General features: G+C 45.8%; 2 protein-coding genes across 3 annotated transcripts; both read right to left on the bottom strand.

Moving 5' to 3' along the window:
• Window positions 1-25,972: 25,972 nt before the first annotated feature.
• LOC146189411 (sulfotransferase ssu-1-like) lies at window positions 25,973-31,031 on the bottom strand. 2 transcript variants are annotated; one of them, XM_084604240.1, is made up of 4 exons: window positions 30,766-31,031; window positions 28,607-29,236; window positions 26,817-27,203; window positions 25,973-26,481 (listed from the first exon to the last, which is right to left on the bottom strand). In XM_084604240.1, the coding sequence occupies exons 2-3, from the start codon at window positions 29,224-29,226 to the stop codon at window positions 26,879-26,881; spliced, it is 945 nt and encodes a 314-aa protein (XP_084460366.1). In that variant the 5' UTR covers window positions 29,227-29,236; window positions 30,766-31,031; the 3' UTR covers window positions 25,973-26,481; window positions 26,817-26,878. The 2 variants fall into 2 exon arrangements, with proteins under 2 accessions (XP_084460366.1, XP_084460367.1); XM_084604241.1 differs by lacking the exon at window positions 30,766-31,031 and having other exon boundaries at window positions 28,607-30,288.
• A 7,096-nt stretch (window positions 31,032-38,127) lies between these two features.
• Window positions 38,128-45,724, bottom strand: LOC146189410 (NPC intracellular cholesterol transporter 2-like). Its single transcript, XM_084604239.1, has 4 exons — window positions 45,475-45,724; window positions 42,545-42,643; window positions 41,272-41,450; window positions 38,128-38,620 (listed from the first exon to the last, which is right to left on the bottom strand). The coding sequence occupies exons 1-4, from the start codon at window positions 45,587-45,589 to the stop codon at window positions 38,537-38,539; spliced, it is 477 nt and encodes a 158-aa protein (XP_084460365.1). The 5' UTR covers window positions 45,590-45,724; the 3' UTR covers window positions 38,128-38,536.
• Between the last annotated feature and the right edge of the window lie 26,365 nt (window positions 45,725-72,089).

The following is a 72,089-nucleotide window of genomic DNA, read 5'->3' as shown; positions in this document are numbered from 1 at the left end:
GCTCTAAAAAACCAGAGCCGCCGAAGCGAGTTCGCTGCTCCATGTCTGACTTGAAGACCGACATCCGAGAGTACTTCGTGAGGTGCGGTGCTTATTGTTATTTCTGTTTGCGTTGCACTAAAGCTTTGTCTTCGTTATTGTTCGACTACTAAACATATTACTTTACGTATGACTTATCCAAGTGGCTTGCCCCCATCGTCTCACGCAAGCAGAATTCTGTTGCACCTGCCCCCTTCATATTAGGTGGCATTGTTCCCCGTCTAGTCAACCTAAATTGTTGGTTGGCTCAACTCACGTGTGATGCTGCTATTGGGGCACAAAGTTTGATATGACCCCGTATCCTGTGGTCGCAGGCGAAGATCGTCGGAGTCGAGCGGTGCGCATCTTCGCAAGCAGTTTGAGGCAGTCAACTTCAACCCTGGAGTAGGACCGCCAGACTCCCTTCACTCCGGGCGGTGGGCGATGTGGGTAATCGAAAAGCCACAGCGCCGGATCCAGTTCGAGGAGTTGGGCACGTCCACGCCGGACTCACCCTTCTCCCTGTCCTAGTGAGTTGTTCCCGCTTGTGCTGCATGAGGCTCGTCTCCATTGTTCTACATGTCGCTGGGAACGTAATCCAATCTATCTACGTTGTTAAGGGTCGGGCGTGCTGATGGTAGCATTTTCCTTCATGGGTTGCTGAACCGATGTTGCAATGCGGCGGAGGTGATGCGGAGCTGTTACCGAGGGACGTCATGGATATCACGTGACTAGGCAGACTAGAGCGGCGCGGCCCCGCTGGAGCTGTTGCAGAACGAAGTCATTGCTATCACGTGACTAAGCCCTCCAGTTCATGTTGTAAGGAGAGGAGAGTGCGCGGCTCCGGCGGCGTGGCCCCGGCTGCGGCTGAGTGACGTGATGGTTGTCACGTATACTTTATCCTCGGTTTAAGGTCAACATTACTCAGTCCGCGTAGACGCGACTTAAGGATGTGGTAAAGCTTTAGCTTTGAAGCATCCTCGTGATTGAGTGCTAGTGAAAAGATCTTGATAGTGAAGTGTAAAAGCAAAACGGGCGAAGTTGCAAGGCAGTAATCGTACACTGAAGCAGTGTTAGCGTCGTGTTCTACTTGCAAAGCTTCCAGCGTCCGAAGCAGTAACATTGTATAGCGATACTCTTTGCCTCTGCCTAGTCTTGTCTTTACCCTTAGACAGGAGCACATTAGCGGACAACTTTTACACTACAATATTGGTGGTGCCATAGTAGCATAAGCAGGCAAAGCAAAAAGCAAGTTTGAAAGGAAAATCATTTTTAACCCAACACATATAAGGAAGATAGCCAGACGACTGCGCGCACTGGGGTGACTGGCTTCGAAAACCACGAAGTTCTCGTGGCGCGGGATACTGGCGCATCTGCTACGGTCACAGTGCTTTCAGATGCCTACGTTCTTCAAGACAAAAGGTCCAAAAAGGGTCAGTTTGGTACATTAGTTGATTTTATGCATTTTAGCAATATACGAGAAGTATGTTCTCGTCCTAACCGGGTATTTATCCCTTTTCCTCTTTTCCTGTTTCAGCGTCCGGGCAACAATGCTCAATTATGGTGCGTATTGCCGTTTTTCGTTCTTCATTTTATTCAATGATCCATGATAAGACGTTTTAGAAATGGGCTGTTTTCCGTACGTTTCCAATATACGGCAATAACAATGTGGGAAGGATACTTGAGATGCATTTGTTTCGTGTCGCATATGAAACACAAGGGAAGATAAGATCATAACTTATACCTTGCGAGGCAAGATGTTCCTGCTATCATTAGAATGCCCGATGCTTTCTGCCATTTTATCCCCGGTATAAGTGTGCGCCCTGCGTGTTTGTGGGTGCCCGCAGAGCACGTGGACGACTGTTTCAAGGAGGTGCAGCAAGAATACCTCAATTTGATCCGCTGGGAGCGCCCTGTCCGAACAGCCTTGCTGCTCACGGTGAGTGGAGCGCCGCCCTGTGTGCTGTGCCTCCCTCGAGGCATGGCCTCGCAGTTAGACATCAGTGGTACTCCTCGCTTTCCGATTCGTCTTTAGAGACGGTGCCGTGCTCACAGGGCTACGCTGTGTGATTGATATTTTCCGTGGAGCAAAATGCACGAAGGTTCAACGTTCTGTCGCCTTCCTACTCTGTCATGCGTTTATAAGTTTTCTGTCAAAGCATAGTGCCTTACAGCACAGTATATTGTTCACTTAGTAGGCTCACTACAAAAAGCGTTGATTTGATGGTGATAAATGTGCTTGCGAGACCCCCTCCATCAGCCATAGGTTCATTCAATGCCATGAAAAGGTGCCGCCGTGTATGTTAGAATGACATTAGAATGATTACACATAATTGTCGATAGGTCAGTTTGCACGTTCCCTGCGGTCTGTTTGAAGTCACAAGTCGGCGCTTAATTAGTTTACTTGTTTAGTTTACTTCCTACGTCTTTGATCACGGCCTGTTCACGTGACGCACGTTGCTCAGAAAGACACGTGAGTATGTATTCCTCCATCTTATGGCTTTTCGCAGGTGTCGTTGTGGGCGATATGGATGGGCTATTGTCTGCAGCTGCTGCTCGCCCCATTTATTGTCCACCTCCTACGCCAGTCATTCAACGAAAAGTAAGTGTCGCCAGAAGTCGTTGCTAAAATATAGGCCGGATTTATTAAGGTTTCGTAGCCATATGTGGGCTGAGGAAGAAAAAGAGAAGAACGCTCGGTCACCTGAATCGAATGCTTTCGCTCAGTATTTGGTTCAGCAGCGTTAAACCCTTGTAATTGTTTTTAAGGGTATCTGACTGCAGATCTTGTTTATGCGTTTTTTTTATGTAAGCCATTTCAGAAAAACCCATGATGCGCTTAGCTCCAGAGTCTAAGCTGCGTCTGAATGTACGAGGCGATAAACCTTGTTTATAATTCGACGTCATAAGGACTTCCCTGTAAAACTGTACGAATTGTAGAACTGTATATGATAGGTAGCTAGAAATGTTGCAATATATCGGGAGCGTCTTTATGGTTATAAATTCATAGTTTAAAGATTATTTTCGACACCGAGGTGTGGTATGTGATGGTTGCTAATACATCAAGGCGGACATCACATGCGCTAAGCAACCTACCGATTACACGTTTACGAAAATAACATTGTTTAATCGACATTTCTATTTATCATTTTAAAGGTAAATATTAGACAACAAAATTTAGGACCGTCAGCATCAAAGGTGACTGCCCTTTCTACAGGTACTCAATCAGCAATGGGGGTGAAAATTTCGAACATCAAAAATATGGATATGAAAGCTTGTTTTGTTGGTTTTCGCTAATTGCGCATATACGAAATGACATCGCTCGCACAAATTAAAGTTAACATAATTTTTGTCAAAATATCCCGCGAACCGACGTCACTTTATAAATGTGCTGTGGCATGCCATCGTCGTCTCGGCGCAGAAGACGACGACAGCCTCGCACGCCTGCCAAGCACGCGCAGTTCGTTCTACGTGGCTACAGGACTGAATGGTTCGCTATCTCGTTGCCGCCTGGCACAGCGGGTCCTGCCAAAATTTGTGCCACAGTGCAATGCGTGAAAGCCTACTTAACAAACTTTCTTAGGCGTACTTTCGGCGTTCTATATCTTCTACCACGTTGCAGATTCAGAGGATATAAAAAGGGGATTCACATGTCTCCTCCTCTGGCATCAATTTTACCTCAACAGATTGTCTGTTCAATTAAATATTAAATAGGATTCGTAAACTTTATCGAATCAGTCGTCTACATTACCTCTATAGCGTACTCAAGCACGCGTGATTGTTATGGCATATTTCCTTAGTTCTATAGCGTACTCAAGCACACGTGATTTTTATGGCATATTTCTTTAGTTGCATTTCATGGTTTCTTTTCTCGTCCTGCGCTGTATTTCCGCATGTAAATATTTGATGATATGAACTTTATTTTTTTTTGTTCTTGAGCTATTAATTCGTTTTCTGTCTGTGCGTTTTGCTGGTGTCTTATTGTTTTGTTTTATTCTAGTCCGTGTAATTATACGGAGTCTACCATTCCTAATTTATGTTCCGAACTGTGGTGTGTTTTAAGAATAAATAATAACTTCCACCTCATAGGTACCTCACAGTTTTTAACAAATACATGTAATCAGTGAAAAAAGAATCACTGACTATATTTAGAGGTGTCCTTAAGTAAACCATGCTGAAAACCTAACTGCATCTGGCCTGGACAAGGGAACTATAATAGATAGTACGTTTCTTGACGCTGTTTACTACACATTAAAATCCAAATTTCAAATATTTAGAGATAAATTGAAGGGTCCTCAACATCGAAGAATATCAGTAAAAACGCACAGGAAACATTCTTTTCACTTCTGCGAGTTTCTATAAGTGCTTTCTAGAACTTTTATCATGAATTTGTCTCTACTTCCAGCAACTCCACGCGTTCCGACCGGACCGAGGTGAGTTCCCTTGTTCGGCTACTTTTCTCATCTTCGCGCTCAAGCACATCACGATGTATTTTGCGATTTTTCCCCGGCGAAAAAAAATGTATGTGAACGACCGCTTGCAAAGACAGTGGCTGATATCTCATCGGTCTATGTTCGAAATTCACGGGAAGCTTTTTTCTTTTTTTTTTTCAATGCTTGCTTGCAGGAAGTTTCACAGTCACTTCAGTAAAATACAAGTATACAACTTTTAACTCCGCTGCATTAAAAAAATGAATATGAACCGAAGTTGACAATATGAGAATTTTGAGCGGTTCTTACCGTTTTTCTTCAAGAGCTCCATTTTCTGTTACAGTAAATCTTTCCCTTGGATTTTTCTGACCAATGCTACATCTTACACTTCAATAGCATTACCTTCACCAGAACTGTCAGGTGCTGGTTAACAAATTATTGCATTGACCTGACCTTACCGATAGAATGGGAGAACTAATTTACGCCTCCTTTCATTCCTAGCCGTAATTGACTCGGTTCAGTGACAAACTGTGTCCGCACGCGCAATGATTTTGAACGTTTCATTAAAACATCGTAGGGATTCCCTCATCCCACTCCCTGCTGTCACAGAACATTTCGTATTCCGACGCATATCATCTCAGTATGAGGCAATTAACAAACGCGAAGTTGCCGCAGAATTAGATAATCAAACCCCACATGCTCATGAACCATAACTTTGCTCTCTTTCCACCACCAGCCCCGCAAGCGTTGCTGCCCGGGCAGCTGCATAATGACGGACGTACCTAAAGTTATGAAGCTCAACAAGAGAGCCTCGGTGAGAAGTTTGAATTGTTTTTATTTTATTTCTAGGTTTGTTCACGGTGTAAGAAGGGCGGAAGTGTTATAGACCGCTAAAATATAAAGAACGAAAGCCATAGTTCCCACCAAAAGAGGTTGTCCAGATACCGCTGCCTTCGTGAATTTGGTATAACCGTGAAGTCATAGCAATAGCCCGGCTCTACTGTCTCCAGGGCGTACATTGGGAAGTGTTTTCCTCCATAGTTCTTGACTTGCACCTGACTTTGATGATACGCAGCTTATTACTTGGCGTGAATGATGTACATATGTGTTTTTATGATTTTTTTTATACAATATGTGCTGTTGTACAGCCCTGGAGGTGGCAAAAGGAATTTGAAGCGCAAAAAAGGAGTCGAGATGACCGCCAGTGCGAAAGAGTGATTTCACCAAAGAATTTGTTTTGAGCTTCGTCAGTGTTAGCCCAGTTTATCTGTCTGGTTGGACCAGTGCTGAATCCTCTCTTCCCTCTCCCTTCCTATCACTATTTTCCTCAGATCATGAGAAGAACTGAGGGTGCAAATTTGCCTTTGGGAGAATGCGACATAATCCCAGTCTTCAGCTCCAATTTTGTTTTTTGTTTGTTTGCTGCAGTTGCGTAGCTGCATTCGTCAGCAAACCACCAAACACACATCTGAGATAGAAATAGGACCCCGACTTTTCGTGAAGAGTTGAAACAGTTTTTGAATTTGCTCCCGTGAGTGATGTTGTGTGATTGATCCTTCGTGGTCACTTGATCCCTATGACGTCATCAAATCGGGGAATTTCGTCTCTGGTGGCTCCGTTGATTGGGTTTGACGGGCACCTTGATACTGCCACATTTATGGAAGTAGAGGCTGGTTGGATTAATGTTTATATCGTAAGTGCTCTTAGAATGTAAATTGTTTCGAGTGCCCCTGCACAACACAACTAATTTGCGGTTACACCTTGCGAGTGAGGTTTAAGTGCACTGAACATTACCTAAAAAAAATCTAAATTAAATTCAGAAATTCGGGTCACAACAGGTAATCATGTTAGGGGAAATGATAGAGTTTGCTTTAGAGAACTGAGAGGGGACAGTGCAGTCGTGATACCTCAGCGGAAATTGATTTGAGTGGGACATCTAAGGGATTCCAATTGAAGGCAAAATATCTTACGGGCATCCAGATAAAATAGAAATATCTGCTGGTACCAGTCCGTTGCAGCTGGCGCAATAAAGGGCCTATTGAAGATCAGTGGGAGATGGAATTTGTCTCCAGTGAACGTAAACAACACTGATATCACGCAAGCACAATTTTTTGTGCAGCTGGTTTGCACAGAGTCGCTAACATACCCGATACTTCTTTATCAGCCTGACTAAACTTCGATTGCACGACAAAAACCCTCTCCAATTAATCTGGTCATTTCATTATTTCGCGATTGTCGTCTCCCACAAGTCTCAGCTGTAAGCTTCACAGTGAAGCCTTAAGACGCAGTTGTACCGTCTTTGCCAAAAGTAACCAGGCTGCACGTTCCGCTTCTCAGTCGGGTAACAGAGAATTCGTAACACTTCTGAAGCTGTAAATCTGTGTAAAGTAAAGGCGAACTCCTTTCCTCACTTCTCAACAAGTTGTGATCCTCTGGGAATCCCTGTTGGCTTTAGAATACAAGTGAGAAGCAAAACATGCAGCCTGGTTACTTTTGGCAAAGGCGGTACATGCACTCCGTATACTCTAAAAATGGCAACTCATTGTTCAGTTTATATAATTTCGTTAATTTCGGGCAAGACACTCGCATTGCGTTTTGCCTCACATGTAGGCTACAGCAAATCGTTTGTCCCCTCAGTGCTATCTCCTTCTAGTTGCCTTTTACCGCGTTGGGAGTATGCGCTGCATTCATTGTGAAAAGCGAAATGTCTACCATACCATCTCGCTATCAGATATCGTAACCTTTATTTTTGTATTGTCCATTCTAGAAAACTTTCGAGGAAATCTCGACCGTTCTTGACAAGACTGAGAGGTGAGCTATACGACAAGGTCATGTTATTTTTTGGCTTAGAAAAATCGTTGCCTAAAGTTAACGGATCAATCTGTTACTACCAACAAGCAAGCTAAAAGCATTATTTTACAGTTCCCGCACAGTGCTCACCATCGGCGGCGGTGCAGTGGTGAATTTTGAGAATGCATGTACCGTATTAGATTCTGCCACATTGCCTGCTCAGGCACAATTCATTAACAATTCGTACGTGCAGTTTGATGCTTACTCATTAATTCCTTGATTCGCTTCCGTGTTATATCATATACTTATTAGCATGACAACTGTAAGCTTCTCCGAGGGAAAATCCCGCCGTGAAGGGCATAAATTCTTGTCTTAACTAAACCATACGAACGTGCCCATGGCACGGAGGTAACTTACCAGACTCGACCTCCAAGGATCGCGAGTTTGATTCCCGTACCTCACTAGAACTGCCTGAGTTGTCAGTTCCAGCTGACTTGATGCCAGTGGTATCGTGACGTCATACAACCAGCCAGTCCGCGGTCATGTTACCCGCAACTACAACCGGCCACAGGCAAGCTCGGGATTTTTCGCCCGAAACGCCGACGCCTAGCTTCATGTAGAACAAGGTCTATGTATCACTATTTTCTTTCTACAAACTTATTCCTCTGCTGTCTGCTGTGCGCAGCCTCTTCTCGTGGAAGAACGCCAGTTCCTCGGTGTTCCTGCTGCTGATGCTTCTGGCGCTCACCATGCTCGCCTTCTGGAAAGGACAGGCAGTCGCCGTGCAGGTCATATGTAAGCTCCTCGCCACACATTGCTTTATACCGACAACCGGAAGATGCATGTTATCTGGCTATGCGACGTTGATTGGCTCGCAGATTTAAGTACGTCGTATTGAACGGGCTGCAACGCGTTACGCCGAGCGTAACGAATACAGTTGACTTCGCAAGTGACAGCATAGTGATGCCAAGCGTACTCGTTACCAGATAACGACTGCATATTCCATTCCCCATTACACACAGGCTCCTGCAAATCTCGCGATGCAGAGGAGTGACTGTCCTATGATTTTTATTACCCTTTATTGTGGCACGCCTCATTGCCTGCGTTCAGGAACACGCATTACTCACAACAGGCGTGTTCTCGCGACGTCTTTATAGCATTGTTCTTTGTCCTGCAGAAAGTCTTTGTGCAGAAAGATTCATGGGTCAGTTTTTCAACCACGTCCGAGCACTTCAAATTTTTCACACCGATTGTTCCCCAGCGGCTTCATATAGTCGCGCACACTGTTCCGCCCGCTGCAATTAAATATGTATAGGCAGCTAATTTTTGCTTGCTTGTTTAATTTGCAATAACGCGTATGGTGTTTTGAAGTCGGGCCACCCGACGAGTGCAGAAACTTGCAATATAACCGCTCCTTCATTTTAATTCAGGGCAGTGCTAAAGCATGAAACACGACAAGTGAGGAAGTAGCGATCTTATCTAAGTTTGCTTCATACCTTAGCAGGAGTGTAAGAGCTGCGTCAGTGGAGCCATTTTGATACCGCTGCATGTTATTGAGCCAAGTTGCGCAATAAGCGTGCAATTTGTTAAACTTGCGTCACGCTGCGCCAAATGCCCCGACTAGCCGCAAAAGTTTGCCCTACTCAGGGACAACTTTCTGCGGCCGTGATATGACCAGTCACGATGTTTCAGACACTGCAGCGCGCGTCAGTGGTCTTTTAGTTTTATTTTGAGATGGCGTCACGCTGTTCTAACACTTATTAATATTATTCACTCTTGCATCGATGCGTTTCTACGCTAAACCATTGTGGTTTTAGGATGCTTCATTGCAAGGCATGTAACCTGTGCGGAAAAGCATCTCAAAACCGCAAAGGGGCCGTTTTGTAATGAGGCAGCACTGCTACTGAAAAGGGCCATAGTGGTACTTTGTATTTTAAAGCAATATTTCCACAATGCATTATAAGCGTCATATGCTTTTAATGGATGTATATTTAGTTTTTACTCGGCTATTGGAAGTTTCAGAATATTTCTTGGACCATTCACGTACTCAAGCAAGGTTGTTTTTCTCTGCTGTCTCGTCGATAGACTCACTTTCCCGTCGTCGGATAGTGTAGGAGGTGCATCGGTAATTCCTTCTGTGTTTGTGCTAAATATAACTTGAGGTGGCACACGTGAAATTTATTTCTAGTATCAGTAGGTCGGGAAATACGCAGAAGCCTCAGATCTTCAATTCAATTGCGCCGCACTGCAGCCGAAGACTGCCTTAATTTAAAATCTACGGATGCGGGAACGTCGAAATACTAAAAGTCTGCTCTGTGCATGAAATAAGTAACCGAACATCCGAAGTCATTGCCCACAAACCACGGACCGAAGACACGCGTTCGCTCGTCAGTTTTCTTTGCTTATGATGTGTTTTATTACCTGCTTTCGGCACTTGCCCTTCGCCTTTTTGTCGCTGTTAAATTTTTTTTCTATTTTTCTGTGTTTACTTTTGAATCAACATTTTGTTTTAGTTGTGTACTGTGCTTTTGAGCAAAGGCTGATCGCAGTCGCGGCTTCCGAGCTGCCCTCGCTAGACACAAGCGAGATGGTAAAACGTGAAACATTGTTTTATGACTGCTGAGAGCAAGATAGGCATTGTTTTATGAGTATTGAGCGTAAGATCGCGTGATTAGGACACCACGGTAGATACAAAGAAACGCCAATGCGTATTGTCTAGGTTTTACTATTTTTATTCAGTCACCGAAGCTTGAAAAATTAAACTCCTAGGTTTTATGGCTCACACTGTCTTTTTTATTCAGTGTGATACATGCCTTGCAATACAAAACGCTTATGTACAAAAATAGGTACACGCCGGATTCCTAAAAGAAATCTACTGAGCTCCGGTGATTGATGGCCGTTGCTAGATTTCCTTTGGGTAACATTCATATGGTCCAATATGAACATATCCATTTTTCTTTTGTGCCGAAAGTAAATTTTCCACCCTGTTTATTGACTCCAAAATTTGAATTCGTGCCGTAAAGTGCAGTTTTTCTCTGTGAGCTGCTCCAAATATGAATGTTACTGCTCCAAAGCTAAGATTTTTGGTGTCCAGAAATTGCTACAAATCCTATTTCAGCTTTTGCACCCCTGCCTTAGGTGACCTGGACTGCAATTTGACGTCGGCTGTTGAAATTGAAAACGAGACTGATGATAAAATAAAATTAATTTAAAATTCAGTGAGCGTAGGAAAGGATCATGTGATTTTATATGTGCTATCGCGCGCTAAAGTGGGGAGACCGCGTCGCTGCTATCTCGCGCGGCTCGCTCGCTGCAAGACTACCCGTCGTGACGTAGGGAGACCGCGTCGCTGCTATCTCGCGCGGCTCGCTCGCTGCAAGACTACCCGTCGTGACGTAAGCGTTCACCTCGCTCTCGGTCTGGCGCTTATCATGACTGACAAACTTCTAGTGCGGCACGATAAGCGCCAGCCTGAGAGAGAGAGGGAAAGTCTTGCGTCACGCAGGGCACTCTTGCAGCGAGCCAGCAGTGACGCAGTGCGTCCCCGCCGCCGCTCCCATTTTAGCGCACGATGGTACAGTAATGACCCACACACTACCCGAAGGAACACGAAACCGAATTTTGGAGTCTGTGTTAACTCAAGATTTGCTTTCCGTTGACACCCCCCCCCCCCCCCCTTTTTTTTTTTTTGCATGCGCTGTGCTTACAGTGACCACCATCCTGCTCAAGGTTTTCGTCGTGGACGAAATCTTCAGGCGTTCCCCCTGCCTGGCCGCCAAATACGACGTGACCGGCCGCGCCTGGGACCAGCTGCCCGTTCGCTCCCCAGAACTCCCCGAGCGACACAAGAACAGCGGATAGGCCCCGTCAAGCGGGCTTCGCACTGCACTGAGCTGCACAGTCATTTGGGTGGCCGATGCAGACTGCGGCTGCCAGCCGTGGGAGGTCAGGCATGACTGGTTGCTGCTGGCCGCCCACACGCTGTCCCCTTGAGAATGGGAGATCCAGCATATGCGAGATCCCCAGTGATGGAAACCTGCTGGCGTAGACGCATACATAGCTGCTGGCGGAGCGAGATGTGCCCCAGGCATCGTTGGGGCATTAAGCTGCCTGCGTGTGTTGGCATCCTAGATGCCGTTATCCGACGCCATGCCAATCGCAACCGCACGGTCCGCGCCTCTGAAGGGGTCGTGACAAAAGAGACAAGAGAGGTCCGGCACGAGCGATTGATTGCGGCTGTTTCCTCTTGTATAGTTAGGCTGTAGGCAGAGTGCAATAAAGCTTTGTCTTACCACAATCTCGTTGTATCACACTTCAATAAACCCCTGTCTTGCAACATCAACGTCTACTTTGCTAATATGCTTTGAAATTTTTTAATTTTTAAATAGATATCTCGGTGTTCTCCTACTGCGTGCGTTATGAATTCTGCTTTTTATTTATTATTTACTTATGTATTAGTTATACATCTTAAAAATCTCCATATATCTAAAAAAAAACCGTAATCTTGGCACATTCCCCCAGCAGGTCAGTAGGAACGTAAAACTTAGATGGTCTTTTACCTTCAAGTCTTGACCGAATTTGATTTGCCGAATCGTCATAAATTCAGCTTCGTTTCGTTATGGATTTCTGTTTGACAGAAGAGAATACGAGCTCTACATCCGCATTAGAATCTGAACGGGACAGAATTTTCAGTGCTCTTTGCGCCAGGTGAGGGAAAGGGCATTCGCCACAAGTGTTCTTGTAAGATGCCGCTGCGTGCCAGGAAATCCAACATGATGCGCGTTCAAATGCACTGCTGTTTGCAGTTGTCATATTTCAGACTCCAGCTTGATGGTTGAAACATCTTAAATAATGTAGAGGTAGCTTCATTATCCTTTCCAGTCTCTTTGAGACTTCTATTCCATCGGAATTGATGTTATACTGCCTTCGAAGTGGAGATGAGACATTAGGAATCCGCTGCTGGGGTTGAACCGCCATTTGCCTCCGGAATTAGAAGAATCGCTTTCTCACGACCCCTTGCTCATCAACTGGGAGTAGTGAAATCTTCCGCAGCATCCCGCACACAGCCAGTGCATAGAGCCACCATAACAGCGAATATTGCAAATAAGCCGTAATTAGCGTTTGGTTTAGGCAGCAAGAAGTTTGTTGTTGGCGGAACGTGTGTATTTGATAATTGGTGGATAGAGAAAATGGAAGTGGCTAACAGATTTATATATTAGGATACATGAACTGTAGTCAATTACTTTCTTCACAGACAGAATACTGTGTGATTGGAGCAAACTAAGGGCATTTTCTGAGCGGTGACTAGACGTAATAATGCGTATAGCTTGATTTTTGGATAATTTCAGGGAAAATAAATGCGAAGGGTACGTGTTTCCCTAAGATGGAATGCAGTACTGAATGTGAGTGTGGATGAACGAGTAATATAGAGATATGAGCGTGGGAATATCAAAATACGGGCGAACTTTAATTAGTACTCTAATGCCATAAGCCATTTTGAGAGAATTAGATGTGATGCGAGTCCGAAATTTTAGATGTCTTTCAAGTTCCCCACCTAAAAATGACACGTGATCTGAAGCAATGATAAGGTCTGAGCCGATGTTAAAAGACGGCGTTAATTTTATGAGGTGAGCTGAAAACTATAGAACTAGATTTGGATGCATTAATGGACAGCATATCCCGGTACCAGCAGAATACAATGTCTGCATCAGCATTCAGTTTTTCTACCACCTTGTTTATGTGTGAACCCGAGGTTAAGATGGTCGTGTCATCTGCATAAAGAAAACAGAATTAAGCCAGATAGGGAAGTCATTTATGTATAATAAAAATAAGAGAGGACCAAGAAGTGAACCTTGCGTGGAACTCCAATGTTAGTAGTCCTGTATTTTGAATATGTCTGATATGAATACCGCTTGTTTTCTTTAGAATAAACAGCTTTTGATTAGAGTAAGGGCAGGCCCACTTAGTCCGATAGCTTCAAGCTTATGGAATAGAATTGTATGGTTAGGGGAATCAAATGCTTTGTAGAGGTCGATAAATAATGCACCAGCGATGTTACCTGCATCAATGAAGGATTTAATTTGATCCGTTAGAGCGATCACAGCTAATTCAGCAGAGACTCCCATTCTAAAACCAAATTGGTTAGGCGAGAGAATGTCAAATTTTGATAAATGGGTGTTTAGTCGGACAAAAATGGCTTTTTCTAGGATTTTGCTGAAAAAGGATGGAATAGCGATTGGGGCGGTAGTTGGAAAAGTTATGCTTATCTCCCTTTTTGAAGATACGAATAAGCTTAGCCTTTTTCAACGCAGTAGAAAAAATTCCGGATTTGAACACCAGGGGCCGAATTACGGACTCCGCTCACAAGTTTGTGAGCGTGACGTCAAAATTACGGAGCTGTGACGCAGCTTTGAGACGTCAATCGTGACGAGTATGCGAAATCGTCCAATTACCAGTGACTTTTAGCGTGGCTCCGTCCCAGTAGTTCTGAATCCTCGGCAAACGCCGTAGCCACAGTGTGGCACAAAACTGAGCAGGGACCGTCTCCTAACTTTTTCTAACACGACGCCACTAATACGCAATAAACAAAACAAAGAAAGATTTATTTTGGCAAGATACTATTTTTAGTATTGATTAACATTGAGCTCAAGTAGAAGCGTTCTTATTTATGCAACAATACTTGTTATTAGATAACTTTGGTTGCCGCGAGGGTGCGCCGGCGGCGTCAAGGCGTGCACATGGCGGCCTGCAGAAAACAGCTGATTCCCAAGTAAGGTGCTGTATTTTTTTAGCGTCGTCTGAAATCGAAGTACTGCGCGAGTGCCATAAGCATGCTAAATATCTAATAGAAAGTAGCCGCAGTTTAGGGTCTACAGTGATAAAATTTCATGGAGCGCTTGACACAGAAATGGACAAAGACAACTTGTGGAGGTGAGTGTTTTCCATTGCCGCTTACTATTGAAAGAGAAGAACTCATATTAGGGCGTGACTGTGGCTTTGCTAGCTTACCTTAAGGAAATAAAAGAGGACCGTAAAGCATGTAGCGTGTGTAAGAAGTGTGACCGCGTACTCACTTCTTGTTTGTATGTACGAGTTCCTATGCAGCTTGGTAGTTAGGAACAAACACGATCGCGTGAAGAAACAAGGACGAGCAGAAAAGAAATACACATTGGCAACAGTCTTTATCGTTCTTATTCGGTCCTAACTGTAATCTCCTTCAGTGCAACGAATGCCTATGCACCTCCTTATGGTGTACCAACCAGCCAGAACCCAACCTAGTGAAATCAACTCCTATAAATCCCCGTTATTAGACTAATTCCCTGTAGTTCCCTGATGCAGTTTCAAATCTGCTATAAATGTGGGGAAAATAACGGACAAATCAGTTATTAGGTCAAAAACATGTCTGGCAAGGCACCCCGCATGTCCCGCGCCCAAGAGGAGATGCTGGTCCAGTTCATGGAACAGCATTCCATCTTGGCGCGCGCCTCTACGGAGCTGACGCCGCAGCAGACGGCGGCCAAGAAGCGAGAGCTGTGGCAGCAGCTTGCCGCAGCTCTCAACAGAGAGGGCCCAGCTGTAAAAACTGAGGAGAAGTGGCGCCACACTTGGCACATGATGTGTAGTTGAAAAAGAGCTGAGGCGGCGCGCCTCGGAGCCGAGGCGAGGTTAGTCTTTCAGTATGTGACCGTATAATGCAAATTATTCATGCTAATTTTTATTCTGTCGCAGGGGATCCGGCGGTGGCGAGCTGTCCGGGCTGTCTGGCAGGGTCGTGGCTCTGCTTGGGGCAGCCAGCGCGACTGGCGTGGGGCCCACGGGATTCTTCCCGAGGACCTGCCAGGAGGTGGGTACACATTGCCATTTATAAACTGTGGTGACGTTGTAGGCAGTTGAAAATATTCCTTGATGCAAATAATGAACAGATCTATAATGAGCGCCCTGCGCTGTGTCACTGTGTCCCAGCCTGGCCCGCTAGAGCAAGCTGGCCCGTCACAGCAGCCCGGACCAGCAGCAGTTCCTGGGCCAAGCGGAATTCAGACGGAGGCGAGCTCGGCAGCGGGTAGGTAGACCATTTAACCAGGCGATTTGTGTGTCTTAAAACTTGTACACTTTGTTATGTTCGTTTATGGTTTTATTTGGAAGGTGAAGGAATGCTCCCTGACAATGCAGCCTGTACTTGTGTACATCCCCTTTTCTTGCCAAGTAATAGCCGTGATGGTTCTCTTTACATTGTCTCTCACGTATAATCCTGCTGTGATGCATACTTATTGCAGTTAACTAAGTAGTCATGTCCTGTGAAATAATTTATCCCAGAGGACACCCTGACGAGCCCCTCTGTCGGAAGCCCCTTCAGTGAGGAGCAAGAGGAGCTACAGGAGAGTGCCAGCGGCGCGACCCGTGAGTGTGCATTTGATTACCTATGCTCCGCTTCACTCTTTTGCAAGGTGCAAAAAGAATATAAAAAGATTTCGAAGAGTGACAAGCAGTTTACAGTGGCCATGAAACTATTCACCCCTGGCATTTGCACCATGTTCCAGTTTTTTCTCTTGTAGTAGGGTTAGTGTTGTGTCCAAATGGTTCTATGAATTGCCACAATGAACATTCTAGAAGAATTGTACTATTGTTTCGTCACTAATTGTGTCTGTGTGTTGCTACTGTCCCTACGCACCTCACTAATTATCAAAGATATTACAACAAACAGTTTGCTGATTGCCTTGTATGATAAGTGCACTTTCCTCTATGTTAGCTGAGGAGCAGCCTACCGTTGCGGCCCCTCCGCACCCGAGCTCTGTCGACGATGCTGAGATACTAGACCAGCTGCTGAGGGAAGCCGAGCGATCGGCTTCCCTCACCGAGGCCAGGACCCAGCAGGAGGCTCATTTTCAACAGCAGGTGCTGGCCGCACTTCAGACGGTGATCACGAAGAACAGGCAGGCACGTACAGACAGTGCACACCAATAATTCATATAGTAGGGCATTACATATGAAATGTGCATGAACTTCTATTGGTTGTCTTGCATACTACACCTCTGTACAACAGTCTCTTGTGAGAAGTGATCCCAGTACACCTCACTGTCCCAAAGCGAGCATCGTCCTCCTTAAAGGCATTTGTAAACATCCGTATAAGAAAGTATGTTTGCAAGCAGGCATGACTTATGAAGTACCATTTACTGCTTGTCCTATTCTGAGGCTTTCAACTGTTAGGATTATGAGTAAATAGAGAAGAGCTCTGTAGTCTGTTACTCTGAGATGACAATGCCTTGCTAAGCATATCGGGGGATTCATTGCAATGGGTGAATATTGACCTAGGCAGGGAAAGCAAAATGTTCGTAATTTGTATTATGCACAAGAGTAAGGAATGGCTAATAGCATCATCAAGGAACTGAAATTAAGGATGAGTTGCGAGGTTGTGGAAATGATAAAAAAAATAAATGTTTTTGAAAAAGGTAGTGACCACAAATCTATCACGGAAGGGAATTGCATATAATTATATATTGCAACGGACCTCATTTGGCTTGCACTATGCTGTCATGAATGGTTGGTTGCTAGTATAGCTCAAGGATGATATCGGTGTAAACCAAAGGGAGAGAAGCATGGACACTTAACAAACAACGATGTACTTAAATTAAGGACAGCATGGCAAGCTATGAGAAAGGACAACATAGCTATGAAGTTACAATACCGTAACCAGGGTCAGTGTTATTTGGAGGGAAATGTAAGGAGCCTTTGTAATGTGATGGGTACATTCAGGCTAAAGATGATGACACAGCACCTATCCTTAAGAATATAAGCAAAGAAATTCTTGTGCAAGACTTGGCAGGTCTGGTTTTAACTTCAGCATCTTTTTCTATGCAGGAAAATCAAGCTGCGGCTGCATCTAGGAATGAAACATGCGAAGCCCTGCGTGGAATCGAGGCTGCCATGCGGGAGGTAGCGGCAGCTATTCGCGAAGCCAGGGGCGACTCTTCCAGCTTCCATGAACTGCTTGTACAGCTTTTGGGGGCAGTCACCCTGCTTCTTCGAAATCAGCTGCAGCCACCTTCCACATCTTCGTAATTTTTTTAAGCCTTTTAAATTTACTTTTTTATGTACATTACCTGCCAGTTGCAGAATTATTTTTGTTCAGTATCTTTTACATTAGTTACCCTCTGCCAGGTGCAGAAACATTTATGTCAACTTTTGCCAGGTGCTCAAACTTGATTACACTTTTATAATTTGGTTTGTGCTGTTTAACGTCTCAAAGCAACTCAGGCTGTGCAGGTCACTGCAGTGTAGGGCTCCGTAAATTTGCACCGGCTGGATTCTTGATGTGTGCACAGACATCGCACACTGAATGAACGTCTTGCTTTCACCTACACCGAAAAGCAGCCACCACAGCCTGGAATTGTTGCGTCTGTCCCTATTTCTGAATTATTGCGGTGGGCCTTTATGTGTAGTGTTCTTTGCGTGCATTGCAATGCGCGTGTCGTGTTTGCAACCAATCTTCTTGGGTGTTTGCTTTTCTTTTGATTGGCAAAGCCTGTGCACATGTAACCTCGCTGCATCGGTGATATTTACGACGATTTGTACAACGGTGACAATTTTAAACTCAAGCTAGTCGCTGCGAGCTGTAAACCTCACACTGCATACTGTTACATTTGGGGTCGCGCGCCCCTCGGTAGCGTTGGCCTTGCGGCTCCGTGGACGGCGGACGGCATCAAAGGTGCCAGCAAAGACGAGGCGTCTTTTAACGAAACAACCTTTACTGTAACATCAGGAAGAAACGGGCAGTGAAGCTGACCCGGAGAGATTACAGACACTCTCACACAGCTGGTGTCTAGCGTCGTGCCAACGGCGCGTCAAAGTAGTCTCTCTCTCAGCGGAGTCGGCCGCTGCTTTTTATAGTTTTTCCAGTTCACAGGGAAAGGGTAAACCCTCACAGGAAAGGGAGAGCCAAACATGTTGGTTCACGACGAATGACTCAATCGCAGGTGTTCCGACCTCATCTCCTCCACCTCCTGCAGACAGGAGAGGGCGACGCACTTTCCCTCGAGCTCCAGGCTTGGCCAGCTTTTGCACACACACGCACGCACACACATTTGGCGCGTGGCAGGAACACGCTGAGACTTGTCGGCGGGAGGAAGCGTTGCGCGGCCGATGAACGGCGTCGAAATGGCCGATCCGCTCGCGGTTCTGCCTGTTGCTATGCGGTGGCCGCGTCAGCTGTCCCACTTCTCGGTGGAGAAACGTAACAATACTATGTATACGCTTGTGGAGCCTTATCCTCGATTTGTTACAGTGTTTGGCATCAAGCAAGGCTTGCATTCTGTGCATGATACAGGTTTTGCAGGTGTGCTGAAATGTGGCCACTGATTAGCGTAGCAATTGTACACAGTGCCAGGTCATCTTATTGCATTATTCACCTAAGCTTACCTGGTCCTGGAGTGTGCTCAAGCTGTGATAACTGTCCTTGTAACCGCTAGTCACTTTTTTTTTCTCTTGAATATGTGCCGCTCCTTCTCAAGTATGTATAACCGGTGATTTATATCATGCGAGCTTACAATTCACATATTCTCGTGACCACTGAAGTGTTGCGAAGTGCAGTAGTGTGAAAGCATTTTTTTTATGTGATCTTGTTTTTTCATTTTTATTTTTTCGTTTTCCATATGTTTTCCGGTAGGAGTGTGGAGCAAAACTTTTGTTGTATCAAAAGCATATAAGTGATATGAGCAGAGCAGATAGGCATGTGATAGAGCCAAGAGAACTCAGTGTCTTCGTGTACCTTCTTACATGGCGACGTTGAGCTACACGAATGTAGAGCGAAATGTGATGCTCAAGCTACACATAAATACAGGAGGTGACCATAGTGTGATACACAGTTGGAACGCAGTACCACAACACACTAGTACCTGCCGCGCTCGGCTTGGGCAAGAAATTATGTGGTTTTGGTTGGTGGGAAATGTTTTCTTGCACAATTTTGTTTTGCAAAGTGTCACTTATGTGGCCGTGCTGTGATAACTTTGTCCACACAGTGTAGTGATGCCACGCGCGGGGAATGCTTTTGTAATAGTAACCATCTAATTTGCGAACTCTATGCTCTGCGTTGCATATTTCGATGTGTAATGCTTCTTGCCCTGCTTTAGAAGTGTAACGAACACGTTAGTGTGGCCTTGTAGTCGTTTTCCGGTATCCTTGCATCATTTGCTCCTCTCAATCTAAAATATGCGCAAACTATTGAGTGCTGTTACGGGTTGTAATAATGAGAGCTATTTTTAATAAGTATGCCTGTGCAATACATTTTGTGTACAATTTATTAAGGTTTATAGGATTTACTGCCAATGTTACAGTAAACAGTTTGTTTTACTGCGGCATATTCAGATTTACGAAGTGCAGCTAAATAAAGCTGCATACTGATTGCTTATCAACCATGCATTACAAGCGGTTGCTGCCTCCTTGCGATTTGTTCATTTATTCATCCTGTCACTCATTATTCATTCCATCACACACACTTCACACCGATACAGTTTGCGCCAACACCGCACCAACACCGAAGCAGGATGTACGAAGACCCCTTTGACTTGCCGGACAAGTCAGCTACAGGAGGTGGTCATGGCCGGCTGCTATGCTGCACTTGGCACCGCAGTTGTTGACGTACCGCGAGCAGGTGTGCAAGCCTTTGGAGAGGTGTTCTCGCGAACAGGCTCACAACACGACTGTGCACGACTTAACCTTGCAGGTATGCATTGCGCGACCGTGAGCCCACCAAGTAGCCGGCACGTAGAGGGAGGCGGCCCATTGTCGTCGGAGCCAGCTGCCTCCTCCTGATCCAAGGGCACGGGGCAATCCAAGCAGAGGTTATGCAGCGCGGCACACGCTGCAATGATGTATGTTGTACGGTCTGGCTGGTAGTGGAGCGCCCGGTACCTTTGCAGGCACCGGAAGCGGCTTTTAAGCACGCATATGCAACGCTCCACCACCGACCGCATGGAGCCGTGTGCCGCGTTGTATAGCCCCTCGGGAGAGCTCGGACTGGGATACTCTGGAACTGGAGTGAGCAACCATGGCTCCAATGGGTAGCCGCTGTCTTCTGCATATTGAAATATGGCATGCAGTTAATTACACCCTACGCCCACAACAGTCTCGCACCATGCTGCAGTATACAACGCAAGGTTCACAAGAAGTACCCCACTCTAAGGAATTGCCAAACATGACATCCGTGGATATGCAGACAATGCACGAATGTCAGATTTAAGCAAACACCGCATCAAGGCCAACCTTGCAACTTTTAATTTGCTCTAAACGATGCGGCACTTTCGTACTAAAACAAGTACCACACAAACGCTTTCAACTGTTTTCTCTTAAACTAGACATACCATGCATTTCTGCAATGTAGTATGTCCTGTGTTTCAACTGTAATAGAAGCAATCCATAGACGTCGATGCACGTGAGATATGCTGCTCGTAATTTAACATGTATTCACTTATTATAGCTTCACAGGAAGTGAGTTACTTTGCGCATTAGCCAATGCATCGTCCGAAGACCGACAGGTTCTTTTACTGCTTACCCAAAAGAAACTCGCCGTCACTCAGCAGGCCTGCCTCGACCTCTTTATGAAGAGATGAGTAGCGCCACGAGAAGGCGTCGTGGCACGATCCGGGGCAGCGGGGGTCTACTGCGGTGATCCTCATGTTGGCGTCACAGATCTGAAAACAAGTACAACAGAAGCGTACTACTCGTTAGCTTCTACTATCGGGGTGCCCTCTACCCGAGCAGTGCATCAAGAAAAGTGTACTCACTATCAGTGTGTTAAGGGCGTAGTACCCCTTGCGACTCCAGAAAGCGGCTTTGTGTGCAGCATTGCCCCGGGGCGCTTTGATGGCAATGAGCGTGCCGTCGACACAGCCGACGACGCCGGGGATGCTGCCGTGGCGAAGGAAGGCTTCCTTCGCCGCCGCCTTCTCCTCGTTGTATAGAGGGAACCGCACCCAATTCCTCTGCGCGCCAACCTTACAAATAGCCTCCGCCACCCGTCGCACACACTTGCTCACCGTCGGCTGCGCGAGGCCGATATACGTCTCATTGCCAACGGCGGCTTGGTAGCCTCCCGTGGCGAAAAAACGTAGCGCACCCGGTACCTGCCGCCGCACTGACAGCGCACCCGGCCGCACACTTGTCAGGTTATCACAGAGTTCGTCGCACAGCCACTGCACTCTCTCCTTCTCGAGGCGGAACATTCGTCGAAACACTTCGTCGACCAAGTCAAAGGGGTCTTCGTACACCCTCCTCCGTCGTCGTTCGCGTCGACGCCGTCGCGACCGCCTCACAACCACACCGGCCGCTGTATAAAGGATGGCGTCCCTTTTCACTTTGTGAGCGCGCTCACAAACGAATTGTGAGCGGCTCGCGTCGCTCACAACCCCCGCTCACAATTGGCCCGTAGTCGACGTCACCACTTCAAGTGTGTTCATGACGTAAACAGCAGACGTCGATCATATAAAGGACGGCCACTCCCGCCGTTTTGCCGCTGGCCAATAGGAAGATTGTGAGTGTGATTGTGTGTGTGAACAGTCTGTAATTCGGCCCCAGGTTATTAATGTGATCGAAGACATCGCAAATGAGATGAGTAATCATCTTTATATGAGAAGAATGTATATTATGCAGACCTGGAATGGTGTCATTTAGATTGCGTATTATTTTACAGATCTCGTCAGGTGACACAGCAAAAAGAAAAATGCTATGCGGAGATCGTTGTAATGTTTGACTTGTAGCAATGCTTGAATTAGATTAGCTGTTTTGTACCTTTCCATTAGAAGAAGCTGAAAGGGAATATGCTATGGGGAGATCGTTGTAATCTTTGACTTGTAGTAGCAATATTTGAATTAGATTAGAAGCTGTTTTGTACCTTGCCATTTTAGTATGTATTCTTAACCCCACTCCTGCAATAGCACCAGCAGGGGCTGCAGTATGTATGTATAAATAAATACACCAGTCACAATATGTCACAGCGTTGTGCAGGTTCACTGGGGCCACATTCGAGTGAACGCTCTGTCTGGATGTCTGCTGCTTTTTCATGTCCTGAAACGGCTCTTGACAGCGCTGCTGTTATATTTTGTTTCTGATTTCGGGGTAGTGTCCTTCAGTACATTCCCTTCACCCTCCCCTCGCCCTTAAGACACTCATAACAATCCACTAGGGCGAAGGGTGGGCGGCCGGGTTTACAACGCTCTTAAGCTTTCTGTTAGTTTTCGCCCACCTGCGCTGCCACCAAGAAAGAAGGCACGGGTCTTCATAGAGAAAGATATTCTGGCAGCGGCCGAGTGCTACTTTTCTCCTGGCTCCTTTCGGCTGATCTGCCGTTTCGGTAGCATAACAAACTTGCCAGGCGGTATGGCGTTGGCGTAGCGGTGATGCGGAGAAAAAATAAGCAGGTGAGAAATTTAACCGAGAGAAGCCGGGGTACTAAAATGGCTTCGGTACGACCACATACGTTACTCTGACCATTGCATCAGACCCAGAACAACGCCATTGCAAAATGTTTTTCTTTCCATTGGTGGATTGGAAAAAGCCAGAAATTAAAATCTCAACCATACCCATAAATCACTGGACTGCACAATCCAAGCCCGCTACACCGGCACACGATACGTCATAAATATAGAAATGCTAGAAGGCATACAAACCCATCGAGAGGGCACAGCCAATCAAATGATTCTCCCAGCAAAGTGCGCTGGTGTCATAACGCTCATTTTGATGTACATGACTAACTTTAGTTTGGTTTCGGTTGATCTTACGGCTCTCCCACAGTCTGCATTTTGGAACCGATACATGGCGCCCAAAGTGATTCCTATGGTGTAAGTAAAGCTGAAACCACCCTATTGCAAAATCCAGTGCCACTGGGTGCCAGCGCCCCCGCACCATACCTGATTATGGTCCCAGTATGACGCTGGAAACTGGGCGCACTAGGATGCGGCATACTGGGACGCTCCGCACTGGCGGCATTGTTCGCCCGGAGAAAAAAAGGTGTGGGATAAAAATTAAAGTAAAAAGTAACGAAACAAGTTAGGTACATGAAAAACCTAAAAACAAGTAAAAAAAAAAAATTAGCGCACCAAACCCGCCTCGAACTCAGTCCCCGGGCACACATATCAATCACTACCTCAGCACGCTAATCACTCGGCCACGCCGAGAACAGGATTTTGTGGAAATATTTCTGCATTATATGTCATGACCCGCATTTATAAGGTTGGGACTTCATGTTTCGCAGTCAATAGGCCATTGCTACCGCTCTAACAATTGCAACTTCTTGATCATTTTAGCTTGCGGTCTGCTCTCACGACTTGCAACTAATGTTCTGGGTGCCTATGCGCGCTATTTTGTGCACTGGAATCATTTTAACATGTGGAGTTTGACATCGCCGCGCAAATTTACCAATGCCGGCTCTTGGGTGGTGCTGTGCTACCTTGGGCGTAATTTTCGCTGAACACGGAGCTTTAGTAGAAGCCTTCAAGGAAAAAAGTGCGACCGAGCTTCAATACCGGCAAGCGCCGCAGCGATGACCCTAATTGCGTGTAACTAAACCTTATTTGTATGTAAACATTGCGGGAAGCGTTGCGATGACCGAGGGCTCGGCTGCTTGATACGCAGAGTAAGAAGGAGCGCAAAAGCTTGAGAAACACGCCAAATATTATGTATTAAAAGCGCTGTATGTTGTTGCTTTTTCTCTCATGGGCCCGTCACTCGGTAACCTACTCTCTTCCTGGTTTTAGCTTTTCTTTCTGCTGTTTATACTGGGCCGTGGTGCAGGCTACGCTCGCATGCGATTGAGCCCGCATTGAACATTTCAGCAGTAATCATTGTGTTAGAGTGCCCTTAAGATCAGCTGTGAAGTTGGTTATGCATGGTAGCCCACATTATTCAATTCCAGCTTTAGTTGTGCGTTAATCGCCAGTGTGTCATGAGATCGAGGCGTGGCGGTCGTCTCTCTCGAAACGCTCGAAACGACCTATAGAAACATGGAAACTCTAGAAAAAAGGTACTACCTTTGTTTTCTTACAAATGCGCAACGACTTCGCTGCAAAAAGCGCTTGCTTGAATCATATTTTTCATATGCCCACCGATGGTCGATTGAAAGTACGCTGTTGCCCTGTTGGCCCCTGAGGGATGCTACTCCGGCGGACGCCGCAGGCCGCACCGGCTATACTGGGACACTGGGACCAGTGCGGGCCCAGCGCACATACAGCGCTTCTCCCAGGGCATCACGGATGCCAGCGACACACCCAGCGTCAAAAGGCTAATCCCAGCGTTTTTCTTCCATCGCACCAGTGCAGCCAGTGTCTTCCCGTTAGTGCTCCAGTGAATATCGCAGACCTCCAGCGTGCCCAGCAGATCCAGTGCAAAACCAGCGCGAAAATCTTACTGGTTTCGCACTGGAGACGCTGGTTTTTGCAATAGGGCATATAGTAAACTATGTACAAATCCGTGTATTTACTTTCAACCAGAACCGAAGCGTAGCCATGCAGATAGCTAGCTGTCTCGTAACTTCATGTTTAACCACAAGCTAAACCACAGCTAGTTTTTATTAGTGCACGCTCCGCCGGGGTGGCGCTGTGGTTTGGACGCTCGACTACTGTAGCCAAGGATATGGTGGCCGCGATCGAATCCCAGCCTCGGCAACCGGTTTTCTCTGGCGCCTGTGAGCTGTGCGATGACACTGTATGTTAAAGTACAACAGGTGGTCTAACTTCCAGGAGCCCTCCACTACAGCTTATCTCAGCCTGGGTCGCTTTGGGACGTTAAATCCCACAAAACAATACCCAAACCAAATCTTACCAGGGTATATTACGACTTCCCGGGCACGTGCTCGGCCGTGTATGTCTGCTACCGCCTGTTAATTTATGTCATGTGCCTAGAATGCCCTTGTCCCAAAACGTGTCCACGTGTGGAGCCTCGGATCAGAGTAGGCATCGAGTCCCTACCGCTAACTAGACTATAGCAGTGGTGCATACGAATTATGTCAGCGAAATGGTACGGCACCACCAGGAACCTTGCAAGAACTGCTGCGTCACAATATTGTATTGACTTACGGCATATTATGCTCACATCCACATTATATCCTAATACCACACTAAACGAAGTTTTGCTTGGTTTGACTTTCATAGGGCTTGAAGTTAAAGCGTGCAAAGAGAGGTGGAAATGTGGTTTTTGCCTGGGAAGCTATAGTTTTAGGTATAAAATATGCGAAGCACGATTAGACAGATATTAGAGGCTGTCTTAGTACATTCATAAAAGAGAAACTGTATAGGTTTCTCAGTAGCTCAATTGGTCTGGATTTGCCACCGCGATAATGGCGAATTCTGGACAAATGCTTAGAGTGCTAATGTTTTGCTCTTATTCAGGTTGCGAGTGACACTGCATTCATTGCCTCCTCGTGTATAGGTTTGAATGTTAGGAACCTGACTGCGCAAACGGGAACAAAATGGAAAGCGGTGACTGGTGTGTTGTTAGGTTTTATTCCTCCAATATGTTTTATTACCTCCCTAAGGAAAGTAAAGAATCACATAGATTACTGCAAGCTGCATCACTGAAACAAATGTCTCTTCAGGCCGGGGCCACTTAGCCGAAGATATGTTAGGAGAAAAGTGTTCCTTGGTCATACACTCCCGTAAAATGCGTTGCGGGGCTAGTTGGTTCATTCTCGTAAACTTACGTAAAGCGCAACAGACACACCCCTATCAGACAAGAGGGACAGGACAAGCCGCTACTTGCAACTGATTTATTCGGAACGGGGACGCCTTAAATACTAAAAGATTGAGACACAATGAAATCAGAAGCACGTGCATGGGCAAGAACTGACATCAAACAGGCACTGGATTCTCATCTCGCTTTCTTACACATCAGCTCCCAAGCAAGCGTGTCAGAGGTTCTTCAGAAGACGCTAGTTCCTTGGAGACTGGTATCCCACTTACGCAATTTTTCTTTTCCACGTTCGGTAATGTGAGTCGGTAGGTGAGAGCCAGTACCGGTACGTAATGACAAATTATGCTCTCGTGGTCGGTCGTTGATACAACGGCCCGACTGTCCAATGTAAACCTTCCCGCATTTCAAAGGAATACTGTACACTGCCCCTTTTTCGCACTTCACAAACCGATTACGATGCTTAATTCATAGGCTTTCATTCACGCTCGTTCTCCAGTTATATTCCTGTACTGATGGAATTTACTCATACCACGACGAAAGTGGTCCGGCTGTGCACGTTACTGAAATGAGCCTGCGGAAGGAGCCCCGCCGGGGTGGTGCAGTGGTAAGACGCCCGACTACTGTGCCGGAGTTCCCGGGATCGAATCCCGGCCTCGGCGGCTGCGTTTCGATGGAGGCGAAACGAAGTGGCGTCCGTGTGCTGTGCGATGTCAGCGCACGTTAAAGATCCCCAGGTGGTCGAAATTACTCCGTAGCCCTCCACTACGGCCCCCCTTTCTCTCTATCCACTTTCACTCCCACCTTCATCCCTTCCCTTACGGCGCGGTTCAGGTGTCCACAGAGCAAGTGTGACAGTTACTGCGCCTTTCCCTTCCTATGAACCAACCAACCAACCAACCAACCAACCTGCGGAAGGAAAAAGAAAACGCCTTGGATGAAAATACCCCGGCCCGGCCCCGTTCCAGTGTTTACAAGGCAGCTTTCCGAACTTCTTCCCACTCCTTCCTCCACAGATTTTCCACAAAATATTTTGCATCGCTCCCTTCAATCTTGGCAACAGTTTTCTTCAGCTGCTCCTTCGTGAAGCCTTCCTTCCAGGCCCCGACTTCGGGCCGGCACACCAGGCTGAAAGTTCCTTTTTTAACGTCCGCCGCTTTTCCAGCTTCCGATACCCCGGGGCCGCGAGACATCATGGCCGCGGTTTGGCGTGGCTCGACTTGCAGCAGATTCCTCAAGAAGGCAGCCGTGCACTTTTCCGTGACGGAGCTCAGTAACTCCTTATCGTTGCGAAACCTGTAGAGAAGAGAAATAATGTGATGGGTGTGAGCAAAGAAGTGGAAAGGGCGTCTGTAGGTTATCGCCATGCAAATTTCTGCATTACACTACGTGTTTTCCGGACTTTTCTTCAAATACCCTCTGCTAATTGGTATGACGTGTTTTCTAACACTGCAGGAGAGTGTTCGAGGAACGGAATTTCTGTAACCACAAGCGAGATAAATATACTAGTATAATATATCAGGTTTCCTCAACAATGCCAAGCAGCAAAACCTCTTTTTCTCCACTAGTGAGCGCAGCTCAAAATAACCGAGATATTCCGACGTTTGAATTCTACTAAATCGAACATAAATTTTACTCCAACATTGCTATTACTACAGGCAACTCTTCCCTTCCGGCTAAAGGTACGATCAATAAAATGTGTCCTCCACTCTGACCGACGACTTTAGACATACGCTGGAAATGAACGCATTGTACAAAATATTTGAAATTACTATCGTGATTATGAGTTTTAAACGGCACCCTATACGCAGTTTTATGAAAGCGTTTGCCCAGATTTGTGGTCCTTTATGGTAGCAGCAATTTTACATTTCGTAATTCGCCGACTTGTCGCGCTATATTGTTGCCAACAAAAAATGAATAGAACCGCAGAAAAAGTTCCAATTGCAAATGCCGCCATGTAACCACCGATTTCATATTTCTGTAACTCTTTCTCTGTCCTGGTGTCAGTGAAAATCTGAGAAACGCGTGTTTAATTTTATTTTGACTGCGCTAATGACATTTGTGCTATGGCGCCCTTTCGTCAAAGAAGCATTTCCGAAATGGCCGATGTAAACAAGTCATCAATAACATCAAAAATGCTAAAGGTAGACAAAACAAGAACGGCCACGTTTGGAGAAGAGCACTGGTACTGGGACTGTAACCAGCTAGCCCTTCCTCACACTGCCACTATCGATTCTTGTCATCAATTCTCTCACCACTAGCCAACCCAGAGACCAAGCACAAAGTCAACTGTAGAAATAATTAAAAATATATATATAAACGGTGCTTGAACTGTCATGAACAGTGCTTTAGCCAACACAACGTAGGAGCGTGTGTAAAACAGCTATTTCTTCACATCTGAGAACAATAATGGGATCACATCTTCATGTCAGAGAAATAAAAACATTAAAATAAGCTGTAAGTATCCATGTTATATTATTCTGTTTACACGCGCTTTCGCGACAAGAAATACCTTACAGTGCAATTGAACAATGCAGCCATTTTACTAGCACTTGCTGTATTTCCTCTAGTGCTTTGCGCTACTATATCGCAAATAGCACTTATTTCGTGTTATGTTAATCTCAATTTCCTTCTTAGCTTAAAAAGGTGAACACGCCACCTACAGAACGCACCTGGCAATAAGCAAAGTACGAACACACCTTTCTCCGTAGTTTATTCCCAAGAAGTCGGCCAAGCGCTGCAAAGTTGCAGCTGGGTCATGAATCATATCTTCGTACAACGTAAACAAGACGTTGGGCTGGTCTCTTCTCGTGTATCCGCTATCAACATGCTCAAAGTAGGAGCCGTTGGTCAGTTCCCCATCCAGAAACATGTCGAGAAATTCGTCGAAGGTGCCCTGGAATGGACGAACGGGCATCTGACTGACCATCACATACTGGGAGTAGCAAGCATCCCAAGGGTTGCGCGCCACGTAGACGTACTTGGCCTCTGGGGTCACAGCTATCCTTCCCAACCGGATGTGGGTTCGGAAGAGGCGCGGCAGAGAAGCATCTTTCGACACGACTCCGCCGCAGTCCTCCAAGTGTGGCGCCCTCGAGCTGAACTCGCGGAAGTCTTTGGCGCACTGTCCGTCGTGTACGATGAGTTGTATCATCTGCTGCGTCATCTGCATGCCGCACTTGGGATAGGCAACCTGAACGATGTCTCCCTCTCGCGGTTGGAACTGCAGTGCCGCGCGAACCTTGGCTGGATCGCGAAAGAAGATGTACCGCTCCCCGTCGATGACTTGGAACATAGACTGCAGCTTGGGATCCGCCATTCTAGCTGGGCTGAAAAAAAAAAATAAATAAAGGAGAACCTCAGAATGCTTCCACGTTCTACAGCGATCTTTTGGCGATACAGCTGAGCACGAATGTGTGTAGGTACATTGTTCAGCGCGATTTCTCCAAATCTTTAATCAAAGAAAATATCCGTTCGCGCCAAAGCTGAGAGTGATGTCCAGCAAATACTTTCTACTAGTTCTTAACCGTCAACAAATACTTATAAACCCGTAACCTCCTCCATTTCCACCAAATCGCTTTGCACTTAGACCCCCCAAGCAGCAGCACTGTCCTGCCTCAAGACTACTGGCCACGTCGTGTCCTTATATATGACAATGAATATTTTCTCGTAAGATCACTATTAAGAAAAATTTAACGTGCTCTTCATGTAGCACACAGTGAGCACAGTATCATCTTTTGAGATATATTTTCACGAACAGTCATGTTATTTCTAAGCATTATCTGGGCGGCAGTGAGCAGGCAGCACCAGTTCATGCCTTTCAGTTTGGTGAAAGGAACTCAACAGGATATGCCAACGATGTATTGGAAGCATGCTGCAATGATGACGTAGAAACGAAATTTTGTTTCTTCCAAACAGGCCCTTCAGAAAAACCATAATATGTAGTTCCTCTTAACTATAAAGCACATTTTTTGGCTGATATCCCAGCTTACAAAAAATGTTCGATTTGTGTCCTTGTCATTTCTATAAAGCTAAAGAGAAGGCAATACGTATGACCAACACCAAAATTATTTCAAATAAGCAAGCTACTTATTCATCGGCAATCAACGTATGTTCTGCGAGAATTATCGCACTAACAGAAATTTGGCGGTCATCACGAATACCTGATAAAGAAATTCTTAACGCTCATCAGTTCGTTCGCAATATATCGTTGTGACCGAACATACAGACGCGTTGGGGTGCGTGTTAGCAATATCTAAAAAAATAAGTTCAAGCCCGTCGAGATCTCGTCTTAGAAAATGCTTGGCCTCGGATAATTCTGATCACAGGAAATTTATCGGAAAGTGCTATCGTCCGCCTAACTATGAGCGCTCGTTCAATAACGACTTTCAAGATCAAATTGCCTTAAATCACCAAATTTCTTTAGCTCTATTGCCCCTACTTCGCAGACGTAAAGTCTGCGCAAAGAATGGTAAACATCCTTGCATAAAGTGGGATTCCAAGCGTCCTTTCCTTTCACCATTTTCTTCCCAAACTGGAACGGAGGATTTATCCGCCCCCGGACAAGCAGTTGATCCAAGGCATAGAAATGTGTCTAGAGAAGATTGCAGAGTAGAATTTCCTCAATCCATACGTATTGAATAAAATTTTCCGAGAGATTCAGCCGGCGGCACCATGGTACAAGAGCTGGAAACATATGACCCTGTCTTTTGAGAGTGCAGCATAGCGCCGCTGTCAGTGGGTACTTATGCGTGATCCTTCAACGATACACTATACTTCGCTAAGGAACCCGCTTCGGCGTCGGGATCTGTAGCACAAATACCTTCAAAACCTTAAAACGCAGCAACAGCATACTCACCAATTTTCTTTTTTGATATTTGTGGTTACGCCGCCAGCGGTCAGACTGCGAATATCACTGACACTCGCTCAGAATATTACACACAAACATAAAGGAATCGCGGCTGTCGTATCAAAAAACGCGTACACAGCTTGTGTTTCGCACACATCCGGTACAAACCGTTCATCTCTACTTATATATTTTTGTCTATATGCCTGTTGCAGTGCAGCACAGCTCACATCTGTGGCCATTCTGCCAGTGGGATGTCAAACTGCAAAGAGGAGAGAGAGAGAGAGAGAGAGAGAGAGAGAGAGAGAGGGATGCAAGCAACAGATGTTACTATCGTTTCCTTTCCAGTTTCCTGCCGACAAGCTGCACATTGTGGCTAGCACAAAATCATAGAGGCACTGCACTTAACTTGCAAGTGCCCGCTATATGTGGGCAGTTGGCGGCGTTGAATCGCGGGATGATAAACATATAGGGCGCCATTTACAAGACTGGTATATGCTTCAATAGATTAAAAAAAAAAAAGATATGGCTCAAGGCGCTGTACCGCCTATAATGTGCCTCATTTTGCTCATCTGAATTTATACAAACGTATACCAACTACTGCAAACCAAACTCAAAAGCAGAAAAATCACCGCTTAGTGTGCGAACACATTTTATATGTGTGCGTATATGAAAATTCAGTCCAAAAAGAAGTCGATCACGGCTCGCGGATCTTATTAACAGTCCTCCACTCACAGAATACAATTGTGCGCTAGGCCTGGCGCTACCAATTTGAGAAAGGTGAAAACCTCTTAAAGGGCATGGATAGACAAAATAAATTTAAGCAGCAACGCAACGCTATCAGCCCCATGCCACTTTCCAAAGGTTTGTTTGTGAAGTATTCAACCAAACCTTGAAACAAATGAAAAGTGCGCTACACGCTTGAGAGTGCGCTTCGCGTGCGACACGGTCGTCGCATCGCTCCGCGTTTCGCTAATACCCTCTTTACACGGGCAGAGTTCACGGTTAGCGTAACTACAGTTCCCCGAAACTATAGTTAGCCGCGCTTACACGACAGACGAAACTGCAGTTGCGCCACCTAACCGCAGTTACCGAAACCGAGCTGGCCAACCTCTGTTTGCGACGCAAACCTGGTAAACTGACAAAATGGCGGCGCCCGTGACAGCAACAACGTCGGCGAACGACGCTTCCTCTTACAGGCGTGTCATCTGGCCCGATTCTACAACCGCGGCCTTGATACGCATTTGGGAGGACCAGCTGCCTGCGCTGCGTGGTAACACGCGCAATGCACGAATATACGCAGCAATAGTTGCTGAACTGAACGCCGGGCTAGCGCCGGGCGAAGGCCCGTATACAAGGTATATGTACTATGGTAGCGAAGGCTAGATAGACGCCCATACGTACAAAACATGGCGGCTCATGGGCTCCAGCGACCAATAAAAATTGGGGGGCCATGACATCAAATGACGTCACGATACGTTCACTTTGGCGCGAATGATAAACAAGTTTTTTTTTTTTTTTTTTTTTAAACCGCCGCGTTGCATTGACGAGCCTTAGTGAATTTATAGATTTATTTATTTCATATAAGTTAGAATCCCAATAGCTGAACCATAACAGCCAGTCGCTGCTTTGCTTGCAAGGCTGCAACTTGTAGAATTAAACGCACATTGTAAATGCAATTTGCATTAGTAATTTTTGTTTTCCTTCAGTGCAAATGCGTATGCTAATGCTTAATACACTAAGAGAAGTTTTGCGACCACAATCCTCAATTGTCCCTTTTTTTTTAAAGTACATTTTTTAGTTCAAATCATTTTTATTTTTCCAGGCATTTGAGACGTACAGGCACCTCAACTGGGTCGCCTGGTGTCCCATGGACCTTCTACTGGCAGCTCCAGTTTCCTCTGCAGCCTACCCATCAACGATGATGGGCGAGTCGAGGAAACTTTAGAGGTAATTTGTGATTTCTAACATTGCCTGTTATCAGTCCATTGCCAGAATTGTATTCCTAATCATTTCTCAGTGTGCAGCATACTCCTCATTACAAAAGGCTGGTCAATAACAATGAACTGACTGGGGCTTGTGTAGAGTGAACCACTCCCATAACCATCCATTCTATACTTTTGCGCAAGTCACACTCCTCAGGTGGCTTTAACCTTGGGTCGACCATGCCCATATGGTTGCATGAGTTTAACATATTGTTCCTTATTTATTTTGAGCGATGAGCTTCGTATACTGTATTGCTCGGCTCTTCATCTTATATTTATATAGTTATGTTCTGAAAATTTTGGACCTCTGCCTTTTTCCATTGTGGCCAGCACAAATTTGTGTTTTTCTCAATATACTGTTGCAGCCTATGATTGCTTTCCTCTCTCCTGGGATGATAAAACATGCCGTCTCCCATGTTTCATCATGTGCAGCTGCCAGTCGTCAATGAGGCACCAGACGGCTCAGACGTGCTGCTGTCATGGGATGACAGAGTGCCTGAAGAGAGCACAACAGACGGCCTCACACTAACTGCTGCCAGCTCCCCTAGCTGCAGTGCAAGTGCAAATGCTTCAGTACCTGTATAACTTAGTACAGATGCAATTAACGGAGACACAGCCGGTGCTGGCACAAGCTCTGAAAGGAGCAATGCTCTAAAAATTCGCCGCAAGCGACAAGGGTCAGCACTGGAACAGTTGTTGGCCCTCCATAAAGGAGAAGCGAAGGCGGCAGCTCACTCTGACCGCAAGGCGCATAAAATGCGCAAAAAAAAAAAATGGTTCGCCTCCAAGAAGAGGGCAATGAAATTAATGCTAGTATGGTAGGACTGCTAGCAAAATTTCTGGACAATAAAGAAAACAGTGACACTCTCAATAAAGAGTGATAAAAAGTACTGAAAGTTTGTTGGTTTGCAGTTCATGACATTACAGTTCATGCGATGAGATGAACAGATATCTTTTATTGCTTAAATTTTTGTAGTACAGTTGTCCATATAATTTGCAATTCAAAAAAGTTGCTGTCTTGAAACGCATTTTAAGAACTTATCAAGAATTCATATCTGCCTGCATTGAGTGCTGCACGATTTTTTTGCCTACTGGGGTAAATCATGTAGGGACGTGCAAATAGTACCTGTTCCAAACCAATCAAATGTAATATGAATAGCACATCCTTGCTAACAAATCAAATACGAACTTAACAGTTTATAGTCATGTTAGCATTTTCGTACTCTGAATATGAAACCTGCAAAACAGTTTGAAATGAAATTTTAGTTAAAGTTCTGTTCGATCAATCGTTTAGACGAATTTACACCTGCGTAAGACATGACTACAAGTGCGATAAATGTTGGAAAGCAGCAAGATTGCACGTATTTGTAAACACAAGAAAACAAAGCGCCCATTGCAGTCAACTAAAGCTGATGGGGGTGTTTCGCGGCGAAACACGGCGCGCAATCTGCTTCACTCATCACAGCGGCTGGGGCACATGCTATCGCTAGATATCAAAGCGTCACCTGGCGCCGGTTTCGATCTGCGTCTGCTGAGCGCAAGGTAGGAGTAAGGGTACAGAGAAGCCTGCGAGGGTAACTGGAGCGGACGGGCGCCGTTAGAAGGCGCAGAACGCAGTTTTGCCACGCTCTCACACGTCCCGCAATATTGTGATCGTGACAGTACGCCGCAGGTCTGCTGAGGACCATCGCAGGCTTGATGACAAAAAATGCACAGTGCACAGAAAACGAAGTCGCACCAACGGTGAAAGAAAAAACGCGAAAATAGCGAAAGCACCAGCACTGATGTGTCGCAGTACGCAGTCACGGTAAAAAGAGGCGAAAGTGTCGACTGTGAGCTTTGTTTAAGACTTCCTTTTAGCTTTTCGCTAACGTCAGCCACATGTTCAAGTAAAAAGATGTTTCAGTCTTAGCATGGAACACAACATTTTTTCCTTTGCTTATTCTTTTAAAGTAGCTTTGTTTAATAACGCGCCTCGATAGGTGAATTTATAACTTCACTCTGGCGGATATCACATGATCTTTTCCGTCGCACTAACCGAGATGAGCTGTGTGTAAGCGCGGCTAACTGCGGTTCGCTCTAACGACGGTTAAGCGCCGTAACTGTAGTTAAGCTTAACCATGGTTAGGACTGCCCGTGTAAATACCCTCTTTACACGGGCAGAGTTAACCATGGTTAGCGTAACTGTGGTTACGCGAAACCGTGGTTAGCCCATTTACACGGCAGACCAAACCATGGTTACACCCCTAACCGCGGTTATCGCAAACCGAGTTTGGCGACCTCGGTTCGCGTTGTTAACCGAGGTTATGGCGGCGTCTGTTGACGGAGGCTGCTCGTCGGCAGCCGAGTGCGCGAAGCGTACGAGCGTGTCTGCTTCAACAGTGTGTACTCCTTTGCCCGTATTGAATAGGCGGTGTCTACTGTGCCACCCGGCGTCTTCGGTTACGGCCTACAGCCAAGCGTCTGCGAAGCCCCGTCCTGTGTCTGCAGTATCGTTTGCGCGGCTTGGTGCTGAGAGCGCAACGCCAAAAAATGTGCTGTGTTAGCTTTATCGTCAAAGTGCACAAGTTCGTAACGTTTGCAGCGCGGAATGCTGCGAGCAGGCTGAGGTACGTTACACTTACCGCGGCGGTGAAGCGTGCGAGCGCGGCGAACGACGGCGGGGTGTGTAACCCCCTAGTCGTCAATAGGCCTAAATTATTCTCTTCGAAGCCGCGGCGGTCGGCGCTTTGGAACTGATCAACGCTGTCGGGCCGAGGCTCTTTATTTTTCTTTCCTTTTCTGCCTCAACATAACATATGTCGAAATGGTGTACTCATGAAACATTTTTATTGTGAATCCTGTTCTGCCGTCGTAAAATAACGATATGATAAACTTTGGCGATACATTAATCGCAGAGCTAGTATAAGCAGAACGATGAGCCGCAATGTACCAGCGGCAGCTGTCTCTAACAGAAACTTGACAGTATCGCGGTTATCGGTCTTGCCAGCAATTTGCCGCTGGTCAGTGATCAGGAGTGATTCAATTCTGATATTCGGCTAGTATTCCAGACGCCAATAAATTTAGCACGCTTTGCTTCTGACGTCGGCGCAAGCGAACCGCCGTGTCGTTCGCGTACGGTCTGCGGGAAGAGGGGCCAACGCGGCGGTGTTTACGATGGTCGATGAGGTGCTACCATCGTGCGGGGCTTCACCGCGTTGTTGACGCCTTGCCAGACGGCACTCCGGAAACTACATTATAAATAAAGTATTTGTGAATGCTGCTTCGTTCCGCAGATCACCGCGTCGCTTCGGTTGTACTTTATGGGCAATGGCGGCCGTAACCGAGAACGGCGGCGAGCTGTGTGAGCACAGCTAACCGCGATTGGCGGTTAACAGTGGTTAAGTTCGGTAACCTCGGTTAAGCGTAACCGTGGCTAAGCCAGCCGTGTAAAGAGGGTATAGGACCCATACGAGCAGAACGGAAGTGCCGGCCTGATCGTGTGCCCCCGTCTGAGCGTTTCGCGCACGCTCGCTAGCCGGCTGAGTGGACCGGTACCGGAGATAAGTTTTACTAAACTGTCTAACTGCGCTGAGAGGGACAGGAAGGACAGAAAGGAAGACGGCGTGAGAGCAAGCGGCGAGGGTGGGAAACCTAGTATTACGGGAGACAAAAAAAAAAGGGGGGGGGGGGGGGAGGGTTGCTTTTCGAGGGTAGGGGAGGAGCGGTGGCGATGGTGGAGAGCGAGAGGATAGGCAACCAAGAAAATTAGAGGTGGAGCGAAAGCTTTGGCTGCGGTCGACCGAGCGTTGCACCGAACACAACTAGTTTATCTGAGAAAAATTATGCCCAGACATTTTTCTTAAAGTAATAAACTAAGACATCGGCCCAATATTGGCAGCGTAATTGTCCGGCCCTAGATATGATCACCACATTGACAATGGATTCCAATATTGATCCGATGCTTTGTACCTCCTTTATTTGCTCGCTGCAATGGGCGTAATAAAGACTACTCTTTTATACAAAACATGCGACAAAAAGATTTCCAAGGTGAGATTCATAAAAAGTACCCCGCGTACTTTTAAAAGAGAAAGAGGAATTTGCCTGCAATAAAAAGAAAGACAATTCCCAACACTGTTGCTGGTTAAGCGAAGGTGCAGTTTTTTTTCTTTCCATAGGGTTTGCAATAGTTCTAAGGGATTCATGCGGTAATCGCTGCAAGCAATGTGTACCCAATTCGTTGGCCGAGGATAGGTAACAGTGATGGCTATTTTTACAGGAATTGTTTGCCTTCATCAGTGCATTGATAATATAAGCACGTATTGTGAGACTGAGCCAATTATTCTCATTACCACAGTATAACCAATCAGGATCTTTGCAGTAAAAGCTAAGCTTCTTTATTCCATAGTTCGTGCTATTCTATCTTAAATATACTCGCTTACTCGTTATTGGAATTGTAATCCACTTGAAAAATTCATATTGAGAATTTTCGTAATATTCAAAAATTACCGAATGGTCACAAATTTTCGAATTCACCTAACTGCGCTCTTCACCGCAATGCTTCGCCCCGTGTGCTCTGCGGTGAAGCATCCCCAAAACACGAGACCGCGTTTGTGAAGAGGAACCACTGCCATGCCATCTTACTGAGATAAACGTTGGCGAAGTTCTTCCCGACAGTGGGCGCAAAGCAGAGCACTTGGCGAAAGCGCTAAAAGAAATTTGTGCTTGCTTAGGTTTAAACTCCAGTGCAGAAACCCATTATACAGGCGGTGCTCATCAGATAAAATTACCTGGTGATTTTTTGAGGCCCATTCGACAATTCCAGCTGTCGGCTAATTGGAACATTTTGCCTGGTACCTGGAATTCCCGTTTAATGTTCGCTGTCTTCGGCCGAGGTATTACTACGCCCTGTTTCATGCAGGCCCATTCTGCACTATGAAAAGGCATACGAACTCCTGTATTAAATTTATACCGAATTATCCTGTAGGGTGAAAACTTCAGCGCAATTCTAGTTTAATTTTGTTCGCAAATACCATGCGCATTGGGAAAACAAACACATGAGGGAGAGTTTGCCATGTTCTAATATTATTTCTTAGCCATTTTACTCATCACATAGATCCGATATTTGAAAACGTTTTGTTCATTCGCATCCGCTTCGCAATCGAAAATTTCAATACTCGCACACCCCGAGTAAAACTGAAAATTTTCTCAGCGAAAAAATCCATTTTTTTTTTCTTATTGAATAACCGCAACTCTGCAAGGTACAACCCCGGAATAGCTTTTCAATATGAAATATATATATATATATATATATATATATATATACTGTCTTAATTGTCTCTTGAAGATCCGGACAGTGGTCAAATCCTCAGGTACACAAAAAAAAAAAATTAGGTAACCCCACCGCATGTAGTTTCTCCTTCCTCGATTACGGATGGGGAGCCCGTGACGGACTAGGCATTGGAAACTTGACTTTTTTACTCTGCTGACCAACGTACCTATGCTTACAGAATTTAAGTCTCCGCAAACGCCAACCGAGAAAAGAGACATGGCGAATTGATCCATTCGTTTTAAGATGAGGGCGTTCACCCATTACTACGTACTCAACAATGAACAATATTTAGTGCAGAGCACCAGACCACGTTGTTATCTCAGTGTTGACGTACTGTTTATTTCATCGACTTTGTGAGCCAGGTTGCCACAGTGCTTTTAATTCACGGCGAACATTGCGCGACAAGCGATTCTTCCATGCAATAGGCACCAAGGTAGCGCAGACACAAACACGAGACATGGATGCACACTAAACAGAAAGGTAGGCTTCAGACAATCTTCACGGGCACGTAGAAGCAGAAGATCGTTGTCTTGTTGGCGTCCTCTAGCCGAACTTCCGCCTTTAGCTCTAACTGCAAAAAAATAAAAGGTGACGTCATGCGGTGACAGCAACAGATCTCAAAGGCAAACCAGTTCAGATATATGCATTTTAGCGCTCCGCATATCAGCTAAAGCGCAACAACGCGATCAAATAACCCCGCCTCAGTCATTTGAGCGTGGGATTAATGCCATCCACGGAGACAGTTGACATGGGCGAAACGCAAGGCTCCTTTACTGCGCGATGTCTGAGAACGTTGAAGAAATGTAGTTCGTCCACTCCAGTAAGGCGTCAAATAAGGCCGATGTCAATGAGGGACACTAAGACACATTTGTCGTACCGTAGACTCCTCCAATACTTTTAATCAAATTTTAAATCCATTGGCGTCCGCACGTATTGTGGGCCATTTCTCGTGACTTTTTTTTTTTTCTTTATTGCCTGACTTCCGCACAATACACAAAACCACTTACAGGGCACAATGAGCATTCATTAATACAACAATCAGCCAGGTGGGTTGTGGCGTCGTCATGCTAAAATTCTCTTAGGGTCACTAATGGCTCCAATCTTCCGAGCCACTCGGGAGCTTCAGGAGCAAGTTTCTGAATTTCAATATATCTATTCATGCCGAATTCCCGAAAATAGATCCGTGCTAGCCGTGCGTGAGGATCGCAATGGTATCCTGCCATTCTCGAGCGCCAAATACAGAACGATGCTTTTTTCAATCGGTGTTTTTGCTTGAAACGCACGTGATACAAAAAAATAGCCTGCGAATCTCGCCGCTTTCCAAGTGTCGGACCGTCAAGCGACAACTTGCCTACGTGGGTGGGTTAAGCAAGACTATATTACTTTGCAAGCACCGCCATACTTTGTACTGACAGCCTTCTCTATTTTAATGGGAAACCATTCGGATTCCTTGCTTCGTGAGGGCGTATACACGAGCTTGTCACCACGGCGCGTCCTCAGAAAAACGAAAAAAAAAAGCGAATCATGTCCGCGCCAGGAATCCAAGCGCCATCTATCTTTCTTGAAGACATAGCGCAAAAAAAGACGGGGACAACAAACACAAATGTAGACAGGACAGGCGCTAACTGACAACTTTATTTTCTAGGAAAACCGCAGCAAAATTTATGTCAGAACTCACGTGACAATCAAGAGGCCTTATGCTACGACCAAACACAGTTTAACAAAGGGCGGCCGACAATCTTGACCCGGAAAAACCAAACGGAAAAGGAGGAGGGCCGGAAAGCATTATCAACAGATTAATAAAAAAACTCATTGTGAACTTATTACAACAGAACAGCATCGTGGCCAAGGGGCGGTGCCAAAGAACCCAACCACAGCAACGAGCTAGCCTGAAAGGGCCCAAAACAAGGGAAGTAAAAGCAGAGTCATAGGTTAAAAACCAGAAAAAGCATGCGAGGCAAAAGCAGAGTCATAACTAAAAACTGCTACCAACTAGCCCAAACCAAACATCTGTTACCATCTATCTTTCCGTGCCCCAGCCGAGCGCACGAATCAGTATTTTTTTTTTTTTCGCAAGCAATACTCTACGCTGACACCTAAGAGCCAGTCGATAAATCTTGCCTTATAGTAAGGACGCCGGAGGCGCTGAGGGCGAGCACAAGAGGCATAAAAAAAGATAAAATAAAAATAGACAAAAGAAAACAAGGAATGAAAGAAATAAAATAAATGAAAAATAAAAAATTAAAAAGCAAAATTTATATTAAATACTTCGGAAAAGCAACGCATTGCCGAACGAGCTCAAAGTAAGTAGGCACACAACTGGTAATCTTGATTTCTTACTTCCTCGCGTAAGGAGATCGTAATGCAGCACTGTACTTTTTATTTTTTTTTTTCAACTCTAGTCGTATTGCTGGCTTCGTAATGGATATTTTATGAGCAGGTCGTTAGGCACCACTTTACACACGTGGACGTTGCTTGTAGAAAATGAATGCGCTGCGCATTAAGCTCCCCTACAGTTTAAAACTCGTATCCTGCAAGAGTCGTGCACATGTCTTAGAGAAGGCTTGCCATTGCACACGTGCAGTTAATTGCATCAGCGTGGCTCTAGCTAGGTTGTAGGTTTGTTCTACGTTCGTACCAATCACTGATGATGCATGGCGCCACTAGACGTTGCTTGAGAGGGCATCCTTGTTCTCTCGTAGGGTGGAGCACATATGACGTTTTCCGTATCTCTTAGCGAACAGGGCCCGTATTCCGAGTTCGCGTCGTTATCGAAAGTGTCGCTATCTCCCCGACCTCGAGTAATGTGACTGGTCGAAACGACGGAACATGATGTCACCTCTTCCGGTTTCGCAGTGGCAACACCGGGTTCCGGTGTTTTGACCAATCAGATGACTCGAGATCACGTGAGATAGCGACACTTCGATAATGACGCAAACTCTGAATACGGGCCCAGGTTCCATATAATTTCAGTGTAGTGTCAATATCGTATCTAATCGATTCTTTCCATATCTATTCTATGCACCGCGTGTTTAACCGGGAAATGAATCTCTGCCATCTTCTGAGCAAGATGTACGTTATTGATCAGATTTATATGATGCTATGAGCTCTCGATCGCCTGTTAATTCTGAGCTCGCCATTGGACGGACGATTGCCGCACGGCTTATACAGAAATCTCCTTCCGTCCTTAGGGCTGATTATTAATATTACAAAAATGCATACCTGCGGGAACGCTGGAAGCACAGCGATGGATCTCGAGAAGGTGTAAACCTTCCCGCTCTCCAGGGGGCATTGCAAGCCACTCTTGGTGCAAGCCTGCCTCTTGAAGCCCGGCATGGGTAGCCATTGGCCCGGAGTCAGCTCCCCTCGAAAGGATGCTCGGAGGTTGTCGAAGTTCTCAGCTGTGGGCAAACGTAAAAATACGCATCCACAATATAAGTGTGATTACAGCATTAGGAAAGAACACATGCTGAGCTGCTGTGCTCATTTTTACCACAGTCTGCATTATATCTATCTTCAGAAAAGAACGACGAAGCAGAGAATGTTCTATGGAGAAGTCCGTGTACACGGGCAACACGAAAGCGCGCACATTAAAGAAACGCATCTCTTGGACCCTTGGGAACATTATTGTTATAGTCAGAAGTCTGTACAATACTGATATCTGGTGACAGGTTGCATGCTTACTCGAAAAAACAACCTCGGTTAGCGGCACACTCCGCATGGCAGTTCTGTACAAAGCTGATTTATTAGTGTTCAAACGATTGCTGCAAATCTATAACAAAACTACTCCCAAAGAAATAAATTCGCCTTTGGATATCATCGATTTTTTGGGAGCAAAGGTAAATATTTCCAAACTCTAAAGGCATTAGGTAACATTGTCTTTGTCCATGCATAATAATAAAAAGCCACAGGTGTAGTCCATTATAGAAAACCACTATCTTGCAGTGCACGCTACTTCATCCCTTTTACACTACTATTTTTCGTCGCTTTAAGTCCTGAACAAGCACCTCTCACCATTACATGACGCGAATATATTGAAAACGTATTCAACTTACACAATGTACAGGTAAACGGAGCACGCTTTTCCGTTCAGATTACAATTAGGCCTTCCGCACTGGAGATAAGAAAACAATGTTTGTCCAAGAGAAAGGACACGGGCGTCTACTAACCTGCACTGACATCGCACAGCACACGGGCGCCTTGGGAGGTTAAACTCTATAAACTCCGCGCACACACACACGCGCACACGCAAATAACTTCCGGTGTAAGAACACTTCGGAGATTTTCCTCCCGATAAAATCTCCTTTTCGGCTCAGGTATTCTAATTTTCATTACAAAGTGGTACTCAATTATTTTAGCCCAACGCAACTACGAAGGCTTCACATGAATAATGTAGCATTCTCACGATAACGCAAACTCAACAGCGCTTTGCTTGAAAGGCGAATCGTGGGAAGTCAAAGCCTTTAAACACTACTTTTCGAAGCAGGAGGTTCACCTGGGACAAAGTCCACTTCGACGCTTGCGCTCTTTCCTCTTTCAAAGACGCAGGGAAGCTCCGGGCAGGAACTCACTCGAACTTCCTTGTAGTCGCCTCCTGAAAAATATAAAGGGGATGGAAATATAATTTCGCACTTTATCAAAACCCTAAATAAACTCTGTGCAAAAGAAGTGGGTAGCATCGTCACGTGCACAAAAAAAAAAAAAAAAAAAAAAAAAGAGCTCATCGGGCACCTCACACATTTGAGGACAATGCGATTTCAAAGCGTTTAGAAGGTGTGCCTCATGGCCCAATTCGAAATTCATGAACATCGATATAGGAACCTCGCTCTGAGAGCTTCGCTTCAGACTATTGTTCCTTACAAAACATCTGAAGGACCGAATATAAAGTTACCGCAAATGTTTATTTCTCAGCAGTCTTGAGAAAAACGACGGGAAAATAAACAGTGAACGCACGGTTAATCATGCGAACGCAACCTTCAGCTTTGGAACTACTTAGCGGAAATCAACGTGAAGCCACACGCAAACAAAGCAACGCCTCACCGGCTCAGCATTAGTAGAGTTGCAATGATACGCAAGGCTTGCAAGGTCAGCTCGTCGCAACAACACATCGCAAAGGTTTGTTGGGCTACTGTCCGCTTCTAAAGTCATTCTAAAGTTACTTTAGAATGATGGTCTGGTGAGGCGAGTTGGTTCATGACACTACTGGGCAAAGAAGGAAAGAAGAATGTGTTCAACACTTAATTACTCTCAAGAGCACCAAATGACTTAACTAAACACATGACTAAACACTTAGAAGAGAGGTAACAAAACCAAACAAATATTAGCAGAGTCAGTTAATCGTAGCTAAAGCAGTATCACGTATTCGAAGCAATAGCAGTCAGAATCTGAAACGTAATAGCAAAACAAAAAATAAGGTTAAATAACGAAAACAAAGCTAATTAACAGAAAAGCAACTGCACAGTACCACCCAAAGACAGGTCGTCAGACACTGAGAAAAAAAAGTAATTTATGCTAATTAATGTAGCACATTTCATTTTTTCGAAGAGCCACAGAGTTATCACTTATAAACATGCTCCCCTTCTTTTTATTCAAAAAGGCTTCAAAAAACTTCTCGTGCCACCTGGTCGTGAATTTGCTGCTTTTGCAAAGATAAACTGATTATGCTATCGATATGGATTGTTTGGTTTTGTTACCATTTTTTAGAGTTTAGTCGTATGTGTTTAGTTAAATCAGCTGCTTACTGTTACAGGCAGAGTTGAGAGCGTTTAAGGCTTGCACACACGCGTGGTCCGGGATTTAAATATGCTCGTTTCCCTTCCAGTCAACAGTCGGTATTGTGCGCACGTGATGTGGTATTCTTCCTTGTGTTGTCTTCTTGCACCGTAGAATAACGAAAATAAACTTGAACAAAATTCTTCAGCAAAAGGGGAAATTAACTTTTATAGTAGTTCCCCTACCATACATAATGTTTACACCGTCAGTCATGTGACAGCGTATTGCACGGAATATAAAAACTCTAGTTTAGCTTCAGACGTTGATTAGAAAAAAAAAGTGATTAGGGGAAAAGACATTGATCAGGAAAAAACAGCGCCCGGTCTGTAATATTCTTCATTTTAAACCTAACCGAAATAACACTCCTATAAGTGAGCACTCCGGACGTGGTATCAGGTGCGGACAATTTAATAAATATTTTTAACTCATATGGACTATCTAAAAACGATGAGGAATACACACATACAGGAATAAATGCAAGCATTCTTCTACAAAGGCTTTTTACCAGCCCCAAAGTATGGATAGCTCACGCTATGCGAGGCATAGTGCTCCAACTTTTCACAGAGGTTGTGGGCGAGGCATTAAAGGAGAAGCAGAGAATAACTGGGAAGCTAGCTGAGTCGAATACAAATTGCTCTTGATGAAAGTTCCGCAAAGAAAGGGGACGCCAGGAAGATGTGAAGTATCAGGCGAGCGCTCATGTTTCGTACTTATTTCAGTCCGCCTCGCTCATAGATAGAAATGCTTTATTTTCCAACTACTGCGTGCGAAAATATGGCTAAAAGCTGCAACCAGAGTGTGACTAGTCTTCTTCTCCCCCCCTCCCTCCCCTTCAAATGATTACGTGAAAAAAAAAAAAGAGCGTTACTGCACAAATATTTTTGCTAAAATCTGAAGCTCATTAGTGAAATCAAAACTTTCGAAACCATAAAATATGATAAAGTCCTCTTTACCTTCGCGCATCTAAAGCAACAGGGCAGTTTCGTTGGACGCGACATTCTAAAGAGGAGTTTATTAAGGCATGACGAGTACTATATTGCTAAGAAAAGGAAAAACACCGTGACAGGATGATGTATTTTCACAAAACGTACAAAGCTAATACCAGTAGCCTAGGTATTAATTCATGCTGATTCCATCACAAATTCAGGATTACCTTCGACAAGCTTTTCGCCGGCATTACTAAAAACGTGAGAAAAATGTTTAAACGAGAGGATTGTGGACGGCAGATGAAATTCTATCCGATCACCTGATTAGTCAAGTATGCTTAAGAACAAAGAGAAACAGCTGATCAAGTAATCGAAAGCAAGGATTACTGGCTTAAAACAATAGTATGAATTAGTGCTTCCGTTATTTTAAGGTAACGAAATTATATGCTGGCGATCCCAAAAGGTGCAAAACTGCGAACTGTTTCACGAAACGTAGAATATCCTGTTTGCAGACACAATATTAGCCCGGCCGCAAGCCTTCGCCGTGTTTCTTAAGGTAGCCGGCCCTTAGCGGCAGTAAGTTTTTTTTTTTTTTTCTTTCTTTTTTTTTTTTCTTTCAGAACTAGTTTCGCCATACCATCCCTGCGACAGAAGAACTCTCGATAAGTCATATCTACAGCATCCTCAGTCATAACTAGTTAGGGAAGAACCGAAAATATTGGCTCACCACATTTCTCCGGAGTCAACACGTCGAAAGCGGAAACGCTGCCGGCTGCCAACAGCAGCAATCCTGGTAACACAACAGCTGCACATGCGATGGGCGAGCTGGGACGGTGGGCCATTACGGACGGACAACGCGGGTGCCTGTGTTTTGCAAGCAAACGCGCGGTCGAATGCGCACTTCGGGGAGACAGCGCTTCCTTTTCGTACCAGAAATGATAGTCTAAGTACCGCGCCCTCACTTGCGTTGTGCCCCTTTCCCCATGCATTGGACTCGCTGCTTTTTTTTTGTTGTTCCATGATTAGCTCTTACCCCTTAAGGTTACTTTTGTATTGTAAGGAGTAGGCACGAAGCACAAAGAGAGAATCGCACATGTAACTCAAACATCGCTGAAAATCCGGCGTCATTATCGTCGTTGGCACTGGGCCAGATATCCGAATAGAACAGGAAAACTGAGAAACAAGTAGAAACATGGAGAAAACTTAAGCTTCGCTTTTATGGGTACGAGGCAACAACGTTAATTAGTCGCCTGCGGCTCTCACTGCGGAAACTCGTTCCCACACATGCATTTTGCTATGCGGGGAATTAACATCATCTTCTGGCAAAACTCGGACGGGATAATGTGATCTCGAATCAAAAGTGTGCAGCAATCTCTTTGGGCAGCATTCAGGGTGGTGTTATTCGCCACCTTCTTAGCATCCATCTGATAGTCAAGGTGGAGGAGGCAGTGTTATTCGATGCAAAATTACCTTATATTTTCGTTTACGTCATTTTCATTTGGCTCGTCGCAAAAATGCGTAATTTTATTCGATTCAATTTTGAAAACGCTCAACTCGCATACCCCGATATTATACGTAGTTGTCAACACGAAACGTTAGCACATATTCTACCATTATTTGCTTTTAAGCTTTCGCTCACTGGAATCCTAGCCAGTGGTATGAGGAATGGAAAACATGTAGCCACCAAGAGCGTTTCATTGAAGTGGTTCTATGTCGTCTTCGTATCGGTCACACACACCTTACACATAACTTTTTACTAACGAAACACGATCAGCCTACTGTGAAGAATGTGTAGACGTGCTCACAATCAACCATATCTTAATCAGTTGTACAACCAAGATCTACGACAGAAGTACTTCCCACAACTTTACAACGAACATATACCATTCCACCAAAGCTTACTTTTAGGAGAAAGGTTGACATTTCCATTTCCTGCATATTTTTGTTCCTAAAGAAAGCAGAGTATCTAAGTTAGTTATAGAACCTATAATAACTTTTTAAAGCCCTTAAACAAAGTCCAGATTTTAAACCTTCCTTCTGGCGCATGATGACCTTAGTTGCCTATCTGCCATAAAACACCACACAACTCATCGAGGAACGTTCGTCGGCCCTTGTCAAAATTCCCTGACGGCTCGTAAGGACGACAAACAGAGCTACCAACAGTTGTTACAAGATCATACTCGAGGCATCCGTGACAGCAAACACATTTACGTAACCAGAGGCAATAGCGGTTAAGGCTATTTACATTCCCTCAACCGGAGATGCCGAACCGAAGATTCAATACCCGCTTGGCATTTTTTCTGTACTAAAATAACGAAGGTCGCGTACGAGTTCTGCAGAACGGATCATGATGCACACCCAGGCATAGTAAAGACGCTATGGTGTGCTGTATGCAGGGATACACAATATACTTCTTTCCGCAAGCAAAGTACACATGTCACGCTACACAGGTCAGGAGAAAGTTTCCGCAAACGTCTTGCTTCGGCTAATGAAGCCACGCAACTAGACGGGGAGGGGAGAGAGGACCAAACGCGGAAGTTCACCGTGCCGGAGTCTGCTCCTCGGTCGCTTCAAACGACGCTCATAAATTTCTTTTTTGCTTTCTCTTCCCTTTACTGGAGGACATCAAAGACACGTGTTACTTGGGCATAAGGAAATGAATCGGTTGCGAGCTTCGCCCGAACTGAGTAACTCCGAACAACGGCCAGGCGCTCTTCTCTTTTGCTTTTTGTGCTCGTCGTGCAAACGAGGTTACTAATGACTCTCATCTCTCCTTTCATGCTCGGAATTTATCGCGTACGTTGAGCACGTAGCAAATGGGCTTCCCCGAAACGACAGTATGCACGTGGAATCCGATGAGGCAGAAATGCAGCGCTGACAATGCTGAGGCTTGGTCGAAGTCAAATTTTAAGAACATTTAGCCACTTCGCAAGCGGCCTAAAATTGGCTACGAAAGTTTCAACAAAGCAGCTGTTAAACAGTAAAGAATCACTTTATCTTAGCTAATCTGGGGCCCTCACATTTGTTAACATACTCTATACGCTTGGCCGCAACAAGTTAACGTACATGGAGGTGTACTCAGCCGCCGAATCTGCTAATCAAATAGAGCCGCGTTCAAGCTTTTTTTAGCTATTCGTGTTGAAGCTATAGTTGGCGATTCAAAAGGCTGGGAGATTTTATACCAAGTGAACATTTTTTTTTCGCATATAATCCCCTCTAAGCGAAGAAGCGTTTGTTGTGCTCGTAAGTTGTTTACTCCAATTTTACACGTATTTGATCCAGTGCGCACTTCATATCTCAGCCAGCGGTGTACTGCTATGTTTTTTTTTTTTTTTTTTTTTTCAGTATGCCGGCCCCTTATGGCCTTCTACTTATTTGATGGAACTGCGGGGCAGTCGGTTTGGAGTAGATTTAGACCAAGATGGTGAAGGGAAAAAGGTTTTCAGCGAAATGGAGCAAATGCAGCAGCACTCCCCCCCTTGCTAACGGAATTATCTCATTCAAAACGCGCCCCATTTTTCGATATGTCCACTCTCATCTGTTCCTTTGAATGTGTGGCTATTTATTATAGACTCCCAAACTACTCTCCTGTATTATAGTTGACAGGGAAGTTAAACTTATGCGACAGCGTTTTGAATTTTTCAGCCAGGTGTAAAGGTAGTTGCCGCTTAAGATTAGTAACAAATCAAAGGCCCTCCTGCGTTTCAATCTTGAATAGTGCTGGTTCACCACACAGGCATCAGTGGTATCAGTGTTATTGCTTTGCCTTAGTACATTGCTTTTGAACTCAAAATGATCATTTAGGATATATTTGAAAAAAAAAAAAACGCCATACTCATGAGCTATAGACATTTAAGGGGCTCTCTATTTCAAGCAGTATCACAACGAAAATTAATTATTTACAAAGGAAAGCTGCTAGCTTACAGTAGAAACATCGTAGTTAACAAAGAGATTCCGGGTTCGTCCTGATTCCCAGACCAGGACGACTGTTTCTTTAACTACGAAGTTTCTGAGAAAGATGTTAGCTTTCCTTTGTAGCCGTATGGCTGCACTTGTGTGGATGTCAATGACGTAATAGATGTAATTTCATTCGTTTTTTTTTTTTTTTTTTTTTTTAAATCGCAGATTTCGTTTAGGCGAGAAAAAGATTGTAGAGCGCCAGATCGCCTCCTCTGGTTGTCCCTAATGCCACATCACTGCGATACAGTGCCGCTGCTCGCTTGCCTCGAGGGTTGCCGATGCTTCACGTGTTTTGTCCATACAAGGTTAGTGGTATACGACAGCCGCATCAAGCCAATTGGGGGCGTCTGGAAGAGCTGCTACGACCACCTCGCTGCTGTACCTTCACCCTTTCCCAAAAACCCCTCGGTCGGAGCGGACGCAATGGTCAAAGTTGAGCACGGTGAAAGGGGCTGTCACACATAAACTGGCGCCAGAATGGAAATGTCCCTACCGCATCGTGGAAAAATTAAGCCCCATAACATTTCGTGTTCGGAGCTCTACGAAGAAAGGGCCCCTCGAAGTGATTCAGAACAGGACAGAATCGAAGCTTGCACACAGAGCACATCGGCTCACAACAGTTGCAAAGACTTAATCCCACATGCGACAACAAGCTCTATAGACAGCGATAATCAACCCAGCAGCACCGCCGAGGGTGATGTGGATAATCCACAGGGTCGCAGGCACTTGAAGAGAACAGGGACAAAAATTCCGAACTGCAGATAGAGTCAGACCATGAGCAGATTTTGCTTCCCGATGTGTGGGATACGGACTATCTTGTCTATTAATTAATAACGCTCTGGAGCCTGCTAGTCAAGTTTCATCCATCTACAAAACATAGTATGATACCCTTTTCTCTACAGTTGTCCAAGTTGTCTACGTTTTGACTTTTACTCCTGTGTTTAGTCTTGTGCGCATATTATAAACTCAGCTTAATGGTGTGTATATCAACCTGTAAGATACCATTTTCCGACCCCCTTATAGAATGCGCATCCGTTGCAACGCTTGGCTAAAGGGAAGAAAGCGTACAAACATTTTTTTGTTCATTGTAAAATAGTCGCCAGTCGAGCCCATTAAGAGCGCGACAGCATAGATTTTGCGCTCATTATCATTCTGCAGCCACAATCATGTAAGCCGAATGCCCGGTGGACTGGCTGTTTGCTAGTTTCACCTACGCCTTCTTCTCTAGTCTCAAGGCTAACATGCTATAACAGATCGTTGTACTCAGCGGTGCGTTCAGCGAACATCTAGTGGCGGGCTCTTTCCGAGCATAAATAATATGGTATAGAGACTATTTCGTTTATAGAGATTATATGCAATAAATGTTAACCATATGTCAATATTTGACCAATAACTAACTGTGTTGCCGTACTTGCATTTATATTGATACAAGATAGCTTTATATGAATTATATCATTCACGCCCTCAGCGAAAGTTTTTTAGGCCGCACGTTCCGCGGAGGAAAACACCCACTCTGGCAACAACCGTTTGAGCGTCGCGCCTACGACCGGTTTTGTCGCGGCTCTCGGCTACTGTTGACACAGTTGACAGCGCGACCACTGTTGTACGTGCGTGTTTGTTTACGGTGCTGCATTGGCCGGGAAAAGTTATTTTTCAGATGAAAAAAAGACCTCCATGTAAGCCTTGTACGAAAGTATAGAAGTGCTGTCGAGAACAAGAGGACTGACGCCGTTTCGCTGAACGCGAAATCAAAAGCGTGGGAGCGGTTGTGCACAGATAACAGTATGGCAAACGTGCGCCCACGTGAAGTAAAGCAACTGAAGAAATTGTGGGACAACTTGAAGCAGAACCCCCGCAGGGGCACCTTGTGTGAACTAGGTGTTGATGCTTGGTGCCACCACGGACCCTGAGCCCCCATACCGAAGCTGTAATCCGTGCCGTGGCGGTAGGTTGAGAGGTGGAGGGAAGAAACCTTGAACGGTGGCGGTCGAGGCCATGGTCAATCAAGCCTCGGCCGATGGGCTCCTCGCCTGTCCACCAGGCGAGGGGCTCCGGGACCTTCCTCTGCGTATAAGGGTGAACCAGAGGCGACATATATTAGGACCCCTTAAACTATCCATACTGCATGGAAAAACTACCTTTAAAAAAACCTGATCGATCCCCGAAAAAGAGTCGCACCGAAGTGACGCAAAAAATCGCGACACCAACTGAGAACTTTCCAAAATACCTTATCTTGCACTCTATAACCGAATCTAAACCAGTAAATGAACTGTCAGTCTTTCTGATTGCCAACTCTCTGAAGGCCATCATTGGGGCAAATTATAAAGCGAAGAAACTAGGATCTGGTGACTTGCTAATAGAGGTATCAGACAAAAGTCAGTCTGACAACCTCCTCACAACAAAAACATTTGCTCACCTTGACGTTCAGGTATCACCCCACCGCAGTCTTAACAGCTGCCAGGGGGTGGTTTCTGAGCGAGACCTCCTAAACGAAACAGACTCAGATCTCCTTGAGGGCCTACAGAACCGAGGTGTAACAGCAGTACGAAGAATAACAATCAGGCGAAAGAATGAAGAAATAAAAACGAAACATATTGTTCTCACCTTCAACCAGAGCACACTTCCTGAATTTGTCAATGTGGAATTTATCCGATGCAAAGTTAGCCCGTACATACCAAGCCCGCGCAGGTGCTTCAAGTGTCAGCGGTACGGGCATGGTAGCCAGACAAGTCGAGGATGCCTTACAAGTGCAAAATGCAGCGCACATGACCATGCAACCGATAAATGCAGTGCAACTGACTACAAATGCGTGAACTGCGAGGGCACCCACCCTGCATACTCACGGTCCTGTGCAGCCTTTCAGGCCGAAAAGGAAGTAATCAATATAAAGGTAACTGAGAAGATAACATACGGAGGGGCGCGAAAAAAGCACAGAATGCTTTCCTCCGCTCCCTATGCTGAAGCAGCCCGCAGAAGGGCCAGGCCGCGTCTAGTAACGGTGGACACGCAGTGCAATGTGCTGCTGACGTGCTCCCACCACGGCTCCTCACTAAGCAGCCACCGGCTGCACCAATGTTTGCAATCCCGGAGGTCACTTTCCCGCAGACGTCCGGGACACCAAAGACATCTGAGAGGGACTTTGTTCCTCTTGAAAAACCTCCTGCCTCCATGCCTTCACCAGAGACGATGGAGGTGAGCATGGACTCCGCAACGTCAGCGGCGCCTAGGGAGTCCGCCAATGAGAGGCGCGGCCTGCTAGACCGCCTCAAATAAAAAAAAAACATACACCAGTTAAGCCCCCTGATAAGGGCGGCGAGTCTTAACCCTACTCTATATTCTTTCCACAGCTACCAAAATGGCTACCGAGAGCATCATTTAATGGAACTGTCGAGGACTTCTAAAAAATCTGGATGACGTATATGAAATCGTCGCCGAACACCAACCAAACATAGTTTGTCTGCAAGAAACGCATCTGAAACCAACAGACACAAGTTTTCTCAAGCAGTACCGTGTATTCAGGAAAAGATAGGCAAGGCAGTACTCACCCCTCCAGTGGCGTTGCCATTATAACACAAAAGTCAATCGCTTGTCGAAACATCTCGATTAACACAGACTTAGAGGCAGTGGCAATACAAGCCTTAATATTCGGTAAAATAACAACGGTATGTTCGCTGTATATTCCGCCAGATCATAGACTATGCAACAAAAATTTTAAAAAGCTGATTGACCAACCCCCAGAACCATGGATGCTGGTCGGAGACTTTAATGCCCACCACCCATTATGGGGATGTACAAGAACGGACTTCCGAGGTGCAATAATTGAAAAAGTTTTTGTTGTCCTCAGGATCATGTTTACTCAACTCAAAACAGCCAACATACTACAGCTCAGCTCATAATACGTACACAGCCATTGATTTAGCAATTGGCTTTCCGATGCTCTTGGCAGCTACAGAGTGGGTTGTTATTGACAATCTACGTGGAGGTGACCCCTTTCCCATCTCTGTGAAGTACACAAGCAATAAAAATGTAAATGCATCTAGTGCCAGGAAATTTAAAGAATATGCGGCCAACTCAGGGAACACTCAGCTCTGCCCTGTTCATCAGGTACTGCCTTAGGCGTTGACGAATCGCAACTCTTGATCACGCTGCACATTATAGATGCTGCGAAAAACACATCCCACAGACATCAAGGAAGCCACGAAACAAACGAAGGCCGTGGTGGAATGCAGAATGTAAGACTGCCCGTGAAACACAAAACAAGGCATGGTCGAAGTTACGCCGATACCCCACTGCTGAAAACCTAATAGGATTTAAGCGTGCAAAGGCAAATGGCAAACGTGTTCGACGCATCTCCAAGCGAGAAAGCTGGTAATCATTCCTTTCTTATGTGAACTCTTATTCTGATGCTCACAAAGTATACAACAGAATAAGAGCACTCAAAGGATATAGCACAATCCCAATGCCCCTTGTCAGCACCAGTGGTGACTCTCTTGAACACCAAGCAGACACACAAGGGCAACACTACGAATATGTATTCAGCTCAGCGCACTGTACAGATTCCTTTTTGCGGCACAAGGTAGCTTAGAGGAAGCCTATATGTGATAAAAGATCGTGCACAGGAGGGTACAATAGCCCTTTCACCATGCAAGAGCTGAAGATTGCACTTGGCACATGTGGGAACACAGCACAGGTCCTGACAGGATCACATATGGAATGCTCAAACACCTGCATACGGACACGCTTGACACCCTACTCTGCCTGTATAATAAAATATGGACCACAGGACGCTTTCCTAAAGCATCGAAGGAAGCGATCATTATCCCGATATTAAAACCCGGAAAAGAACCCACTCTTGCTGCCAGTTATCGGCCTACTGCTCTAACCAGCTGCTTATGCAAGCTTTTTGAAAAAATGGTAAATCGCCGCCTTCCACATTTCCTTGAATACAATGGTCTTCATCATCAAAACCAAGCTGGTTTTAGAGCTGGGCGGTTAACAGCTGATCAGCTCATTACATTTGAGTTATTATATGCAAGGGATGCTTTTGCACACAAACAACATTGTTTATCTGACTTTTTCGATCTTGAAAAAGCATATGATACCACTTGGCGCTATGGTATCATCCGCGACCTCTCCTCTCTTGGTATCACAGGGAACATGTTGAATACAATACGAAGTTACTTGTCTAACGATCCTTCAAAGTTCGTGTTGGCAATGCATACTCAACGCAGTACATACAGGAAAATGGTGTCCCTCAAGGTGGTGTTCTCAGTTGCACACTTTTCATAGTCAAAATGAACTCTTTAAAAAGTTTGTTGCCCAAAACCATTTCTTGCTCTGTATATGTTGATGACATCCAGATAAGCTTCAAATCTTGCAACTTGGTCATCTGTGAAAGACAGATTCAGCTAGTTGTTAACAAATTGTCCAGGTGGGCCGAGTACAATGGGTTTAAATTTAACTCTAAAAAAAGTGTTCGTGTACTTTTCTCTAAGCAGCGTGGCGTCAGACCCGACCCCAACATTACATTGAATGGTCAGAGCCTAGCCCTTAAAAAGGAACATAAATTTCTTGGCGTAGTTGTTGATTAAAAACTTTCCTTCATTGCCCACATAAAACAGTTGCGACTGAAGTGTATCAAAGCAATGAATCTGCTAAAAATTCTCTCTCACCCTTCATGGAGCACAGACCGCGACTGCCTTCTGAGCCTTCTGAATAGTGTAGTTCTATCACGCATTGACTATGGCTCGATGGTCTATGGGTCCGCATCATCCTCTGCTCTAAAATTGCTTGATCCCGTGCACCACCTCGGCCTTCGCCTCGCCACGGGTGCCTTTCGAACTAGCCCAATTGCTAGCTTTTATGTCGAGGCGAACCGATAGTCACTACAACCAAGAAGAGAATTTACTTGTGTGACTTATGCTATGCAGGTTCATTGCCAACTAGATCATCCATGTCGCCGGCTCCTGCTTGACAAAACTAGCACAGCACTTTTCTCAAGAAAACCATCTCTGACATCACCATACCCAATCAGAGTTGCCACTCATATTGAACATCTGGACGTTCCAGTTACCAGTCTTCATACAACTTCCATAAAAGACCTAATTGCTCCTTGGAAAATGCACGGTTTTAATTGTGACCTGTCGTTTCTTGAAGTGGGCAAACATGCATCCCCTATTGCCATACAGCAGCACTTCATGTCACTTCAGGAGAAGTACACTTGTGTTGAGTATTACACTGATGCTTCGAAGTCCGCTCAAGGCTCCTGTGCAGCATATGGACCACAGTTTTCACAGTCAAAAACCCTGAACAGACATACTAGTATATTTACCGCTGCATGCCATGGTATCCTTTTAGCTGTGAGACACATTATAGAAGATAAAATACAGACGTCGATCATCTACACAGACTCCCTCGGTGTTTTAACGTCCCTGTCCTTTTGGAAATGGCATATTGAGAGAACCCAGTCCTGAACTCTATAACCCCCTATGTTTGCCCATAAACTAGAAATTAAAATTACACTGTTTTGGGTGCCAGGCCACCGCTGTATACCGGGTATACCGCTGCCCTTCGAAATGACACAGACATATAAACAATATCAACAATAGTATCTTATTCATAATGGCGACTGCCATGCAGTTATAACCACGTACGATATTGGATATGGATCCACCGCAGACAATCCCAGAGTCCTCTGACGAATTTGTGTGAGTATTCATATTATTCGAGTAATTGTATATGTCGCTAATATATATCCTGCACGCAAGCCATGTTCACAGGTTGCCACGACATCACATGCTCTCATAAGACTGTCTTCGGACCCAAGACAGTCTTCGGACATAGTCCTGACATCCGAAACGCAGGAAGCCACAGACCGGTGGCCATATTCCCCTTAGTTCCACACATCTAGGGAATCGTTGATGGTTCGTGAAACACCACATGTGATAGTTATATCCGACACTTCGTCGCCGGATGATCTACAAGACGTCTGTGATCGTAAGATGCGTGATTTTCAGCGCTCTGCCAATAACCAGTCCCAGCCAAAGTTGCCGAAAGCAACAGACAACAGTGATTCCAGTCCAAGAGGTCTTAAGCGCTCTGCCAGTGAGGAGAGTCAGTCCACGCCCAAGTTGCTGAAAGTAACAGACAGTGATTCTGAACTGTCTTGTGAAAGTGGCGACAGCCCCTTTCAATGCGGCCAGGAAGACCCCACTCAATTCACTCTCAATATCCCGATACCATCTGATGATAGCCCCGTTACACCGATTAGGAGAAGAATTCACAAATTGTATAATGAAATTCAAACTGCAACGGCGTTGGGGCCAGATGCAGTCTATGGGGATCGCGTGAAGCGGTGGTGCGATAAATTTAAGCTTCTTGCACAAATTTTAGAGTCCAGTGAAATATTTGACATGCTTGATCTAACATCAGTAGAATCGTTCAACAGAACTAACAACGTGTTGAATAAGAAACGTGACCGACTGTTGAATGACCCCGAGGATGACATGACTGAAGATCCATTGGAAGGACTAATGGTGATCAATCCCGTTCTTTCATCGCAACAGGAAACCGAGGCGATGCCGGGGTCGTTCGGACTGATAGGTTTCATCATGCATGTATATTGGATGGAGTGCATGTCATGTTTTATATTGATGTTGTATGTTAATACGTTTGGATGATTATACCGTATGTATTATTTATATACGAGTGCGGTTGACTCATACGATGTGTAATGCTCGTTATTGTGATCATTGTTATTATCAATAAAAAGTCAAACGCATATTCACTGCTCTCCAGCCAACAGTGTCGCTTGTGCGGTACCTACCCGAGCGACCCGTTGCATTTTTTTTTTTACATAAGCGGAGACACAAGCACAACAACAGAAGTCTGGATCAATTGTAATTTATAGTAAAACATGAAATGGTAATAATAGTAATAGAATAATAACATCGTAAATATGCATGGAAAAGAGGCAAGAAACGCCCCAGGGGTGAAGTGCCCACGATTTCAACAGGGACGCGTAAGTTTCTACCCAATTTATTGGGAAGCCGAGGCCCCCGTAACATTTCGTGTTCGGAGCGGTGAAGGGAGGCACCCAACTCAGTGCATGCGAACAGACTGAAGCGCTACCAAGACACGGCCTCAAAGTGATTCAGAAGAGGACAGAATCGCTTGCACATAGAGCGCACAGGCTTAGAACTGTTGGTTGCAATGACCTAGTCTCACCAGCGACAAGTCCTATAGATCTCGAAATTGTTCACGGCATTCTGACATGTTCTCAACATTTACCGCCGTAAAATGCTGAAGGCAGTGATATGCAACACAGCAGTAATGCCGAGGGTAACGCGGATAATTCACAGGCCGCAGGGTCGCAGGCACTGGAAGAGAAAAGCGACAAAAATTCCCAACTGCAGACACAGCCAGACTGTGAATTGATTTGGCATCCCAATGTGTGGGATATGCACTATCCTGTTTCTTAAATGATAACGCTGGCATCCTACTAGTCAAGTTTCATCTATGTACAAAACATTATATGATACCCTTTTCCGAACACTCAGTTGCCTAAGCTTAATTCTTGTATTCGTGTTTAATTTGACTTGTATGAATAATTTGAACTCAGGTTTATGATGTATGATAGCATTTTCCGACCCCTATTAGAATGTGTTTGCAACGCTTGGATAAAAGGAATAAAGCGCACACACACTTTTGATTGTAAAATGGTCGCCAGTCGAGCCAGTCGATTCTCGACAGATGTGGATTTGGATTACCTCGCTGTTTGTGAAATGCGGACTGCTTGCATGGAAGATGATGCTGTTAAACTCATCAGTCCGCATACAGCTCATGGGGGGCACAAGAATTGATGTGGCGGTGTGCACAGATATCGACAGACGGTGCACAGACATTTTTGTTTTTAGAAAAATCTATGGCGAGCGAATGTGAGGGCTAAATTGCCTGTGCCGAAACTTGGGATACGGGTGGCGCGGGGATCCGGGACCACCGGCCTCTCCACAATTTTGCCGGCTCGTGTCGCCTTTTGTCCGAAAACCGAATACGATGAAGGGTCGCTGAACGACAATCTGGAATGCGGGGATGACGTGCTAATGACGGCAGCAAGTGCGCTGTTGCAAGGTTCCCGGAATGGGAAGAAATGACCCGAGGTGACAAGGAAAGCAGCAGAAGCACGGTGGGGCAGAGGAACGAGAGATGCGCTAGAGCAATCAGTCTAGCTCTATTGTGTTGCCCGCAGTAGCCTCAATATAGCCCCTAGGCTAAAATAAATCGAATTTCAGTTCGGAATCTCCTTTTATTTTTGGACCTTCCACAAAACACGCCCCGCATATGATTTCTCGCATCGAAGAGTACATTTCCATTAAATTACGTAATGCCGGATAGGTCTGAGACCAGTGATGGGTTTGCGGCTGTTCGCAAAGATAGAAGGCCTGTACGACAGGCAACCAAAACAGCGCGAGTCGCTTGGCCTTGGTGGGGGCCTCCAATCGACTGGACATGTGGCCAAATTCATCCCAGTCCAACACAACGCAAGCCACTAATCTCTCTGGCTCTAGGCAGGTCGTGACTCTCGTGAGTTGTTTTCCGATGAACGCACAAGATTGTCCTTCGCACGTGCCGCTGAGCGCTTTCAATACACAAACGGTGTCTTGTACTCTCTTCATAGCAAAGACCATTCCTTACCGTAGAATGTAAGGATGGATTGCCATAGCTGGTCATTCCGTACTCAATGAGACCGTTTACGTTAAAGTACTTCGCCTCTCTTCTGAACCCACCGCCGTAATACGACATATACGCCCAATAAACAGTTGGCTTTCTTCCAGAAACTGGATGAAGCTCAATTTAACAAAGACGAGAGTGTGAAGCCTAAAAGGCAACATGACAGCATGCAAGCCATGCAAGCCATGAAGTATAGTCTTATTTCTTGCCTTGCTTTGCTGTTGCATGCGTATAGCACTGTCATATATATACTTAAAATTATCACGCACTGTAACACGGTACCGGCTGCGCCATCATCGACCGCGTGGTTTGCTCCGTTTTTTGTTTTTAATTTCGTTTCCTCGGTCGTACACACGTTGTCACTCAGCAACCATCGATACCTCACGTTTCAAGGCGGATAATATTTTTGAAATGAATTGTGCAGATATGAGAAAACATCCTAGGCAGCTGAAAAGCTGCTGTAAAGCTGCATAGTACATCAAAGTTCGAAGGCAGGTACAGTTTGCGCTGAGCTTCTTCACCACAGTAGGTTTCCAAGCCGCCACTGGCAACGAAGAGTACGTACCAACGTCCTCCTCGAACAGCCGACAGTGACCAAGTGTGTTGCACGGCTGGCGGAGGCACTCTGCAACGCTGGCACACAGAGGAATTGCATGCATTTCCCTGAAACCAAACAAGAGAACGCGGCGAAGGAAGGCTTCCGTTGCCAAGGCAGCATCCGCGGCGGCACCGTTTGTGTCGACGGCACGCTCATAGCCATCAGAGCGCCTATGGGAAATGTTCTACAATTCTGCCTACTATTCGAAGCAGACTCCACGAGGTAGGATTGAAAAATTGCGTAGCTGCAAGAAAGTGCCTCACCTTCAGAAACGGTTAAAATTCACTGACCGTCATAGGAACTGGACGTCGCACCAATGGAAGCAATTGATATTCAGCCACGAGTCTACATTATCCACCTGTTGGAATCAGCGGCTCCGCGCCTGGAGGGTCGCCTATTCTCTGCAATATAGGCATGCGTATGCTTTTTTTGCGCAGTAAAAAATTCACCTTTCCTTTTCCGGCAGGTACGACGAGAACAGCGTCCTGAATTTCGCTGCCAGCGGACTCGTGTCCGTAAATGTATGGGGTGCCTAAGCTACGCAGGCTCGCTCTAACGCATTCCAGGGATGCTGACAGCTGAAGCATACAAAGAAATTTGTGACAGCTTTCTTCTTTCATTCAGCTGGAATACACCATGCAGTTTGGGGCAATTTTTGTCACTGTATAGTGCTTCATAATTTCATTTAGGGCGAGATACATTCACTGCACTGGAATGATGTTACGTAAATTTTGGAGTTCGACCTTTCCCGAATGGGTGCTTTTACTTTCAGAGAGACTGGTGCCACGCACAAACCGCATCTGTAGTGAAGGAGTATGTGTAGGCATCGCACAGCTGGAGTGGCCACCACGAAGTCCAGACCTCAACATCATTGAGAACATCTGGGGCATTATGAAAGCGAACCTGGCACGCGTGCATCCGGACCCGGGGAATCTAGAAACACTGTGGCAAGCAGTACAATCTGAGTGGAATCGCCTTCGTGGAGACCTGACTGTGGCAGGGTCGATCTACACATCGCTGCCCGGAAGAATCGAAAAACTTCAAAAGCAAGGAGGCCATCCTATGAAGTATTAAAGTCAATTTGATTCATTTCTGAAGCGGACTGTATCCATCGGCATTATGTTGCCTTATATAAGAACGTGCAGCGTGTTGATTTAATATTTGTAGCAGTGAATAAAAATATTCACCAATATTGAGCTTAACTTTTCTTGCTCTTTAATGGCAGGTTTCGCAATTCTGTGCTAAAAGTATACAAATGAACTGTACTGTTCTGTTCTTGCTCCGTCCTGTGTTAGCCCTGTTCCCAACATGACCGAAACACAATATGTCAGTGTAACACTGCAGTTAGAGGAAAAGGCAGGCGCACTAGATGTCGCCTTCGTTTTCGACGCCTGACGCAAGTCGTGGGGCAGGGAGTACAGCAGAGAGTGAAGGGACCGAAAATTTGCGTAATGGAGGGCACTGGAATAGTTAGGGGGGCACCTGAGACTACTTCCTTGCACATGACATCCATCGGTCAATAATTGATCTTTAGTCGGCTGAAATAAGATGAGCGAACCTTTTTTCATTCATGTAATCGTCCTTGCCATTTATCAGTGCATATTTTTTATTCACTGAGGCAATATTGCTTAGATAAAACGTTAAGCAATCCCTGTTATGCGTGAATCCCCTCTTACACGCACACAGACGGCGCATTTATTTTGTTAATTTCCTACCCTTTACAGGGCTTTGAAGGCCAGGCTCCCATTCATTCGCCCGGTCTCCGCAACGACGCTTCTTATGTCAAGATCCCCTCTGAATTTTCCCCCCATCCCCTTTTGCCGGCGTATTGCCGTTTCTCGACAGAAACTCATCAAGACGCACTTTGGCTGCTGACGAGTAAAAAAATAATAATTATGATAAATGAAAAACTTGCCTCTAGAGAACAGAAAACAAAAGTTTTAGATACTGGAATCTGCTCATTGGCCTTAGAAGCGTTGATGTGCAGGGAATTGAGGGAATTTTCCGTTACAATGAATCGGAAAAACACTATGTTATAGGGAGGAACTGTGCATTATCTTTTTGTTATAGACATTTACATCGGGCGAGGAGGTTGTCGAAACGCCTCCTCTCTCGACTGTTGCTGGCCGGTTCCGCTGCCCCATTCCACCGTGTGAACGTCTGGCGCACACAGCAGCCCAGCGAGCAATATGCGACGTCCAGGAAGCCCGCGTTACAAAGGTTTATAGGTACTAAACAAGGAAATGTCCGTTACGGCAGAGCCGCAGCCGCGAGATAGTTTCAAATCCAACGTGACTGTCGCAACATGCCTCACCTAGAACGTCTACCTCAGATATAGAGCGAAACTCAGAGGACCCCGCTGCTCCTCTGGGCAAAATTCAGCATACCGGCAGGGGCAGCGACCGCCTGTCCTTGATGCGCGTGCTGCGCACCAGCCGAGTGTATAAAATAACCGACCGCGGAACGTCCGCGCCAGTGCACTTGGGTTCAGACTTCCGGCCACTCTCGCGGCGCTCCGGGAAAGCGTATTGTGTTTCCTCGGGCCCGCGATCGACGCACCGTCTTTTCACCTGTACGGCCGCCGCTACCGAGCAACCCAGCCTTCGACGCCTCAACAAACAAGAAAGCCGTGAGAATTCCATTTCGCCAGATTGTTGTTCAATCGAACATTACTTTCGTTTTTGTTAACCTCTATCTGACTTAGTAATAATTTTCGCCGTGTTTCTATGTCACTTTTTTGCCCATACTCCTTATATCTAGCCTTCTTTTTATCGCAGCGTTTTGTTCATTATCGGGTTTTACTCTTGTTTTATCAATATCTTGTCGTGGCGTTCAAGGTCCGCATGACAGTGCGTTGCTCGTAAACTTACACGCACTGTCGTCTTTGCAACTATTCAGGTAGAACGAGAGGAAGAAGATGGTTTGCACGGTATCAAGAACTGAACGAGTTAAATGGGGTACGCCTCAGTTCGCAGGTGAGCCAATGTTTCGACAAGTAGACTTGTCTTCGTCTGGGACAAGCCCACTTGTCGAAACGTTGGCTCTCATGCGAACTGAGGCATACCCCACCTACCCTTGTTCAGTTCTTCTTGCAACTTTTCAGTTACATTTCGTCATGACAGCATGACCCAAGGTGCTTAAAGGCGGTGAGGTGTAATCGACAACTAATTTCTGCGTTTACGCTTTCTCGAACGATCAGTGAACGAATGGGTTAATTTGTTTCTTTGCACCAGACGCCACAGTGGTGGCGGGAAAGTCCTGCAGCAATGAGTAAAAGGTACTACAGCAAGCAGTATTGTGGATTAGGTTGCGCAAGCAACGAGCTTACGGCTAGTATGACGCTGCATCTGTTTCCAAAAGACCCTCACAAGTGAAAATTCGTCACTTAACCAAATGCGGGCGTCGCGCAGTTGGGGAAGTTTGCAATAAGGGCACCCAACCGTTTAGGGGGATAGGGTAATTAGCGGGGCGACAATTGTCCCGCGCGGAAGTGCGTGCTGAATATGTGAGGGGCTGCGGTAATTACTCTGGGCAGGCGCCTTTACGCCCCGCTATTGCACTACTCCCCCAACCTACTGGGTCCTCATATTATAAAACTAGTTACTGCTACAAGTGCACTGTGCGGAAAGTTGGAGTCGCCAGAAAATGGGTAGACAACGAGCGACTGCCCACCACCGAAACGTCTCACAGTATCTTACAATTTCAACAGTCTTTTGAAGCGTCATATAAACCAGAATGCATTGGGAACACTTTTGCAATTGTACACTCGAAGTGCGGAGCAAATGTCAACTGCACTTCGGAACAGTTCCAGGCTGCCTTTCGACACCTTTTAGTTAGTAATCTCTTCAAGCTGGCCACAACCTCTAGCTGTGAAATTGAAAACTCGTGCACTGTCTTATTATTCAAGTGTTGCCTGCACCACGCCTGCAGCATAGCACTCGTGTTATTTTGGAGTTTTACTTTACTGTAGCATGTTACTCACGAGCACTGGCAGAGAGGCATGTTATATTTCATTTGGGGCAACCTGACCATACTATATGTACCATGTTGCTACTTACTCTACAAGAGCAGACATTAAACTGCTGTTGTTGCTTGTCCGATACTCCATTCTCTTTGTTCTTTTCTTTTTTTGTAATGTGCAAGCGCTACGGCGCATTTGTCACTCATCAGGTAATTTCATACATGAAGAATGAAGGCGGGTGTAAGTGGTAAGATGCATGCTTTTCAAACATGACTCGCACTGAAAGGCAAGGCCAATGACGACAAAGACTGAATGATGCTTGGACAAGTTGGAGTTGCCTGACGAGCTGTTCCGTCGACAATTTCGTCTCCAGAAGCAGACTAAGCAATGGACGTGCGACGAACTGGAAGGCTTGCGAGCGAACGCCTTTTTACCACCGGCAGCTTTCATGCTAGCGTCGGTAACGAGGCGTGCATTGCGGTTTCTCAGCCCACTCTAAGTGTGGGAGGCGAGTGGAACAAGCCACTGTACACGTTGGAGAGCAGCGGGGGTGGATGCCATTTCCCGTTGCGGCAAGAGGACAAGGTGGGAGCGAAGGAGGCGTTCCTCCTCCATGGCGACATTCCCCGGCGTGGTAGGGTGTGTTGATGGAACCCTGATTGCCATCAAGGGCATCACCCTGACTTCTGCGCGTTGTCAGGGTTATGTTGTTTCCCAATCATTAAAATGAAAGCACTCAGTCATAAAGCACTGATAAATATTTCTTTACTAAACGATATTAGATTATGGCTGGACAATGCCTGCGAATTGGATAGTGGCATAGGTCATATCAGCTCCCAATATGGCCAGCTCTGACTGAGTGCCCTAAAGTGTTCGATTACTTATAACCTCCCATCTGAAACGGGAAGCCCGTGTATGCAACGTCTGTTAACTGAGTCAGGTCAAGGTCATCATGTTATACAAAAGACCGTTATTTTTTGCTGATACTTGCGACATTGGATGTACTACAAAACGTTGCTGCAACAGAAAAATTTTAACGATCATTCCGTGCCGCTTGCGTACAGTCATTCAACATGTGCAAAATACCTTGTGCAATGCTCAGTAAGTACTGCATGCGACTGTGCTCATAGAACACCTTAATCGACTGGAAAGCGTTCAGCGTGTACCAAAAGCACAGTAATTGTATACGACAATGCCGTTACCATCGCATTTTACAAACTCTTTCTCAGTGGTTAACACTGCATCAGTTCCAAATGGAATGTTGCTTATTTCAATGTACAATATATGGTACACGTAAAAATAGTCACCACTGGACGACAACTACAAGCTCGTCTTACATATGCAAACAGGTGTAAGTATCACATCTACATTGGCGGACAGCTAAATGTCACTGTTATGAAGTGCGCTTTTTAAAAAATGTTACGGGTGCACCATGACATAGCACTACTTTGTGACACAGTTTATTTAGCAGGTGTATGTGACGTCTTGGCTTCAACTCCCAGAGGCAAGGTAATGAGGACCGTGATGAATGTTCGCTAAGCTGTCGGGAACAAAATACGTACTATCTACCAATCAATGTAACTGCACCACACGGGCATGCCTGCATATGGTCTATGCTCAGTGCGTTTGACTGGATCCAAGGGTCTGAATTGTGTCTGAAATTACGAGCAAAACTGGAAATCCTAACTGGTCAACTTGAGTAGAGCGAAAATGGCGGCTGTCTACTTCGCAATATGCCGACTGAACACCATCGCAAGTGCAGGAAGGCGTGCTGGACTGTGTTGGACTTGTCAGTGCGGCAGTAGGTGCTGTTCGGAGTGCGCTTTTTTGCAAATGGCGGCTTTCAGGCTCTTAGATCTCCGATTCCAACACGCGCATCCTAGCCAGACTTGTACTGCTCTGTCTCATGCCATGGCGCTTTCGTGTGGCCGTACGGCTGGCTTCACCGAGACATCGATGAATACCTTCTGGGCGAAGGGGATTTTCATCTCGGTAAGCAGTAACGGACCTTTATCGGCCATTTGGTAACAGCGATTAATACATATCGAGCCAACGCACTGTGCACTAGCCGTAAATATAGCAGATATATAAACGAGTTGCGAGTTTTAAAGGCCCGTCTAATACACACGTCTCGCACAGAAAACATTGTTGAAATACATGGTATTCGTTTTCTAAGAGACCTAGGCAACAGGCCTCTGTTCGGCGCTTGTGTTGGGCATGAAATAATACCAAAGCATGTGGTGTCCCCTTCTTGTCTGTGTCCGTTTCCGTGTTGCGCCGCCGTTCAATTCCTTCAATTCCTAATACCAAACCGCGTACAATATTATAACGCTCAGCTCCCGCTGCTCTTTACTTCACGAACACGAAGAAAAGAATGACGTTGAGTGCCTTAATATGGCCGCACATTGAGATAATTTTTTTGAGACCGACAAACACTGTCCCGAGCGTTTGAAAGCGCAAATGGAGGACGCATTGTTTGCCCTATGCGGCGCGAGCAGCGACATAGGAGAGTGCAGGAATACTGCATTGGCTTGGAGGAGGAGCTCTTTCGTTGTCAGTTCGGACTTTTGAAGACGATGAATGAGTAGACACTTCCCGATGAACTAGGAGGTTTGCAGGCGAATGCGCTGTCAGTAGAGCGTCACGTATTATGCGCGCTGCGTTCCACTGCCATCGGAGGATTTTAAGCAGCCATTGGAGGTGAGGTAAACGTTCGCACTGCCCAGCCTACCGCGAGTAAATGGGCCATGTGGCGGAGGCAGTAGTCAAAATAGGCTCACAGAAAGAGCGGCTTTACCTCCCAATGAGCCCAGAGAAGTCGGTGGTGAAAGGCTTCCTTTGTCACGAAAGCATCCCCGGTGTTGTCGGTTCCATCTACGGAACGCTCGCTTCCATCAATGAGCCACACAGCAATGCTACATACAAGGCCGCTTCCTGGTGCCGCAAGGGATATTACGTCCTAAACACTATGATAGTGAGTAGACTTCGTCCTATGTTGTTCATTGCATGTGTTAGTTTAAAATGTCGCGCCGCTTTCGGGCCTCGACAGCGGAAGTTAGCGAATAAGCTTCTGCTTCCTTTGCCTCAGGTCTGCGAAGCCGAGATCCGAAGATCCTGGCTATTGATCCCCGCTGCCCGGGAGGCGGCCACAACGCGCACTCGTGGCGGATGGCTGCGCCAGGAAAGGCCTGCTGGACGATGGGGAGTTTCTTCTGTAAAAACAGTTAAGAAACCCTGCTGACCATGTGGCGACATCGGTTAGATATACCGAGCTAGTAGCCGCATCTGCGAAAACTATAGTTTCAATTACTACATGATAGGTACGTCCAGCACGTTATGTCGTCCTCAATATGGCATTTATTATTCGCAGAAGTACGAAGTATATCAAAAGTTCTTTCATCAGACCTCATAGCCAAGAAACCGAGATAGAAGGAAAGTATACGGCGTTTGTGGTATGCACGAAATAGGGCATCTCATCGCTTTTCTAAAAAAGATCATTCGAGGCTGCACTTACCGCGATGCCCGAAAAAACATCTCAAGGATGCGCTGTCTGCAAGCCCAATAATGTAAAATTAAGAAAAGGCTCAATGTGAGCTACTTCGTATGAATATTCCGTTATAAAGTATAGAGCGTGCTTCAAGGGTATTGAGGTCAATGACGACAAAGAACTGACAGAAAATCGTTTTTGGATAAGCAGTAGACAGAGGCCACCCTCTGGAGCCTTGGATGCTGACACCAATACCAAGCCATCTTAGTCCGGCGTCACTTGAAGGGATGTACAACGCGGAACACACCTCTATATGCTCAATTGTGGGACGGTGCATCGGCGTTCTGAAGAGCTGCTTCCGGTGCCTGCAGAGGCCGGACTACGCACCGCTCTCAACGGAACACTTTTAAAGGCCTATGTCCTACTGGTCAGTTTTGACGAAGAAAAACGATGACATTGAACACGTAAATATGGCCGCAAATTGAAAGCGTCTTTTTTTTTTTTTTTTGAGCGACAGAACCAGTCTTAAACGTTCGAGAGTGACAATGGCGGACGTTCACATGGCGATACACTTGTTGCCGCGTCGGCAAAGCGAACAACGGCGTAGGAGAGTGCACGAAGACGGTTTTGCCTTGCCGGACGAGCTGTTTCGCCGCCTTCTGGTGCCGGAAGGGATACTACGCCCTCAACACCGTGATTGTGAGTAGACTATTGGGCCGCTTTCAGGCCTCGACAGGGGAAGTTAACGAGTAAGCTTTTACTTGGCGTTTCATGGCTGCGCGAGGAGATGCGCTGAGGCATGCTGGACGATGGCGAGTTTCTTCCGGGTAAGCACAGAAAGCCTGGCTACCTCAATTACATATATCAATCTAGAGCGTCACGCAGTGGGTACATCTGCGGAAGGTGCAATTTACTGTACGATACATAGGTCTGGCGTGTAATGTCGTCCCTGATATTGTAATTAATAGTAGCAGAAACACAAGACGCACACAACGCTCTTGAAAATCGCTTCACCTACCCCAAGAAACCAAGATAGAACGCGTTTGTGTTCTGCACGAAATAGAGCATCGCGTTTCTTAAATGTTCAAGGCTTCCCTTACCGCGATGTGCGGGTACACATGTCGAACATGTGTTTTCTGCATACCACTGAATGTCACGTTCAGGAAAGCCCGACTGCGGGCTATTCCTTATTAATTTTGCATCGTATAGTATAGAGCTAACTTGAATGGTGTTGACATCAAAAACAAATTACAGGCATCATTTTTGGATATGCAGGAGACAGTGGCTACCTTCACGAGCCTACATTGCTTACAGCCGTACCAGGCCATCTAAGTCCGGCATTACCTGAGGGGATGTATAACGGGACACACACTTCGATGCGCTCAGTGGTGGAACGCTTCACTGGCGTGCTGGAGAGCCGCTTTCGGTGCCCACAAAGGTACCGGACGCTCCAATACGGACCGGGGCGTACATCACTGCAGCGTGTGCAGCGCTGGGTCGAGGCCTCGACGATGTCACTGACCCAGAACACAAGCCCCCCTCTGGCAGGTTACCTAATCGGCAATGGAAGTCGCACGGACTACCTACGGGGGGACCAGCCGTGCGAAGGGGTGTTGTTGGCTTATTTCGGAGGACGCGTTTCCAGAGGTTAACTACCTGCGCACGGTGCGTCGTCAGCTGCGACGGAAACTACGTCGTCACCAGCACTGACCCCTTCTCCTCTGTGTCCTCGTGTCAGTGCGCAAGTGCCGGCTTTTTTTAGCCTCGTTTCCTTGTGCTTGAAAACTTCCGGTGTCAAAGAGTATCAAAGAGCAAGCGCTCACACCAGCTGCCACACCACTGACAGTGCCCATCGCAATGGCATAGCTGAGGCTGCGCAATGAAACATCATGTAGCTGCATTCACTGTTGAATATGTATCCATCAACTCATTATTACCATCTGTTGAGACATGCTACACATATCTCAGTACCTCACACTTAACGTGGAGAAAACATTATACCTCTTAGACATTTGCAGGTATGTTTTTATTTTAGATTAAACTTCTTTCATTTGCACGAGCGCGCCGCAGCAGTTCTGTCACGGGACCGCCTCGTCGCAGTTCTGGAAAACGTCTCGGCTCCTACTGACGTTTACGGGATGATTATTTCCGCTTCCATGAGTTGCTCGTGCAGTTCATTGGGGTGGTATTATTCATTGTCCGCAGCCAAGTACAGCCGCCGCCCCCCGCAGCACAGTATCTTTTAGTCTTTTTTATTTTGTTTCAAAAAAGTTATTTTTGGCAGACCTGCAAGCTGCAGAGGTTTTATTGTTTTTGTTTTATTTGTTTGCGTACAATTGTTGCGTTTTTTTTTTTGTTGTTGTTGCCGTCTGCAAAATGGAGAGTCGGTTTTGTGTTTTCAGCATATAGTTGTTTTTTTATGTCCCCTTAAACATGCAGAGGGCTATTTATTTTATTCATATTTACCTCTTATCACGTTTTTTTTTTTTATGGCTTGCACATTTCTTTTAGTCTGTATGTTAATATAGTTATTCACATACAGGAAACTACTCTTTCTGAAGTTCAGAAGAAGCATCAATGGTTCTTCTAAATATGCGGCACTGCAACCGAAGAACAGGTCTGTCTTAGAGTGCCCAAATCGAGACGCGCCGCGTATGCCACCGATGGGTTTCCGCCTTCGGCACAATTACTAGCAGGGCGATCGCCTCCTCCACATGTGCAACGATCACCCTTCTCTGCTTAGTTTACCATACGTTGTGCAGCTTTGCGTTTAAGCGAGAAATAGCATGGATTTTCGGCTCGCGCGCCTTTTAACATATCTGCCTTCTTTTCCGTGTGTCCCACCCGTTACTACAGTAACCTACACGAAGTCGAACTTGTAAACAGGCAAATGTTCATGCCAGCTGCTACAGTATTGACAGCGCACTCATTGACAAGCTTTCCGGTTCTTGCGCAAGTGTGCCACAACGCTACAGCAGTCTCCTTCCCTAGTCTGAACAGGTGCTGAAACAGGTAGTGAGGCAAGAGAAACGTGGCTTTATGCATTCTCCTGCATCGTTACTTGTGTGGACAATCTGTTGAGACAATCTGTGGACAAATTTTATCAAAATCTGTTGACAATCTGTGAACACGTTCTCCTAATGGCCGCGCATTGAGAGAATGATTTGAGGACGCATGGTTTGCCATATGCATGTTGCGTCGGCGCGACCAGCTAGCGGCATAGGAGAGTGCAAGAATACTGCTTTGACTTGGAGGAGGAGCTGTTTCGATGTCAGTTCGGACTTGTGCAGACGAAGAATGAGTGAGACGCTTCCCGATGAACTAGGAGGTTTGCAGGCGATGCGCTGTTAGTGGAGCGTCACGTATTGTCCGCGCTGCGTTCCACTGCCACCGGCGGATTTTAAGCCGCCATTGTAAATGAGGTAAACGTTCGCATCGTCCAGCCTACCGCGAGTAAATGGGCCATGTGGCGAAGGAGTCAAAACTGGCTCACAGAAAGAGCGGCTTTACTTCCCAATGAGCCCAGAGAAGTCGGTACTGAAGGAAGGCTTCCTTCGTCACGAAAGCATCCCCGGTGTTGTCGGTTGCACCCACGGAACGCTCACTTCCATCAAAGACTAACAGAGCAATGCTACATACAAGGCCGCTTCCTGGTGCCGCAAGGGATATTACGTCCTAAACACTATGATAGTGAGTAGACGTCGTCCTTGTTGTTCATTACAGGTGTTAACTACAATTTCGCGCCGCTTTCGGGCCTCGACAGCGGAAGTTAGCGAATAAGCTTCTGCTTCCTTTGTTTGAGGTCTGCGAAGCCAACTTCAAGATTCTGGCTATTGATCCCCGCTGCCCGGGAGGCGGCCACAACGTGCACTCGTGGCGGTACTCATGGATGCGCCAGGAAAAAGAAGGCCTTCTGGTCAATGGGGAGTTTTTTTCTGGAAAAACAGTTAAGAAACCCTGTTGATCATGTGGCGACCTAGGTAAGATATACAGAGCTAGTAGCCGTATCTGCGGATACTACAATTAAATTTACTGACGATAGGTACGTCCAGCACGTTATGTCTTCCTCAATATGGCATTTATTATTCGCAGAAGTACAAAGTATATCAAAAGTTTATTAATCAAATCTCATAGCCAAGAAACCGAGATAGAAGGAAGTGTACGGCGTTTGTATTATGCACGCAATCGGGCACCATTTTTCTAAACAAGATCATTCAAGGCTACACTTGCCACGATGCCCTAATAAACATCTCAAGCATGCGCTGTCTGCAAGCCCAATAATGCTCCAGGTGAGCTACATGGTATGAATATTTCGTTATATAGTATAAAGGGTGCTTCAATGGTGTTGAGTTCAATGACGACAAAGAACTGACAGAAAATCGTTTTTCGATAAGCAGTAGACAGAGGCCACACTCTGGAGCCTTGCATGCTGACACCAATACCAAGCCATCTTAGTCCGGCGTCACTTGAAGGGATGTACAACGCAGAACACATCTATATGCTCAATTTGAGGGACGCTGAATCGGCGTCTGAAGAGCCTCTTCCGGTGCCTGCAGAGGCCGGATTGCCCAACGCTCTCAACGGATCACTCTCAAACGCCCATGTCCTACTTTTGACGAAAGAAACAATGACATTGAAGACGTAAATATGACCGCCACTTGAGAGAGGTGTTTTTTTTTTTTTTGAGCGACAGAACAAGTCATAAACGTTTGAGAGTGAAAATGGCGGACGTTTACACGGCGCTACGCTTGTTGCCGCGTCGGCACCGCGAACACTGGCGTAGGAGAGTGCACGAAGACGGTATTGCCTTGCCGGACGAGCTGTTTCGCGCGTTCCGTTGCCGGTAGGAATACTACGCCCTCAACACCGTGATTGTGAGTAGACTATTGGGCCGCTTCAGGCCTCCACAGGGGAAGTTGAGTAAGCTTTTACTTGCTTTGTCTAAGATTCTGGCTATTGACCCCCGCTGCCCTGGAAGCGACCAGGTGCCATTCTCATGGCGTTATTCTTGGCAGCGCGAGGAGATGCGTTGAGACATGCTGGACGATGGGCAGTTTTTTCCGGGTGAGCACAGAACGCCTGGCTACCTCCATTACATATGTCAATCTACAGCATCACGCAGTGGGCACATCTGCGGAAGGTGCAATTTACTGTACGATACATAATGCCTGGCGTGTAATGTCGTCCCTAATATTGTTATTAGTAGCAGAAACACAAGACGCACACAACGCTCTTGAAAATCGCTTCTCCTACCTAAGAAACCAAGACAGAACGCGTTTGAGTACTGCACGAAATAAGGCATCGCTTTTCTGAAAGGTTCAAGGCTGCCCCTACCGCGATGTGCAGATAAACATGTCGAACATGCGTTTTCTGCATATCCCTGAATGTCATGTCAAGAAAAGCCTGACTGCGGGCTATTCGTTATTACTATTTCATTGTATAGTAGAGCTAACTTGAATGGTGTTGACATCAACAACAAATGACAGGCATTATTTTTGGATATGCAGGAGGCAGTGGCTACCCTGTCGAGCCTTGACTGCTCACACCCGTGCCAGGCCATCCAAGTCCGGCATTACCTGAGGCGATGTACAATCACGGCACACACTT

Source organism: Amblyomma maculatum, chromosome 5 (assembly GCF_055883805.1).
Source record: "Amblyomma maculatum isolate TAMU_Amacu chromosome 5, ASM5588380v1, whole genome shotgun sequence".
NCBI classification, from domain to species: Eukaryota; Metazoa; Arthropoda; class Arachnida; order Ixodida; family Ixodidae; genus Amblyomma; species Amblyomma maculatum.
Note: the sequence above shows the minus strand (reverse complement) of the source record. Positions and strands in the feature narration are given on the sequence as shown.

What these genes read in the sequence shown, in the direction of transcription:
- LOC146189411 (XM_084604240.1), bottom strand. Translation starts at nt 29,226, where the DNA reads ATGGCGGATCCCAAGCTGCAGTCTATGTTCCAAGTCATCGACGGGGAG. An exon ending in GGAATAAACTACGGAGAAAG is followed by an intron (nt 27,204 to 28,606) that starts GTGTGTTCGTAC and finishes TCTTCTCTACAG; the next exon opens with GTTTCGCAACGATAAGGAGT.
- LOC146189410 (XM_084604239.1), bottom strand. Translation starts at nt 45,589, where the DNA reads ATGGCCCACCGTCCCAGCTCGCCCATCGCATGTGCAGCTGTTGTGTTA. An exon ending in GTTGACTCCGGAGAAATGTG is followed by an intron (nt 42,644 to 45,474) that starts GTGAGCCAATAT and finishes TATATTTTTCAG; the next exon opens with GAGGCGACTACAAGGAAGTT. An exon ending in CGAAGTGGACTTTGTCCCAG is followed by an intron (nt 41,451 to 42,544) that starts GTGAACCTCCTG and finishes GTTTGCCCACAG; the next exon opens with CTGAGAACTTCGACAACCTC.